Genomic DNA, 72089 nt, shown 5'->3' with positions numbered 1-72089 from the left:
AAGAGAGAAATAAAGGTAGGCTTTATCCTTAGGGCATCTGTAAACGTTGGTGACCTTGAGCAGAGTATGCTCTGCTGCTATGAAACGCACAGGGACAGGAGCAGAGCCTAAGGCTTGCCCAAGGCTGGAGTCTAATACAACTCCCAGGTTAGAGCTAGCATCCAGAAAGGATAGACCTTGCATGTTACGGTAATGAGAAATAAACCTGGCAAACCAAGGGACAACAAGAAAACTTGCCTGTCTTGACATTCACCCTGTATGAAGGGGAAATAAAGTCTCTCCCAAGAATATTTAAACACAAGCTGTCCTCATATACGTTTGTAGCCCAAATTCACATAACCAGAAACCTCAAGAGGAGTGTTTACGATAAGTGCTCTGGACTCCTAGATGACTGGCAAAATAAAACAAATCCTTCTTGGGGGAAACAACTGCAACCCAGCCCTCAAATAATTCCCACAGATAACAATCAAAGGAACATGAGATCACAGACAAAAATGCAAAAGCCACAAGAAACCAGTTACCGTGGCTAAGAGGCAGAATCTGATGTGCAAAGAATTCCAATGTTGGAATCATCAGAAATGGAACATAAAATAAGTATGGTTATGTATTTCAAAACATGAAATAGAGGTTTGAAAATTTAAACAAGAAATAAGAAACAACAAAAAATAAGAATGCAGATCTGAAATAGAATCAAAAGAATTTGTAGAGATGAAAACCGTAATAATTAAAATTAAAATTTTGACGGTGAGTTAAACAGCAACTTAGACAGCTAAAGAGAGAAGAAATAAATAAAAGATGGATCCATAAGAACTCTCCAGGAAGCAGCTCAGAGAGACAAAGAGGTGGAAAATGTGAGAGACTAAATAAAGTATGCATGTGTAAACAGCCAGGATAAACATGAAAAGAAATAGACATACAGAGTATTATATCTAAAACAATATAATGAAAAACTCTAATAAAAAAGAAGAAAAACTGGCCATACTAATGAAAGGGATAAACAGTACAAAATGAATGCATGAAGATATCAAATTAATTCTAATATATCAGTAATCCTCTAACAAAGTAAATGGACTATACTCTCGCCCTGAAAGACAATTATTTTCCATACTGTACACAAAATAAAATAAAATCTACAGGGCCAGCCCAGTGGCATAGTGGTTAAGTTTGTGCACTCCACTTTGGCGGCCTGGGGTTCTTGGGTTTGGATGCCAGGTGCAGACCTACACACTATTAATCAAGCCATGCATGCTGTAGCAGTGTCCCACATACAAAAAAAGAGGAAGATTGGCACAGATGTTAGCTCAGGGACAATCTTCCTCAAACAAAAAGAGGAAGACTGGCAGCAGACATTAACTCAGGGCCAGTCATCCTCACCAAAAAATAAAATAAAATCTAGCCATATGTTGTTTACATGAGACCTACTTAAATTATCAAGACACAGAGTGATTGAAAGTCAAATGTTGGAAAGATATACCACACAAACACTAACCAAAGCAAAGGTGTTGTCAATATATTTGAATCAAACCAAATAGATTTTAAGACCCATGTGTTATTGAGGATAAAGAGAATCCTACATAGTGATCAAAAGTTTCAATTTTGGGACTGATCCTGTAGCCAGGTGGTTAAGTTTGCATGCTCTGCTTCGGTGGCCTGGGGTTCGCTGGTTCAGATCCTGGGCACGGACCTACATAGCACACATCAAGCCATGCTGTGGCAGCATTCCACATAGAAGAACTAGAATGACTTACAACTAGGATATACAACTATGTACTGGGGCTTTGGGGAGAAAAATAAAAAAGAGGATGATTGGCAAAAGATGTTAGCTCAGGGCCAATCTTCCTCACCATAAAAAGCATACCTTTAAAAAAAAGTTTCAATTTGCCAAAAGATAATAATGATTCTTAACTCATATGGGCTTAATAATATGGCCTCAAACTATATAAAAAATAAATTGACAGAATTAAATGGGAAATTACAAAAGCTCTATCACACTGGGAAACTTTAACACATATCTGTAGTAAGTAATGGATCAAACAAATAAACACTTAGCAAGAATACAGAAGATTTGAACACCATGAACATTTGATCTAATGAATGCATATGTAACATTGTGTACAATGACTGAAGAATACATATTTTCTGCAAGAACTTGAGGAACATTAGAAAAATTGATCGCATTCTAATCTAAAAAGTAAGTGGAAATACATTTTTTCATCTTCTTGCTGGCGATCCCCTTTGTCCCTATTCAATTTATTCTCAACTCCACAAGCAGAGTGATCCTGGGAAAACCTAACCTGGTCAAGTCATACCTTTCTTCAGATTTCTCCAATGGCTTCACATCATGCTACAAGTGAAAACCCAAATCCATAGTCATTGCAGCAGCCCACAAGACCTACCCCCTCACTCCTCCATCCCGCTTTGTCTTTCCCATCTCATCTCCTCCCTCTCCCTCACTCAGTGTGCTCCACGTACACTGGTCTTTGCTGTCCCATTAACACACTAAGCCTAATTCAACCTCTGAACATTTTACCTGCTGTTTGTTCTGCTAGGATCCTACCTGCAGATATCTGAACACTCAATCCTTCATCTTCTTTAGGCCATTTTACAAACATTACTTTTTCACTGAGGCCTTCAACACCCTATCCATAACTCATTCTCTATCCTTCTTCTTTTTTTTTTTTTTTTTTTTTTGAGGAAGATTAGCCCTCAGCTAACTACTGCCAGTCCTCCTCTTTTTGCTGAGGAAGCCTGGCTCTGAGCTAACATCCGTGCCCATCTTCCTCTAGTTTATACGTGGGACGCCTACCACAGCATGGCTGCCAAGCAGTGCCACGTCCGCACCCGAGATCCGAACCAGCGAACCCCGGGCCGCCGAGAAGCGGAACGTGCAAACTATTAAAATACAGAATCCATAGTTTAAGTTATCCTACCAAAACACACAGTAGAATTAGACTTTGCAGGAAAATTCCAGAAAACATGAAATAATGAAGAATTCCAATGGTAAACCAAATTTTCCAGTAGAGAAAAAGAAGGAATATTTCCTCCAACTCATTTGGTGGTGACATAATAAACTTAATAGCAAAATTAAAAAAAATAGTATATTAAAAAGTTATAGGACTGGGCTCCATGAGGAAATGGCTAATTCTAGGACTGGGGCTGAAAATACACACAATGAGCCTGGAGTATCTTTTAGTACCAGAAAGAAAGGCAGAGTTCAAAAAAAACAATACAAAACAAAACAAAACAGCACAATGATTTAGGTATGCCAAAGGAACACAGAAGCCAAAATTTGAGTAACAAAATAAATAAGGAAATATTGAATTATATTTCAAAGTATAAAATATCCATGAGTCCATAGCGATATAAATAAATGATTAAATAAATAATTAAGGGAGAAGAAAAAAGTCTGTGTAGAAGAATTCCAAATAATCTATGTAAATACTGCTTGCTCAAGAAGAGGGACATAAGTTTCCATTCCTTAATTGTGGACCGTATATAGTGACTTCCTTCAAAAGAGTATAGAATGGAAAATTATAGGAACATTTGATAAACACAAATCACTACTCATAAACCAACTACCAACAACCTGAATATAGTCTTGTTGACTAAATAAATAAATAAATAGTTACCAAATTGGTCTTATCCCAAGAATTATTTTAATATTAATATAATAAAATTCACTACATTAAGAGACTATAGGAGGAAAAAAAGACGATGTTATAAATAGATCAATAAAACACAGTTGATAGAATTCAATATCGTTTCCTAGTAAGAATTTTTAGGGAACTAGAAATAAAAAGGAATCATTAACCTCTATCATTAGCTATGGAAGGCAGATGAGCAGTTGCCACGGCCTAGGTGACAGGGCTGGGGGTGAGGGGAGGAGGAATTGACTGCAAAGAAACAAGAGGGAACTTATTGGGGCGATGGAAGTGTTTTATATCATGATGATGGTGGAGGTTATGCAACCATATACATTAGTCAGAAATCATTGAATTGCACACTTAAAATTGGTGAATTTTACTTTATGTATATTTTGTTTTAATAAAGCTGACAAAAATCAAAAAGGAACTATTAGCTTGATAAAGGACACCTCCAAAAACAAACAACTACAAAAACTATAGAACTTATAGTGTACTGCTCCTGTGGATCAACTCTTAGTTCATCTCTGCAGCGGCAACCACGTCCATGTCCATGCTGCCTTTAACGGGTGTGTTCAAGAGTTACCTCTCCATTGTGAACCTCCTAGATATCTCTTTCCCTCAGTTTCATTTGGCTGCCATATCCATGGATTTTACCCCTTGGTCTGGCACCTTGGGGTTGATACCCTTTCTGTATCTGCATTCACTGCACTTCCCATGAACAAGTAATGCTCTGGCCCAAAGTCTTATAGGGAGGAAGGGGCAAATGCACCTGCTTTAGCTTAACTTCATAGTCACATGATTTTTGTGATGCAAAAAACAGGTAACATGGATGGAGCTGAGTGCAAATCTTGGTCCAACTGCAATATCAAACGATGAAGTTAATATTGAAACTATCAAGAATTTTTATAGGATATGTACCCTATAAGTGAAATTATTGGATGAACCAAAAGCGAGAAGATAACCTTAAATTAAATGTAGATTTTATAATGCCTATTTATGCAAATCACAGTTTCTCTCAATCCATAGCTTTTTACATTTGCAAATTAGTGGATATTAAGTAAATTTATTTCTTGTCTTTGAAAGATAACTAGATTATTTTATATTCAATCTAACAATATTTCCTAAAACGGGGTTTAATACTTATAACCTTTTTCAATAGATTGAGACATAAGCAGTCATATCTCTTTTTCCAAATTGATTGCTTAAAACCTCACATGTCCTTATTAGCAGTAGGTCCAATTTCTCCTTTTTGAGGGCTTTAGCTTGCATTAACCAGGAATAGGAGAGTTTACTTGGTTCAAAGAGATCTATTCTTCCCCAAAATCTATCCACAGAGAGAGCTGCAAATTCTGGTTATCTAACACCATTGTGGTGTTGCCATAAGGAGTCACAGTTGGACTCTGGTTCTCTGAGGTCTGACGGTTGCTTGTCCACCGTTAACGTGAAGCCTTTGGTGGTTTGGATCCTTTATGGGACACAGGGGTACCCTGGTCTAGGGGTCCAACTTTACCGTTGTGTGTGTGCGTGTGCACGCATGTGTGTGTGTTCTTAACATCACGCTCACATTCTCAATCCTTGTTCTTCAAGGTAGAATAGGACCTCCCCAGAGATTGAGCACCTGTTTACCAATCTTGTGATATAGGCTCAAGAAACTCCCTCTGAATAAGAGTCCCCTGATGGAAGTCTCCTAATATCTTTCACAAATAAGTGATTATCTGGTTTGGCTTTTTTGTTTGTTTTTTGATTTTAAGTACAAAGGGAAGTTAGTCACTTAGGAGTCATTCTGGATTTGGACTGCATCTAGATTTTTTTTTTTTGAGGAAGATCAGCCCTGAGCTAACATCTGCTGCCAATCCACCTCCGCTTTATATGCGGGACGGCTACCACAGCATGGCTTGACAAGCAGTGCCTTGTCTGCACCCAGGAACCGAACCAGTGAACCCCAGGCTGCCGAAGCAAAACATGCGAACTTAACTGCTGTGCCACTGGGCCAGCCCCTGCATCTAGATTTTTGTCTGATTATTTCCAATTTTTTTAGCATTGCTTCTCCCGCAGTTAATTTGACTATTACCAGAATATGTGCAAGCACCATAAACAGGTATCATAACGAACACAGATCATTCTTGGTAAACATTCCTCTCTATGGTGAGTCGGCCTATGGTAGAAGAGCCTCTGGCCCTGAGTCTTAAGTATGCCCTGAGCATCAGTTGTTGGCTTGCTTTATAGAGACAGTGGAGAGTGTTAGTTAATTTGGTTAGTTGAATGAGTAGACATAGGTTTCTTGCATGAGATCATGGTACATTAAAATGACAAATAAAATATGATGGTACAAAAGAAATCTGAGCTAGGAGACACAGGTGTCCCTATATTTATTATCTTTTGCTTAAGATGCTTTCACTCATGTCTGGTTAATATAGTAGTCTTACAAAATTTTGGTTTGTATTAGTATTCAGACCATACTTTACACAAAGTGAGCTTGGCATGTGTTTTTTATAAATACTGCTTAGTCTGAAAGACTAAATCTCAAGGTGGAGACAAAGGCGATTAGCAATGTCAGGAGAAGAAAAAAGGTGAATGGAGGTCAGTCCCCAGCTGAAGTCTTGTAGCAGGAATAAAACAAAAGGCAATTAGCAGCGCTTGTCAACTCTTCTTCCCTCGGTATAGCATAGCTTTAAGCCTCCTTGTAAAAAAATTAGCTGAGAATAATGAAGCAATCTTGATGTTCTATCAATTTCAGAGGACATAAGAAAGAAATCTCAGCTTTACTACTTAATTGCGTGGCCTTAGGTAAGGAACTCAAACTTTATGCAGCTCAGTTACATCACCTGGAAGGCAGTGCTGGTACCCATCTCTTTGTGTGGTTGTATTCACTTAATAAATAAAAAAGCACGGGTAAAACACCTAGAAAATCTAGCAGTTGGTAAGCACTCAATAAATTATAGTTAATAATAATATTAATAGAATGATGTGCAACGAAATCTAATTTGGAGCTACTTTCATCCCTTACACACTAGGTCATTAATACATGTGTGTCATAACGTTTAAGCCTCTGACAGTCCTTGACCACTCATCTGAGTGATGGCCACAGTATCCCCTCTCTTTTCCAACCTTCTGGCCAAACTCGACGGCACATTGTAACAGAGTCTTATCGTGGAACTCCCTTGCCTCAAATTTAAATGAGGCACCAAATAGATTTTGGGATGCCAGAGCAAGGGTGACAGAAACTCCTTCCTCCAACTACTGAATTTGCAAAGAACACAAAGGAGGACCAGTTCCGTATGTCTTGAACCCCTCAGCCTGATCAGTAACATAAAAATAGACCTAGAATGGAAGCAGCACCCCTTAAGAAAAGAGTAGCTATTTTATATGTCCAACCTGGATGAAGCCTGAGCTACAAAGAAGTTTTAACACTAAGTGAAGTTCGGAGTTTTGATTAATATATTTCAGCTGGACCTTCTAATCGCTGAATTGAGATTGTATTTGCCACCTAAGGTGACCATGGGACACTGTTACCTGAAAGTGAACAGACACCCATGAGCTCTGTAAGAGATTTCAACAAAGAGTGGAGGAAGATTACCCCACGCTAAAAATGTTTAAAGAGACTTTGGAGGAAAGAAAAAAATTAGGTCACCTTTTTTTCTTCCATTTCTTTTTATTGTGGTAAACTATACATAACATAAAATTTACCATTTTAATCTTTTTTCTTCTATTTTTTTTTTTTTTTTTTGGTGAAGAATATTGTTGCTGAGCTAACATCTGTGCCAATCTTCCTCTACATTGTATGTGGGATGCCACCACAGCATGGCTTGATGCGCAGTGTGTAGGTCCATGCCCAGGATCTGAACTTGCAAACCCTGGGCCGCTGAAGTGGAGCGTGTGAACTTAACCACTACTCCACCGGGCCAGTCCCCTCATTTTTAAGCTTACAGTTCAGTGGAACTAAATGCATTCATAATGCTGTGCTACCATCACCACCATTGATCACCAGAACTCTTTTGGTCTTGGAAAACTGAAACCCTAAACACATTAAACATTAACTCCCCATTCTTTGCTTCCCCCAGCTCCTGACAACCACCATTCTACTTTCTGTAAGTTGTCCTTTGAAGCAGGTCTTTTCAAACAGACCAGTTACCCCTAAATAGTAGAATCGTTTCCAACTCTTCACTTTTTAGTATCAGTGTACTTGGTTGTTTCCAAACAGGCTTTGCATTTTTTTTCCTCTATAATGCTCTTTCAAACTTTTTCTTCTTATGGAGTCATTGTCAAATAAATTATTCACAGTATAGTCAACTCTAACTTAATCTAGACTAATTTCTCTATTTCTGATCTCTTTCCATTTAAAGCACTATTAATGATTATCACCAAAACTATCCTCATTTATGCACATAACCTACTATCTTATTTTTTTATGATACTTTCCAGAAGGGAAGATGGGAAGGCAAGAAACACCTTACAAGACTAAATATTGCAGCATTAGTGGATATGATGAGAAACTCGGACATGGCTGGAAAATCATTTGGAAGAGTGAAGGAAAAATGGAGTGGTGACAAAGTCACTTAAACGCTTGGCTTCAGTAGTAAAGAAGTCTAACTGAGAACAGAGATCAAGGACAGAGTGAACATTTTGTACTACAGATTCAGCAAGCCCATGTCTGGATTTTGCAGGACACTTTTGATTTTCAATATTTTGCCTAGGTGTTCCTTTAGAACACTTAGTTGGTCAGACCATGTGTCCTATATTTGGGTTTGATCACATGCTGGCTGGCATGGATCTGGCTTGCTAATGGCAAAACCAGTCCCATATTCAGCAAAACGGCAGTAGGAACATTATCTCAAAATATGCAGAGAGTTTTCAGTTTGGTGAAATTGATCACATCCAAGTGAAATTTGACTATACTTCAGGGAAAGAGAGTTCTACATATTTCCTGGGAAGAGACAAAGATATTCACGAGGATTGGATGTCATACAAATAATACAATATGGGCTGCGTGTGTGTGCTGTGTGTGCGTGTGTGTGTGTTTTCAGACAACTTGGTTCACTGCTTGCTTATTCCAAAAAAAAGTCAGAATGTGGATCATGTGAGAGACTAAATATGACAACAGCAGAAAAAGGAATAAAAAGGAGTAAGATTTTTTAAATGGGAAAATCATGCACACATACTTTAGAAATGCCTTTTGATTGTTTTTACCTCTCTCTTTCTGTCTCTGTTTCTCTCACTGGATTTAGGGAATGGGAATAAACATTGGAAATCATCAGGAAAATATCATGAATTTAAAAGGATATGAAAAATGAAAATAGAATTAAGAAGCACGGAATAACTGAAAGCATTTTACAGCAGGTCTATCAATAATTAAAGCCACACTCTTTAAAATAATTTCTATTTTAGTTTTGCTGACTCCAAAGAACAACTTTAATGTATTTTTTATATTATTTTATCCTGCACTCAGAAACTTGAGCAAAGAATGAAAACCAGATTTGATTTGATTTTTCTCCTAAAAGGAAGCTGATTTCTAAGAGAAAAATGTACTCCAAGAAATGCGTGAGCAACAGCAGTGCACACCAATTCAGTCAATGAAAAAAATACGTGAAAAAAATAAAAAGACCCAAAGCACACACAACACAAACAAAATATATGCTCTCTCTCCTGGGCACACAAAGTCTCAAGACGTCTGACCAAAGAAGTGTCCAGGGATTGAAATAAAAGTGACAGTGAATTGGCAAAAAGATTCAAAACATTTTGAGAAAATTTGAAATAGATACTGAATAGAAGAATATGTTGGAAAAATGTACTTCTCTGAACATGTTTAGGAATCTGCTTTATCTGGCTCCCTTTATCAAAATTGGCGTTATCTTGTCAAGAAATAATAAAGGGTTATCAGAAATCACAGCTTCACTTAGTTTACTGTAGGGCAATGGTGTCTAAACATAGAATGGTGATGTCAATCACCCTGATTCTATGCCAGCTATGAAAAATAGGTCCCTGAAAGGGTTACTAGCCTGTCCTCCAGTCCTAATTGTCAACTCTAGTAATCAATAACTTTTTTATCTTCTATTTATTTTCTCCTGACTGGCCAACTCTTCATGTATAATTGAGCTTTTATAATTTTTTTTTGAGAAAGATTGGCCCTGATTTAACATCCGTGCCCATCTTCCTCTACTTTATATGTCGGACGCCTGCCACAGCATGGCTTGATAAGCAGTGCATAGGTCTGCACCCGGGATCCGAACTGGCGGACCCAGGGCCACCAAAGCAGAGTGCGCGAACTTAACTGCTACGCCACTGGGCCGGCCCCTGAGCTTTTATAATTTTTAAAGTCAATTTTACTTGTCTCCCACTTTAGTTTTCTCTCCCTCATACTGAAAATCCTGTATCTACTTTCTCTATAAATAGTGTCCCCTGGATGAACTTTCCGAAATGCCATCTTTACTTCACTTTTGCTTCCACAGGCAGTTTCTCTTCTCAACACTGTTCACTGGCACAGAATTTTTTATTTGCCAATTAAGAAGACTATATATGAGTTTCCAAAATCTAATAACTGGGTTGGCTAAAGATAAGGAATTGAAAAGGAGTCGGGACAGCTGATGTCAAAGTGTCCAGAATGTGAAACCACAACAATGCAGCTTCATCCTCTTCCTTTACCTAGAGATAGCATTACCAGGCCTGTGACTCTCCGTATTTGATGGTCTTTATCAGTGGGGATTAGCTGCCCTTTTGTACTTTGTTCCATGATGCCCTTTCAGATGACTCAGATAACTGAACTTCTCCCTTTTACCTCTCGATCCCTAGCGGTCATTTATGTATTGTGAAGCCGCATAAAGGTCTCAAAGTGAATTCACAAGAAGCCAGGGGTCGCTCTTAGTGTTCCTACGTCTTAAAAGTTGTTTTTTAAGGTGCACCTAGAGAGGCATCATCATTTGTCCTCATTAGTCAATTAATACATTGTCAGACTCTTGCGACCCCACTGAGAATTACACAAAGCAAGGTGGTTTAGAAATATTGAGTCAAGAATACACCGATGCCTGCTGAAGTAGACAATGCTGACTAATCATTGCCAAGGGGACTCAAATCAGTGACAATCAGAGCCTGCTGAGAGGTGAACATGTAGGAAACACCATTCTCCTGGTCACCATGTAATGCACTGAAGATTGAGGAGGAAATGATGATTTTTAATTCTCAGCAGCCATTTCTTACAGCTACTGGCAGTAGAGGTTGAGCCCTGAGAGGCCTGAGAAGATGACGTAGATCAGAGCTTCTCAAACTTTAGTTTGTACACAAATCACTAGGGATCCCATTAAACTAAAGATTCTGATTCAGTGGGTCTGGGGAGAGGCCAGGAATCTACATTTCTAGAAAACTCCCAGGTGATTCCAGAACTGCTGGCGTCCTTGGACCACACTTCGATAGCAAAGATTTAGAGGACTGGACATGGAATCTACTGAATGAGCAGATGGAGAGAGGAGGCAAAGATGGGATGACAGAGAGAAAAGAGGGGACAGATGTGGATTCTGATGAGGCAAGCACGACACGGAAGGCTTTACTCTTCATAGGGTAGCACCCCTTCCTCATGACTTCTCAAGACATCAGAAAAGTTTTGTAAATTCAGAACTGTACGGTGTTATTTGATGTGTTTTTTTCCTGGAAATTGGTGAAGGGACTGACATTTGCACCTAGGTTGGTTAGGGGTAGAATTGAGCATTTGACTAGATGCAGAACCAGATACAGAGAAGAACAGAGGAAGCAAGGATTTGGGAAAGGATTTTGGACTCTGAAGGATCATGAAATTAGAGATTCAAATAAAGTTTACCTAAATCTCCCAGGGACCAGAAGGCCCTAGCTGACATCTGGATTATAATAATATAATAATTATGATTAGTGCTTACCATATGCCAGACGTTACACATTATATAAATTACCTCATTAATCCTCACAGCAACCCGATGATGTAGGTATCACCCGATTTTATAAAGGAGGGAACTGAGGTTAATGGCATGCCCAAATTAATATATTCAGTAGGTTCCAGAGTGAGTATCTTAACCTTGGTCTGGCTGAATCAAAAGCAATTCCCATTCTTGTTTACTGAAGACCAGATAGCTTGAAAGGAGATGGGGGAAAATGTGAAACAGGTAGGCTCAGGAAAAGTTGAAAGAAAATGATTCAGGGAATGACAAAAAGCACTAATCTTCATAGTGTTCTGATATTCCCACCTGTGTTTGTTTGGACCTGAACGAGCTGACATTTTGCATTTTGAGAGACTGCAGTCCTCTTCACTCACTTCACAGACAAATTTTAAAAGGTGAAATCTAGAGGTGAGAGCTACGCTGAAATACAGTTCCTAAGAGGATCTTTTTTCCACTAGCCTCAATCCCCTAGCATTGCTGACATTTAAGACCACCTTTTGGAAATTCCAGAGAGAAATGTTTAGCTGCATTCTTCTCCTTGGAAGTATGAGTATAAATTGCTTCAGCTATCCTTTCTACTTAATCCTTTTTAAATTTCAGCCTTTTCTTTAATTAACTTTGAACCATCACTATGCTTGAGATGTATGAATTTGGGGTTCATTTTTATCCCCATTGCGAATGTGAGTCCTTCAGGCCACAAAGGAGAGAAGGGGTTCACACTTTCTAATGAAAGAGAACTTTCTTCCACTATAGACATGGTCCCTATCAGGAGAACACTTGAGAAGGACCCCCAGCGATAACAATTTTGAGACTGTCCATATTACAAAAAATAAGCACATGGGAGAGAATACAATAGTGTCAATCAGCATGGATGAAACTGTTTTTGAGATGAGAAATGGACACTGCCGCAGTATAATTTGGGAAGTGGGAGTTCTAAGCAGACATTTCTTAGAATTTTTCCATCTAGTCACAAGTGTCTTCATTCAAATGTCCAAAGGTAAAAGGTCTCTATGACAACTCGCCAAGAAGTGCACAAAGACAGCTTTAGACTAAAATCTAAAGTCACAGAGGAAGCTTAGCTAACGAGCTCCAAAGAGAGCAACGGAAAGGGTGAGCAATTTCCAGGATGATTCCTGATGGTGATGATTCCATTTCTACCCTAACTTCCCTTGGCCTGTGTTTAAGTCAACACCTAAGTCGTGATTCAACACGAATTCCCTTCAAGTTCCACCAAGCATAAACTAAACCTGCTCATCCCACCAAAGTATTCAACTATTCAGGGTAACCACTTCTAAGGCTTCCAGTGTTCCATTTTCAATTTAGTCCTCAAGCATGGGGCACACAGGAGAAATGTAGAAATGATGCATCATGCTAATGGTGGCCAAGGATAACTGAAATGCCACCAGAATGAGACTATGTTGGCAGGTCTGCACTTGCTTCAGGGTAACCAGAAGTTTCAACTTAATGTCGTAGAAGCAAAGAAACAAAAAGTAAAAATGCAGTCATGAGGTGCTTGAGGTGCTTACGCCTGGTCATTTCTCCACAAAGCTACAAGTGAGTACAAATAAAACATAAATAGAAAGGAAGATTTGTGCCTATAAGTGATTGTTGGTAAGGAAATAGATGCTTGAAAAAGACGGAATAGACATTTAGAATTTGTCCCACTGGGAATGTTCCAATTTTCCCTGTATTCGTACTTCCTGAGCATGTGACTCACACTTCTTTCATTACAATAAACACATTTATTTTAAAATTAACCATCCTTCAACTCCAATTGTCTCTTGTGTTTTCACTTCCATGATTTATTTCCTTTCTTTGTGGGTGAGTAAATTATTATGGTCATAGGTACTACTACGAAACAACAATTAACTTGGAATCAAAAATCAACACATAATGTGAATAGGGAATGTGCTATTATTGACTTAAATCTGACTGTTCAACAATATCATTCATTTTTAAATTGGAAAAGATATTAGAAAATGATGGAATTTAGTTTTTTGGATGTGGAAGTCTTCATTTTTGTCAATGTTCTTTTTTTTAAAAAAAAGCAGAAATAGCAATTATTAGTCACAATTATTTGTGATAACTCTAAGCCAAGAACTTTGCCACAATGTAACAAGAAATCTCAATAATGCAATACAGAATACACCGTAACCTGGAAATCTCTTGGACCTTATTAATTATCATAAATAGCAGGCAGGCCTCATTATATTATGGTTTCACCTGCATCAGAATTCTTCAAGAATGGAATTATAGTTCAGAAAGTAAATCACTGAAGGACTTTTTGTTTCTAATTTCTAAAATATTTTGCCAACATTATTGTCTGTCACTCTGGAAAAATAGTTGGTGGATATTCATCATTTTCTCCTCCATTCTATTTCTTCCTCTCTGAGAACAAATAGGTCCAATGAGTGCATGTCTAGATGTGATCTCAGTGCTGAAAGTCCACAGTGTAGGAAGACCCTCCAGCATCTGGGAAGAGAAGCATGACTCAAAGAGCAGAGCCAAATGGCCGTGCCTCTGATGGACAGAGCCTACTCTATATGGACGGTGACCCAGATTCAGAAAAACTGGGTGACACCTCCCCACTGCCTACCTAAAGAAGGGGCACACGAGCCAGCCCTGATGGCCCAGCAGTTAAAATTTGGCACACTCTGCTTCAGTAGCCTGGGCCTGCTTCCCAGGTGCAGAACCACATCACTCATCTGTCAGTAGCCATGCTGTGGTGGTGGCTCACATAGAAGAACCAGAATAATTTACAATTATACACAGCTATGTACTGGGGCTTTGGGGTGGAGAGAAGGAAGGAAAAGGAGGAAGATTGGCAACAGATGTTAGCTTAGGGTGAATCTTCCCCTGCAAAAAAAAAAAAAAAGAAAAGAATGAAAGAAAAAGAAAATGAAATTCTAGATGGAAAACCATGTTTAAAAAAACAAAAAGGGGGGCGGGACACAGGACTGACATTGATCAGAGGCTGCTGTGACAGTGACAAGATTAGTGGCTTGAACAATGTGTGAGATTTGCTGGGCTCATTCCTGAAAACAGTAAATTATTTTTCCCTTCCTAGCTGATTAGGTCCCCTCTGGTTTATTCCAAATGGCAGAACCTTAGAAGCTGTACATTTCAACTGCTAAGGAAACGTAGAGATGGTGCCCTTGCTAATAGACTGTGAGCTGACAGGGTAACATTAATTCCTCTTTATTCTCTTAAGACATATTCAAAGTCTGGAACGTGCTCCTCCTCCCCATCTCTTCCACATCCTCCACCTCCCACCAGGACACTCTTCTACTTTCCTGATGAATCCTTTCCATCTGGCCTCACCTCTCACATTGCTGCCCCATTTTGCTGGCCTGACTGACTCAAGCATGGGGCTGATCTCTTTCGTTTACTTCAACGTCTAGGGAATGACTCCTTCTTGCCTTTGCCTGGCTACACAACTCACACAGTCACACGTCAGAATTCTGTGACTGCAATTTTCATGGAACTCCTATACTGTGGGATAGAGTAAGCTGTTGCCCCCCTGAGGTCCAGGGATAGGGGTGAGCATGGTGAGATGGTACCCCAGGCTAGGCTCAGGTGAAAGAGGGGGCCTCTGGCCTTTGTGTGACGCTGTAGTACAGGGCCAACAAAGTCATCCAAGTCATCGCTTCTAAGTGATCTCTAGTAAATTTTCCTGAGCTAGGGACCCTAGCTTTCTTCACAGTTCAATGTAGGCCTATATCATTTCTCAGATATGTGTGTATTTCATTGCCTGTTTCTATCCTCCTCCTACACACACCCCTTAGTTGTCACCTCCCATCCCACTTCCAGCCAGACACGTTTTTTTGGTAGGTTTTCATCCAATGTTTACTAATTTTTGGAATTCCCTGCTCTGCTTTTTCCATCTTTAGGGTAAACACAGGTCCACTATCCCACAGGGGGTCAGCTGTGTTGAGGAATTCAGTCTTCTTCAGATTTTTGAAGGATAGGATTGTGCGTGTTTATCCACACTAAGTGGGATAAACCAAAACGAGAAATAGCCTCACATCAGTTTGAAATTGGCTTTTCCACCAAATGAGTTTGCCACAATCTTATGAAAAGAAAAAAGAATACTTTTGTCTTGAGAGCTTTTTGCACTTTGAAAGTGAGGATTAAGGATGGTTGATCCGCATTATGTGTAAATTCTAGAAATGATTAACAAAGGAATGGAGTGTTTTAGGAGAATTTGGCTTTTTCTTGTTAAAAATGGCTTATTTTTCTAACTTTGGAGACAGTACAGAGACAATTTTGTAGGTAATACAAAGAAGGATGGAGTCACTCAAGTAAGCAGTTGAGAACAAGCCAGAAAAATGAAACAAAATGAGTGGAGGTGGGGAGCTAGGGTGGAAGTGGAGGAGGAAAAAAGCCCGAATTAGAGGAAACGAAGATACAGAAAAATATTGGCTGACTAGAAATGGAACTTATTAAAGGGCAGGTGAGAGAATTTGGAGGAAAAAAGATTTCTTTATAATTTTGAGGGCATATCCAAGAAATTTTCTTAAATTTTATCTTCAAATGTACATTGTAAACCCATGAACATAAATCCAGGGAAAAGAAAAATATCACAAGCCTGGTTGTCCCTATGACTCGCCCAGGTTTTTAATTTTTTAGTGTTCCATTAGGAACCGTTTCCAAGAAGTACTCAGGCTTCTGTCTCCTTGGATGGTTGGGAGGCCAAGGAGTCTGTCGGAAGTTAGAGGTCAAGGAAGTCCCAGGGCTCTAGGCATTCTTTACTAAGGACAGTACATTTCCAAACGTAAGAAAACCCTAGGTTTTATTTCACATTGGGTTGGTTCTTATTCTCAAGTTATTTGACACTAACATGATTGTTTCTTGCATTCAAAATGTTACTTCCATCAAAATGTAGTCAGTCCTATGGAAAGATGTGGATAGCAGCCATCCCTGTGGTCTAGTGGTTAAGTTTGGTGCTCTCAGCTTCTGTGGCTGGGCTGGGTTCCCAGGCACAGACCCACAGCACTGGTTCAGGGCCATGCTGTGGTGGCAACCCACGTACAAAATTAGAGGAAGATTGGCACAAATGGCAGCTCAGAGCCAATCTTCCTCAGCAAAAAAAAAAAAAAAAAAAAAAAGTGGTTAGAAGGAAAGAAATTATCAACAAAAAGTATGAAATCCTGCAGGGTTGAGGATAGCGTTTCATTAAAAGAGAGACGCCATTCCTACATTCTTCAGATCTTAATCAGTATTTTGGGTTTCTCACCAAATTTTACAGATGGTGAAGGATCTGGGAACACCTCCATCCCCAATGATCTTTCAATAAATTGTTTCTTTTATAGAGAAAATGGAAAGTACTCAGAGACATAAGAGACAACCCGCCAGTTACAAGCTGAAGTAGTCAATTGCAGAATTGCAAATTCAATTTCAAAGTGTGTTTATTCCTCACGGATAGGGGAAAAAATGGAGCGTTTTCTTAAGAACAGGAGCAAGGTCGTATAGGGCTGAATGCTGAGCTGGGAGCGCACAGTAGGTGCTCAATAAAGATGTGCAGATTGACTATTTAAAGTTATGCCACTTTTCCTATGCCAGGCCCTGGGCTAGGTCTCGTGGGGCACAAGAACAGGTTAACGCCCAGGGAGGAATTTTGATCTAAACTGGCATAGAGCAAAGCCGAACGAACAAAGGTTTTAGCCAACATGCAAAGAACAGAGCAGCGATGAAGCAGGTGAGCTTTACTCCACATTTTGTGGGAGCTTTCATTCCCCTGTTAGCGTCTGCGTTTCCTAAGCAATCGCCCTTGATAGGGGGCGCAAAAGCAGGCGAGCCCAGAGAAACAGAAGCGGCAGCAGGCTTGGGGGGAAAGTTAGAAAAGAGGGAAAACTGGGGGGCTTGCTGGGTCCGAGACTGGGTCAGTCCAGAGTTTGAAGAGAGGACGAAGTGCCTTTTCTCACTTTTTCTCCTCCTTCCTCCAAATCCCTTAAGATGAGAAATTGGCGGGGCGCGGGGTCCGGGCTGTTACATCCCCTAGAGAGAGAATACCTCTCCTCGCTCCAATAGCCACAGCCCAGGAAACCTAGGAATCCACAGCTGACGCCTTCTAGAAAAGGACCCACCCCAGCTCGCTAAGAAAAGGAAACCCACGTGACGGCAAAGGGGTGGGGGCGGGAAGCGAGGCGACCCCAGAGCGAGCTCGCACAGGAGGGGCCGGGGCCCGGTAGCTTCGAGGAATTGCCCCACGCCGCCGGGCGGGGTAGAGGGCTCGCGCTGGGCTCCGCGCGCGCCGGGCACGCGGGGGGAGGACCAGCTCGGTGCGCGCCGCGCATCGGGGGCAGAGAGGGGGGATCCGCTCCGCGCCAGCCGGGCAGGGGCGGGGCGGGGTGTGTGCGAGCCTCTCGCTCCGGGTGCCACGAGCCGGAGCCTGACGCCGCCCGGCGCGGGCCGCGGCCCCTCCCCGCTCGGCACCGCCTCCCGCAGCCCGGGGAGGGGCGGGCCGGGGCGGAGCGAGCCGGGCGCGCCGGGGCGGAGCGCGCGCGGGCAGAAGGCGGCGCGGGGCCGGCGGCGAAGGTCCGCGGTGGGATCGGCGTCGCTGCGGCTGCTGACGACCCCCGCTCGGCCGGCCGCCCGGCAGACCCGCCTTCGCGGCGCGGCGGGAGGCGCGGAGCCCCGGGGAGCGAGTCCTCGCGCGGCGGCGGCGGCGGCGGCTGTGCTGCTGCCCTCCAGGGCTCGGGCTCCCCGCTCTCCGGACCCGCCCGGCGTCTTCGTCCCCGGCGGGCCGGCGGCCGCGGCGCCCGGGGCATGGCTTCGGCGGGCAGCGGCATGGAGGAGGTGCGCGTGTCGGTGCTGACCCCGCTGAAGCTCGTGGGGCTGGTGTGCATCTTCCTGGCGCTGTGTTTGGACCTGGGGGCCGTGCTGAGCCCGGCCTGGGTCACGGCCGACCACCAGTACTACCTGTCCCTGTGGGAGTCCTGCCGGAAACCCGCCAGCTTCGACCGCTGGCACTGCGAGTCCACGCTCAGCAGCGGTGAGGGCCCGGCGCGCCGCGACCCCTGCCTCCCGCCCCGACCGGCCCGCGCCCCTCGGCCGGGACGGCCACCGCCTCCCCCTGCCCCCGCGTCCCCTGCCCCCGCGTCCCCTGCCCCCGCGTCCCCTGCCCCGTCCGCCCCGCTCCATCCTGGCGCTTCGCGGATCGGCGGGCTCCTACCGCTCCCTGATACGCCCCCCTTCCTCTCCCCAGTTCTGGTCGCCAAACCCATGCGACGCCCCACGCCCTCTCCCCCTCCCGTGGCCGTTCCTCGGGCTCTGGAGTAACACGTATGCTATTTTGGGTAATTGTTCTCATTTAAGGCGGCGAGAACCATGTGGCTGTATTAAAAATGCAGCGCCTTCCACACCCCTGTTAAAAAAGAGACAAGCGAAAACGCCCCAACTCCACGAAGATGCTGTGGGTCCTCTGCTCGGTCTTCCCCGCTCTCTCCTCTCTCAAGAGGAGGTTTGCTTGAGTTTCCCTCTTAGCGCCCACGTTTCTGCCTCACCTACTCCACTTTATCTGGGTTTCCCCAGTGAGTTTCGGTTTGGATTTGATTTCCCCAAATTTTTGAGAGATGTGGATAGTTGGGCGAGGGACAAGCTTAATTTCCTTTCCTTTTTTGGTTACACCGCGGTTGGTTGTGAGTTGCGCTTCCTTCTCTCCCCCTCCAATGCCGGCTCTCTCCTCCAGACCTTTCTTTATCTTCTCCCTGAGCTGCGCACAGACGCCTGGAAAGTTGTGGCTTATTCAGCCAGCGCTGGAAACTGCAAATAGATGGTATGGAGGATGGAGAAGGAGGTAGTCACTGGGGCTCTAGCCCCAGGACGGGCTTTACCGCTTCTGCTTGACCAGCAGTTGCCTTCCACTGCGCTCTGGTTACGCCTTTAGCAGAAATCTGCTAACTTCCGATTTCTTGTTGCAAACCCTTTTCCTCGGTAATCTTGATTCTTCAGCCGCTGGTGTTAGTGCAGAGAAAGGGCAATAAGAGAAGAGGACGTGCCTGTGATTTTACACACTTACACACACACATTCACACGCACCTCTGAGAACGTCATTAGATTTCTTCATGACAATTTCATGTCCTCTCTGGGACTATTTATGAAGCTTTACTGGAAACGTTTCAAGTTCCAAGAAAGTTAAAATAGCACAAAAAGCCACAAAATTCTGATTTACTTTTGTCTTTGGTTTTTTGTTATAAGAGATTAGTTCACTTGGTTAAGTTTCTTCCATAAATTTGATTTTCTGTTTACAAAAGGCTTTTTCTTTGCTCTTACCTCAAAATTCCCATTGAAGGGTTTCGTCTTTTGTTGCTTAATTCACTGTGGAGGGGACTGGTTGGCAGCAGGAGGTCAACATTTAGGTCTTTTAATTCTTTCAGGGTTTGTTGTTTACAACTAAAGATAAAATAAATCGGTAAAATGCCTTTCTTCAGTAACCAGGGGATCCAAATAAACTTTGGAGAAAATATCTTTTCTTTCCCCTCTCCAATAGAAATGGAAATTTATGTAGGAATGCCAGCTTCAGCATGTCTCCTTAGCAACGGGGATCTTTTGCCCCTTTCTCACTGTCTCCTGAAATAATAGCCTCCTGATTGCATAAAGACTTTTCAGATAGGTTTGAGAAACCAGCTTCAACTCCCCTTTTCTTTTCAGGCCCCTATCCTTTTCTCTTGGCCAGGAACGTGGGTAATGGGGAGAAGCCAGCTCCACTTTGTAGAGCGGTATGCAGTGTTTGCTAATCTTTCCTTAATTTCCTCCATACCCATTTATCTCAGCTTTTTTTCCTCTCTAGGCAAGGAACTAGGGAGATAGGAGCTTACTGCAAATATAGTGATGATAGGACTCTGTGAGGTAAAAAATCAGAGGCAGGTACACTTTCTGATTTTTTCCATTAAGCCTGTTATTCTACCCTTTTACCTCATACCTCAGCATTTATTTTTCTTTGGGGTCCTGAAAATGAGCTGTAGTTTTATTTTGCGTCAAAAATAGTTTTCATCCCAGAAAAAGTATAGTTCATAAGCAAATGGGGGGGGGGCATAGAGATGGTTTCGTTTGAGGCTATCTGGAAGAAGTTCTTGACTTTCTTTATGTAGTAGCAGTTCATTTTTCTTCTCCAAGGTGGTGGTGGTGGGGGGGAAGGAAACAAAATGTGGAAAATTGCTGTATCTCCCCACTTTACAAAATGTGCTTTCTTACAATGTTCCGTGGACTTGAAGCTTCTGTTCCCCAGGGTTTTGAAATGAAGGGGGAAGCTTGAATTGAAAGGAGCAATGCTTTTCCTGCCTGTTCGAAGGGCAAGCAGCTTTTCTCAGTCTGTTTGCTGTGTGGAGTAGCAGGAAGCAGAGAGGGAGATGTCTTCTCGGAAGGTTTGAAGAGCTCCACTTCATTGTCTCGAAATGAATTACCTTGGGAGGAACCACCAAGGACAGTTTTACTGAAGGCCCTTCACCAGAATCTTCAGGGCTTAATTAAAAACCTTTGTCTTAATTAGAATTCAAACTGCCGTGAAGAGGCAAGCTTGTATTTACAGAAGGGAAATTTCAGGAATGTTTCTACTGACGACAATATGTCCTACTTAGGCCCAGTTCCTACGGAAACTTTCCCTTCAGCCGTGGTTTTTAAAGCTGCATTTTAATTTTGGTGCCAAATATGCGTCGTTGGCTGCTTATAACCTGTTTTATGGTTTTGAGCGAAAGCAGAACCATGCCTTTTGTGTCCTGGTGTATTGAAGGTTGCCTCAGCACTTCTAGTATGAACCAGTAATCCGGGTGTCAGTCAACCGTAATGCTTTTCTCCGGTGTCCCAATTCAGGGGATGAGGGACAGCCTGGCATTCATCTTAACCTATAAGTTTTCCAAAAAGACAAGAAAACGGCTAATTGTCATTCTCAGTGGAAACAAAAAAAAATAATAAAGTGTGCTTGTTAGGAAGTTTAGAATAGGTGGTACTCACATGCCTGCCAGCCACTGCATTTCTAAGGATAGTTTGCCCCACTACAGATTTTGGCAGCCTTTTAATAGATCCGTAATCTTCTTCTTAAAAAAAATGATAGTAATGTTTTAGACTTCTGCTTAGTCACATTTAGTTTTGATCACTGTTTTTTAGAATGTGATTGTTAGGGTTTCCCCACCATAGCATTACAAGAGAATCCTTAGTGCAAATTGGATTACTCAAGTGTATACAGAAGGCTGACACTCTAAACTCGACATCAAACGTGCTGTATAACCCTTAGGGTGATTTTACTTTTTCTTCCTTAAAATTTGTAAATATTTAGCTCTTTTATATAAAGCAGATTGCTTTTTTGATGTCTGTGTGATTTATTGACTAAGCAAAAAGTCAGGGCATGCAGATGGCCAAATGAACACATTTTACCCAGATAATTTTGGGATAAACAAGTGCATGTATCCATCTTTTCCATCCACAAAATAACTTGATCAAATAGTTAGTGCCTTTTTCAAGGAATATTGTTAACATCATTTGTGCACTGTCCTAAAAATAGCTGCATTTGTAACATGAGTCACTGGCAGTTTTGAAATGGCAGTGCACCGTGAGCTAATAACAGGTGAATATTATTATTTTCAGTTGACAAGTGGTTCTTTTAAGAGTAGTTTATATGTAGCTCATTTTTTTAAAAACTATTTTAAAAATCCTCTTTAAAAGGCATTGTAAGAAGATCTGTCTTAGGTGGTAGTTTAAGATAGCTTGAACCGCCTAAACACTGAGTCTTAGAAAATCTGAGAGACAGTGATTTCTGAGTTCAGATGTGTATCATCTGTGCGCATTTTGAATCTGTACCTTAATTGGAAAGCAGAATTTCACTGGGAAACCTCCGCAATGTGATTTACTCCAGGGAGGGTTCAGCTTGTTGCTTGAAATGAGTTGATATTGATGCATGTTAACAAATAGCAAGCCTGGAGGTCATGACAGTCATATCCTCCTCTGGCTTCTTGAAAAAGAACATAAGTAGAGCAAATGCAGTTTTATTTATCCTGCACAGTGTACACGTGTGGAAAATTGTACAAAGAGTAGCACCAAAACTTTCTCAATTAATAAAGCAGAGGAAACCAAGTATATCTTATTTCAAGATCTTCATGGTGATTTTCTTTGAACATCTCCTAAGATTTTCAAGTTCCCCGGATTGACTTTTACAAAGGACATTTTAATTTGCGGGCAGATATAATTCCTCTTTTGCTCACATTTATAGAATGATTGTAATCTCCGGGGAGCCATTTAGCTCAATCTTTTCAGCTAAGGGATTTGATGGGCGTGTGAGAAGCCTGGCCTTTGGTAAAACATTTCAAAATAAAAGCATATCTCAAGCAATAGATTTTGCCTGCTGTCAGGAATACATTTTAGGAATTTCCTTCAAGCTTCTGTTAAATAGTAAGAGCACTTAGCAAGACCATAGATTCGGCCAGTGCTGCTAGATATATTATTGAAAAGGATTGTAGATGCTTTGGAATAAGTCCCTGGCGTACATTACCCAAATGCCACAGTGAACTTCTATATGAACTATGCTAAATTAGAACGTAATCCTGTAGGAGGGCAGAGTAATGTTGTGGAGGATACGTCAGTCTTGATTCAGACTGCTCTGAACTTGGCCATTCACCAATCACGTGACCTCATACAACTTAACGGCTTCAAATGGTTTTTCCTGAAGGTTAAATATACACAGAGTACCTGCTCCTTAGGGTTGTGTTTCTTATTATATATTCAGAAAAACAAATGCCAAGTGATCTTTTTTCAATAATGGAGGACTTTTTTCCTCCTAAATGGTAAACTTCCTTTGCAGTGAATAATGAAGTACGTTTAGTTTCAAATTTAAATTTTGACATGCGTTACCTGGCATTTAACAATGCTCTTGGTAGGTTATGATCACAAAACTATTATCTAATAGCTACCTTTTATTTAGTACTATTACAGGCCAGACATCTCAGTTATTCCCAATGTCACAAGACACTTGCAAGGTAGCTAATGTTATTCCTATATGTTATTGAAGGGATTTTTGTAAACTTACCACGTTCTCAGTCAGTGGTAGAGCTGGGTTATTTCTGAGAGTGTTCCAATTACTAATGCTGGGAAACAAACCGCCCCAAAAGTTAGTGGTGCAAAATAACAATGATTTTATTATGCTCCTGATTTCTGCGGGTCAGGAATTCAGATAGGGCATAATGAGAATGGCTTGTCTCTGCTCCAGGACATCTGGGGCTGTAGCTGTGGGGGACTTGAATGGCTGGGGACTGGAACGTCTAGAACTGCAAGATCCTCTTCCAAACGGTTTCACTGGGTTTGGCATCTTGATGGGAATGGCTGGGAGGCTGGACTCAGCTGGGACTGGCCTTTCTAGCATGGTGGCCTCGGGACAGTTGGAATTCTTACAGGCTGAGTAGTTTTTCTGAGAGCGAGAGTCCTAAGAGAACCAGGTCCTGTCTGAACTAGCCTGGGAAATCACAGAGGAGCCAGATGGCCCGCCTGGATTCCAGGGGAGGAGAACTGGACTCTGCCTCTTGGTGGAGCAGCAGCAAGGTCACATCCTAGAAGAGCATGGGGTGTAGGAGATGCTGTTGAGCCACGTTTGCAGCGTATGGTCTGACACTGGAGTCTAGCTGCACATTATTGCCTCCAAAGAGCAAAGACAACTACACAGCTTCTTTCCTTAAGAACTTTGACTTGATTACATAAATAATGTTTGACTAGAGCAAAAACTGCCGTCAACCAACACGTGGCTTTAATGATTGGTCGCTTGTATGGGGTTACTTTGCATTTGGAATCAAATGAACTCAAGAACCTAACCGGCCCACAAATAGAGAACTTTTTCCTCTCTCTATATAACCCTAGGTCATCTTTGGTTACAGTCTCAACTGACCAGGGCTCAAACTGATTGAGATTCTGGACTATAATCTGCTACTTTATGTTGCATGATAAAATTTTGGTCTTCTTTTAGAAAGTTTTGTATGAGTCTGATGAGATGATTTGTACACGAACACTAAAATGTTAAAATCCCAGACAGGAGCCAAGTTTTGTAGTGCTAGAAAGATACTGGAGTTGCAAAGTTGTTTTTTGTTTGCTTGTTTTTCCTTTATTTTAATAACATACTTCTTCTCCTGATAATTGCCCATATATTGAATCACAGAATCATAGCACATTTGGAGTAGAAAAGATTAAAATAATCTTACGCAATCAAATTTATTGCATGGGTAAGAAAAATGAGGCAAGGCACAATGTTGAAAGACTCAATACCCAACTAGAAGGACCTGCAACTAAGATATACAACTGTGTACAGGGGGGGTTTGGGGAGATAAAGCAGAAAAAAAAAAAAGACTCAATAGAGAGATTGTATTAGCTGTAGTATTTTTGCAGGGTGAGTTTTCAAAATTTCTTGTCACATTGCAGATAACTGTCTCTTGGTATTTGAAGGATTGTTGAATACTATCTTGTTATGGAACTTTGGATGAAGAGGTTAAGGACTACACATGAAATAGATATCCACTTTTTATAGGATTAGTTACCATCCAAGATTTGATTTCACATAGAATTTAAAGAGTCTTCCAATAGACTCATATATGTTGATAAGTCTGTTCAGTTTTAGATATTTATTATCATCAAATTTACATTGTTAGCATAGCTAGTCCTTAAAACTTAACAAAAACTTTTTCTTTAAGTTTCTCCATGATAGGGAACTTTAACACGACTGCTTGATTTTAAATTGAAAAATAATTCCAAATGTATGTGGAGGCCAGCCATGTAAGTTTCTTAAATTGATTAAATGAATATAAATTTCACTAGATCAACTTATTCCTGCATTCCGACTTTATTTTTTAAAGATACATTTATGTATCAAAAGAGACTGATTTTTTCCTTAAGCAGAATTTCATCCTTGCATGTCAAAGGCACTGACAGTGAAATCTTACCAGTCTTTTCAAAGTATCGGATCATCTCCCTTGAAAATTAGACAAGGACACCTTTCTTTACCCTTTTTTGCTCCTATATTTGTGTGAGATTTTGAGACACTAGTAGACTATCAATTTTTATTCTATTGTAGTCTTGCCTTTGGCACCAAAGACTCCCATTAAAAAACAAAACAAAAAACTACAAAAATGAGGCATCCATGGCTCCGAAAGAACCAGGAAAAAAATATCTAGGAGATCATTTTTGTCTCTACCAGCTTATTAACTGTTGTGAGATTTAAAATGATAGTTTAATGAGCCATGTTTCAAGATACTGTCATAAAAATTGATTCTTTCTTTTCAAAATATATGTTTACTGGCCAAAAAGATGCTAAAAAATAGAAGTTGGGACCCCTGCCGCATATTCTCTATGCATAAAAGACACACCCACAAAAGAACTCAATTTTCCTTCAAAGGGGGTTTTATTGCTGTCATGTTTTAAGGTCCCTAAACCAAATGTTCATCAAAATACTGCCCTAGTGTGTTGTGAATGCAACCTGGAGTCTATTCCTAGCACCGCTAGGTGACTTAAAGAAAGCTAGAAATGACCTCTCCCCTCTTTCCTATCTTCTCGCATGTGCCCAAGGCGTTAACTTCATTGAAACATCTTCAGTGATTTCCTAGCAGAGAGTAAGCGTTATCCTGGTACAAAGTCAGCCAGTCAGGCTGTGTGCCAGGCACTGTGCTAGGTGGTGAGAGTAAAGTGATGAATCAAACAAATGGTTTCTGTTAAATAAATTAATGAAATAATAAAAATGTACAAAGTTCTGTAAAGGAGGGAACATGCATTCCACTTCTGCAGGGGATAGAAGAAAGGATCTCATCTAAAGAAGCTTGCGCACAGGGAGCTGGTTGGGGGCCCTAACCTGCCGATTTAGTTCCTCCATAGTTACTAAGGGGATGTCTTAATCCTGATCATGAGTGACTGTCTGGCTGTCTTCTGTCTACTCTTTGATTATTATTAGCTTCCCTAAACCCATCACTAAAGCTTTTTACTTGCTTGGAGGAACGGCACCCACTCCTAGTCCTGGCATGAGGGGTGTTCTTCCTGTTTTTCCAAATAACTAAGTTTTTCCAAATTGTAAACTTCTTAGATTTTTTTCCAAAGAGTGGAGAAGGAACAATGTTCAAAGTAGCAAACTCATCACAACTTTATAGAAATACTAGGATTAGATATCATTATTGAGAAATACCAGTACCGATTAGATAGCATTAGTTACATCAAATGCTAGTGAAAGCCTTCTGCTATAGTGCATGGTAAGAAACGGTGTCATTAGTGGTGATGTTGTCTTTCTTTTTGTCTAAATACTGAAACAATGCTTTAATAGCAGGGCTCTTCGCTAAGCACTGTGTACAATGGTTTTATTTGGGGGAAAATTACATTGTGGTATTTAGATGATAAACTGCATTTCTATCAAATTTTCTAAGATAGTATTTTGTGAAGCAACTAAAATGCCCCTTTATCTGTTAAAGAAAAAAGGATGTGTATTCTTCTAACATCAACACAAAACAACTCACAGGGTTTGAACGAAATTGTCATGGATTAAAAATTAGTAAGCTGTCTGGCACTTTTGGACAACCAGAATTTTCCACATATTTTGCAAAATTGACCTGCACTTGGTTCATTAGAGTTGTTGCATAACTTACTTGGATGGTTACCTGGGGTCATTTATGTGCTTAAAATCAAGTTGGCCCTGTACTTTTAACACATTTTTTATCCATAAATGGGCTTAGGCCTAAAGAGGGGGACTAAATCGGATCGTTGCCAACCTGATTAACATGGGTATCTAAAGCGGATGTTTCTCTAATATTCACTTTGTGGAGCACAGTGCATGTGGGGTCTCTACTGTTTGTCATTTTATAAAAGACACGTAGTTGTTTGCCTTAAATATTTGTTTGCACATGAAAAATGTTAGTTTTGATATTAGTTGTTTGAAGACAGAGGTAGTCGCTTTCATTATTGAAATTAGAATCCGAATTCTTCTTTTGGCCGCCTTTGTTTGTGTCTACATCTTGGGGAATAGTGGAAAATGAACGCAACGCTGACGGATTTAGGTCAGAAAGCAAGTTAGCCAAGAAAACAAAGTTTAAACTCCCTCAGTAATGGTTTCGGTTTTCTACTTCGTTTGCTGCATGCAGACTAACTTAAAAAAGTTAAGTATGTCATTTGATGCCTCCGCAAATATTTCTGCTGTTAGGTCTATAGTTACCTTCCTTTTACAACGAAATAACAGCACCGTTGTGGTTTCTTCTTCATATATGAGGATATGACCTTACTCTCCAGACTCAGAAGTATGTAGTGTTAATCTCAAAATAAATTCTTAAATTACATTTGATGAAGATAATTAAATGCCACAATTTCTGACAGAGTGAGCTAGTTGGGAAAAAGCCATGGTCTTCCGAGAAGAGAGGGATATCTTGGGGAATGTGGGTTTGAAATGTTATTCTGTAACTGAGCTTTTTTTCCCCCTTAAACAGATATAAACCATCCCAGTATTTCCAATTCCTGATGATAAAATGGAATTGACAATACTGTTTGCTTTCTGAGATCTCAAAGCTAAAATTGAAATATTTTGCTGTCCTACGAGTGAATAAAGGTATTTAGAAGACCTGAATGTTGGCTAGAGATGAGTGAAATATTCTAGTTCATGTGGGTGAATTAGGAAGGAACTGTAGGTGTCAAGATGCAGGAAAGATCACTATTCTGCGTTGAATGGGGGATGATTTTGGTCGCAGTGTGGATATAATTTTGGTTAATATATTTTTCTTTTGGAGAATTCAAAGGTGAAAATATAAGTGCCTGTCTGGCAAATTTGAGTGTGATTTTAAAAGTTATTAAAAATCAATATTTTAACCTGTGATGAGAAGTATAGAAAAGCGAGAATCATGCATTAAAACATTAGAATACACTGAGGGAAATACTCCCCACCGAAACTATGGGAGTTGGATTTATAAGGTTAAAAATATGTTTCATTGCTTTTTAATTATATCTAATTTCTTACAATTGTGTGCTCAGAGATTTGCATACAGTAGAAGTAATCTCAGCGTATAAACAATACCTACAAATTAGCCAGTGTTTGACAAGTTAAACGTTTTGAAATGAGGTAGGTGGAGGAAAGCTTTAGGCACTGGTGTGGTACATTGACCTTGGCTCAAAAGTGTGGAAAATGTATTGTCATTAAGATTCTACCTTTCCTGAAAATCAGAAGTAAATTTTGACCGTGAATTCCCTAAGGGAATGTGAATTCTCCAATTTGGCAGTTATAATGTGGCCCATAGAATTTTCATAATGGAGTGGCAATTTCAGACCAGTCTCATGTATTAGACTGTAAAGTAAGTCAGCACAATTCTGCAGAATACTAAAGCATTTATAGTCGTTGGAAACTCCGGCACCAGCTAATAAAAATACCTTGAAAGAGGACTTGAATTTAGTTCATGAGTTGCATATTAATGTTGGCCTTGATGTTATGACATAAGGACTGCCCAGTTTTTATTCTCTAACTGCAGGGGGACTTATAATATTATATATATACATTCATTCCTGTTATTTTTTCCTTTCTTTTTTTCTGTTAGAGGCAGCACTAGTGGAGCGCACATACTCATCTTAAGCTTTGGCTTCCATAGGTGCAGTGCCCAATGCCTCCAGTGTGTCACTGTGTCCATTTTGCCAAAATACTCTTAAGTGGAACCTGACATATACTGTAGCAGCCTCATTTCAGGTTTGACTTCAGATCCAAAACATTCTCCCCGGCCCATTTGAGCCCTCGGAGGTTTCTGGGCCAAAGATGTACGTTGTTTCCTCAAAACTGACTATCACTTCTTCTCTCAGGTCTTAGAAACCAAACTCGGATTTCACATCAGCTGGGCTGACAGTGAACAATGCCCAGTTTGAATTGTGCGGAGCGCTGCAATTTGTAAGCCAGCACCATGCCGTTGATGTTCTGCAGAGCTGGCTTATCTTCACTGCTCCACTACAGTATCGTTACATCATTTATAGAAATGTGTAAAACGAATGCGGAATAATAAATCTCGGCGAACTCAACACTTCATCTGACTAAATACTGTGAGGGCCATAAAATTGGGGAACTAAGATTGATATAGAAATTAACTGATTATGAGAACTTAAAATAGGTGATGTTTTTGAAGAAATGGGGCTGAAAATTGAGAATTTTATGACATTTTAATATGTTTTGCAAACACTGACTATGGGATAGCAAGTATTGGTGGCATGCAAACCTTCTAAAGGAAAAATCATTCGTATATAGACAAGTTTTCCGGTCATTTATTATAATATTACTGTAAAATTGTCTAAGTCCTATGATATATAACAAAACATTTTATATGTATATAGTCTTGTTAAATCTACAGTTGGTAGTTAAGTAAATGTCTATCTGTGTAAACATGAAGCCCGGCCTCTTATTTGAATCGCCATTAGTAGGTGTCTATAAAAGTATTTTGCACTTTTTTTATTCCTGCATCCTAGTCTTGTTTAGTAATTCAGAGGGAAGTGGCATCAGGCCGGTTACATCCTTCCTAACTTTAGCTCACCTGTAAGGCAAGCCCCAAAAGTTGGACAGTGGATTCTAACTGTTTACTGAAACAGCCACGATGCCACATGCCCTATTCTCAGCTCCAAAATGCCTAGTGCTGAACCTTGAAAAGTGCCCTGGGCCTCCGAGACTATGGTAGCCATATCAAAGCACTTTTTCAGCCTCCTGATTGACGTTCAATTGGTCAGCGAGTCGAAGCTTTGGTCCTGGGCACCCTGCCTGAGTGAATCATTCCAAATGGATACAATGACAACAATCCCAAAACTTGGCACCGTCCGCCAGAGATAGAGCCTCAATGCTTCAGTCTAAGCCCCAGCTTCTGGCCAGGATAGTGGCAGCCATGGCCCAATTCTAGTCTCTCTTGGAAATACAATGGCTTTTCTGTTTGAGCAGGCATAGCTCTGGTTGTGGACCACAGGGAAGGGTAGCGATATCACAACAGTGGTCATACTGGTGACGTGCCTTTTTGGCTTTCTATCTAGAGTGACTTTCTCATTAGCCACAGTCAGTACTAAAAATAAATACAGGACCGTTAGAAGAAAATCAGAAGTGGTTATATTGATTTACTTTTTAGAACTATTCCCATGCTGTTAGAGATTCCTTTCCTAATTAGGTTCTAATCCCCCTCCACCTTTTTTTTCTTTTGCTAAGGGAGATGCACCCTGAGCTAGCATCTATTGCCAGTCTTCCTCTTTTTTTTTTTCTTTTTTAATGTGAGCAACCACCACAGCATGGCCACTGACAGATGAATGATGTGGTTCCATGCCCAGGAACTGAACCCAGGCCACTGAAGCGGAGCGCACCAAACTTTAACCACTAGGCTGTTGGAGCTGGCCCTCTAATCCCGTTTAATAACTTTTATTCTCCTGGTGGCTTCTATTGCATTTTATTAGTTTTTCATATGAAATAAAGTATTGCTATTTTAAGGAAATTCAACATTGTGTGAGATTAGGATTTTTTGCAATTTTCTCTTGCTAAATTGGATAAGTATCACTTTGCACTCCTGTGTTACTCGTTTATCAAGTTGACTTCATTATGAAATTATTATTGTCTGAGAGGCCTTAACCTAGAAAAAAATTCAACATTTTAAAATGGTACATAAAATATAGACCAGGAGTCAGCAAACTACAGTCAGAGGGTCCAAACCAGCTCACCACGTGGTTTTGTAGATAATGTTTTATTGGCACGCAGCCATGCTCATCTGTTTACCTGTTGTCTATGGCTGTTTTCACACTACATGGCAGAGTTGAGTAATTGTAACAGAGACCATGACCCACAAAGCTGAAAATATTTACTATCCAACCCATTATAGGGAATGTTTGCCAATGTTTTTCCATCTTAGTCTACTTTTACAAAATGCGAATAAATACATGTATTTTAGCTATTCTTTGAGGCTATTTAAAGTAGAGAAAAATGATTGAAATTAATTCCTGTTTTATTTTGGGTTGAAAAATACAATTGTGTGGCATTTTATGCATATTGGGCTATGTGAAAGAGCTTACCAGATAAGAGCAATCCATTGCACTTTTAAGATATTTTTTAAATGAATGTATATTTAGTTGTATCTTAAACAAAATCGATACTTGAAAAATTCTTATTTATTTAAAATAATTTGGAGGAAGTTGCTAAAAGTAATAATGTTTTTATAAAAGGAATAGTCCAACTAGAAAGTATTCAGCATAGGCTCTCTTAAACAAAGTCTCCAGGAATTTTATTGATGGGTGGATGGATGTATTGATTTTATTATTTTCTTTGTACCCCAAGCACTTTGATATAATGAAAAGTTGATTTATTATTCAGAAATTTCAACTTACAAGTTTTCAGAAAGATTTCTATGATGTTCAAGTACAATCTAATTGTGCTATGTATAAACTTTTTCAAAGACATTTAGAGACTTCCAATTGTCAGGATTATTCTTTTGGTTTTTTAATTCAAAGGTACATGCTGTTATGGAATAAAAAAGCCATAGTATTGACCATCCTTTTAAACTCTGGTTGAAAGCCAGAGATACTTTTGTTTGAAGTTATATGGCTTTGTTACAAATAGATGGCATAAAAAATGCTCTGCACTTTCTTGTGATTCATCTTTATATTTTAAGAAGTGTGGATTTGTTCTGTTTTCCCCTTGTTTGTTTGTTTGCTTGTTTCCTGAGTGCAGTGCGAGTTCTAGTTCAGGGCCACTTACACATCTCGAATGTGTTAGAAGGAGAGGCTGTGGATGAGGATGCTTGAGGCAGGGGTATATAAGTATAAATAAAAGAAGAAAATCTTAGAGTGTTGTAGGTTCCTCCAGTCCTCCCTTATCCCACAGCGGCAAAGAGTGCTCTTTGGGAGCTTTCTAGAGGGATAATTTCAGAGTGCAGCATCAAAACATCGTGAGTTCTTGCCTTTGGATAGATTACATTGCAATCTAACCATGGATTAAAGTCTGTTTTTATTTCCTGCACATACATTAAAGCGAGGGCCAGAAGAGGCAGCCTGGGACTTTGAAACAACCCCCACTGAAGAATGTTCTCCACGGTATCATTTTCTGTGATGCTTCCTAAGCTGGATAGTGCTTTCATCTATTTATTTTGCTGCTGCTTACAAAACATTCTACTCTTCTTATGGAATGGAAAATGGGCCAGTTTTCTGTCATACTGTTTCTACATCTTTATAAGAAATGATGAATACATTTCAATGAGGTTTACGTTTCCCTTAGGGCGTGGGAGACTCTCAAGGTATCCATGTAGAGAGGCCTGCACATAGTAAGTGGTCAGTACTGTTGACCATGTATACTGTTTCCATGTATGAATGAAGAAAGGTGCCGAGCAGCCATTCAGAGTCCATTCTGGCTCCCTGGGAGTACTTATTTTCAGAAACAGTCCTTGTGATGGTAAATACAACAGTAAGATTAGAATGAAATGAGAGTAGGAAAAATCGACCAACCAACCACCAATCCTCCTGATGCTAATTTGCTGGGGGAGTTGTTTTAGTGAAGGGGAGGGGACGCAAGGCAAATAAAAACTTGGGAGTTTTTTTGTGCAGAGAAGAAAGCTTTCCAACAAAGGCAGCAATAAAAAAAAAAAGGAATGTATTCTGCCACATGCAACAACATGGATGGATATCAGAGACATAAAAGCTAGACACAAAATAAATATTACAGACTTAAAAGCCAGACACAAAAGAGTTCATGCGATTTATATAAAGTTTAAGAACAGGCAAAACGAATCCGTGGTGATAGGTGTCTGTCGGTAGCCTGGGTGGGAGGGTGATTATTGACTGGGGAGGGACACAAGGGAATGTTCCGGCTGATGGAAATGTTCTGTATCTTAATCTGGATGGTGGTTACATGGGTATATAAATAGATATAAAAATTCATCAAGTTCTCTGCTTTCTATACTTAAGATTTATGAACTTTGTAGCTCAATAGAAAATTAAGTAAATTATTAATAATAATGAAAATAGGTCATGGAGGGGGCACCAAGTTTAGCGTGAATGCTTAATAGAGGCCTTGGAAGAAAAGCATGGGAGGCCCCTGGTCTAAAAACTGCTGAGCTTAACATAGGAGACCTCTCTGTATAAGGACATTTAGAGTAATTTTTGTTGCAAGGCATTTTGAATCTCAGAGGATGCTTAGCCTGCAGTACAATCGCATCTATTTAGCTACAGCAAGGTGAAGGCTGCTGAGCGTAGTTCTGTTTTTGAGGACTTGGAGGACTTCTTGCTTAAAAGCAATGCCTTTCTCTTTTCTTGGCAGATTGGCAGATTGCTACTCTGGCTTTACTCCTGGGCGGTGCTGCCATCATTCTCATTGCATTCCTGGTGGGTTTGATTTCTATCTGCGTGGGATCTCGAAGGCGCTTCTACAGACCTGTTGCTGTCATGCTTTTTGCAGCAGGTAAATATATTCATTGCTTTCAAACCGGTATTAAAGTTTCATGAACCTTTCTACCATCCTCCCTTCTGCAGAAGCAGTATGTGGTTGCTGCATTACATACAAATTGAGAGACATTTGTTATATTTTAAGGTAAATTGGCTAAAGGTTTATCATATTATCAGTTTTCAGTGTGTTAAGCATTTCACAGAGCAAGCACAGTGGCAGTTTCTAAACTTCTAACTAAAACATGAATAAATAATAGTTCTTGACAGGGTTGTTGCCTTAGGAATTGCTGCAGATGTATTTACCAACAGTGTTTCTTCACATTCAGTTTTTTTCCCCCTCCTTTTACTGCCCCCTTGATGATCTTAAGGCAACATTATTTTTTCTGACGTGAAACTGAAAAAATTCCGGCATATGTACCCTTAAAGTTATAAATCTGGAAATGAACATGGTTATACTGAAAAATCTTAATGTATAATTTGAGCCATCAGACAGTTCAGTTGCATGAGGTCAGTGGCATATTCATTAATTGAACAACCATCGTTCTCTGAAGCACAACTTGGATTAAATATCAACCAAGGTAAAGTGGAGGTTTTACTAAAAGTCAGGGAACTATTTAGAAAAGGGGCTTACAAGACTAAAAGCCCAGTACATTACTTTGTTATGTGTTTTAATTTTCATTTATAAGAATAACCTTGAATATATTGTTCCTCTTGACTCAATCTGAAACATTCTTGTGGTGCCTTCAATTTACCCTGTCAGTCAGATCTGATTTGCAGACTGCCAAATAAGCCCCTGTGACTGTCAATAATGAAGACACTGACAGAACCATCTAGGCTGTTAGATGGGTTTTTTAAAACTGTTTAAAGATGGGAATAGATGAAATTTCTCAGGATTTGAAGGGTAGTTTGGGCTAAACATATAAACCAGCAGTGTTCTGCTGCCCCCTGCTGTTTGTGTTCATCTCCTTAGACCCCTGAAGGCCACCAGTCAGAATGTAGGTCTTGTAAAAACGAAGGGCCAAAGGGCTGAAGGAATCTAGATGTACATCTAATTCAAATCTCGGAAGTGACTTGGTCAAGGTCACACATAGTGGTGGAGCTGGGGCTGGGAGGCTACTGAATCTTAAGCTAGTGGTTATTCACTACTGACTCCCGCCCTCATTCAGCTGTTTGTTGGGTGCCTATTACAGACTGAACATTGTGTTAAGACACCTCTAAAATTGGCTAAATAGCACCACAGATACTTTCTCATTTTTCTATTACAAAAAATATTTTGACGTCTTAGGCGGTGACCATCGTATCATTATTTTGCTGCTCTCATGTGTAATAAAGGTCTCTATTGTGAATCGTTTAGTACAACAGGAAGATTCTCCTAAAGATTACGTCACTATTCTGTAGTTTCTTTCTTGTTCATAGATTTACCATGTTTTTTTTCTATTTTTAGAATGAAATAACTTTGATATTTTAATTGTAGTATAACTTTGTCTTTGCATCTAGGATTTTTTAACAAATTGATTGGAAATTTTAATAGAATTTCTTGATAAATTGTTCTGAAATGATATATCATTCTTTAAAACTGGGATTATGTTTTGAATAATTTTTAGAATATTCAGATATTTCTGATTTTAGGAAGATATAGAGGTATTCTAGATATTCCCTTGTAAGTATACAATATTATTGTGCTACTTACTACCCCATTTAGCCTTTAACTTACCACATAAATGGCATACGCAGAATCTATAAAGAAATCCGTTGTTTATAGCACCTATTATAAACAATCTTAGAAAAATAACTGGAAGTTTCCAGTTTTTTCTAAAAAAGTTCTGTATGTTTTTCCAAGTATAGCGAAATTTATGAAAATGTGAAACTAAGTACTGGTTGTAACAGAAAGCATACTTAAATGAACATAAGTTAAAGGTAATGTATTTGGTCAAAATAAAGGTTTTGATTTAGCTCTGCCACAAATATTAGGAAATTATAAAATAATGAAAGGAATCCTTACAGCGATATTCTATCCTCTGAGACCTACAATGAACATTATGCTGCTACATTTTAAAAATGTACCTGTGCTGAGATTTGACTTTACTCATTTTCTTTTGACACTGTGCTTATGGGAACGTTTTTGAAATAACCAGTAGTTTAGGGTTAATTTGCATATAAGCAAGGTAAAACTTGCTGATTATTTGAAACATGTCTTAAAAGCGTTTCTCTTTCCCATCTGCAAAAGCCATGAGAGAGTTGCCTGTAGCTGATTTCTGGAAAAGATGTTCATTACACATAATAATCCATTATTGATTTGGGTGTAAGATTTAACAGAGTTGGGAAATCTGCCTACTTGAAACAGTGCTGGGTAAAATCACGGTTGTTTACTTGGCTTGCTTCTTAGTAAACATACTTAGTCTAGTGGTATCTCACTTGTAATTCAATTTAGTGATTCTTTGTAAATGTGTATTTAGGGCCATTTCCCCTTCTTACTCACCTTGGTCTGCTTGAAAATGGTCTGCGTTTCTCCCCTTTTCTCAAAATAGTTCTTCTCCAAATAATATCAAGCCTTATCTTGGTGTTCACACATGCAGAGAGTGGTATCTATCTCAACCAGGAAATATGCTTTCTTTTCTTCTGCTGAGGCATGCAGTTCATAAAATCAAAAGCGACATAGCACTACCACTTGGAAACATCTCTACGCAGGACTCCATACTTACTTACTTCAGTACCATGTGCTGTGCCTGGTACTCTGAGGCACTCAATAAATAGTTGAATGAGTGATGGAAAGATGACTAAGGCATGTGGCTTATAATCTGATAGAGAAAAACAGCCATGTAAAAAACTAGCTAACTGTAATTGTTTTCCTTAAACCATTTCTCTCTCTGCAATTTATGAAGCAGCAAGTTTCACATGATCACAAAGCTAAGACCAAAACAGCTCAAAAAAAGTAATAGTTATAAAAATGATTTTTTCATTTATTTAACAAGTATGCGTTGGGCACCAGTAGTCTGTAACTATACGATCTTGGTGTTAGATAATGTACTCTAAGGGTTTTTACTAAAAGCTGATGATTAAGTCTCATAAAGACAGCCAAACAGATTTGAAAGGTTTTTATCTTCTCTTTTTCTCTGAGGTCCTTAATTTAAGGTGGGCTTGTTACTGCTTGAGTGGTTGCCGGAAGAGCTAAGAGCTAGCCATCACTGCAGCCCATCTAAAACATTGTCCTATGTTCCACAACTCTCTCACTCACTGGTCTTAGAAGTCTAGACTTCAGAATAAGAGATTATCTATAATAGTAATTTTGATGATGATAGTAAACTGAGCACCTACCATGTGTCACACTGCTAGACACTTAGCACATGCTCTCTCTGATATAACAATCTTAAGATTAGGTATTTATTTTCCCTATATTAGCAATGAAGAGAGAGATTCAGAAAGGTTAAGTAATTCCCCAGGGTTCTCCAGCTAGTAAGTTGCAGAGCCAGAATTTCAATTCAGGACATCTATCTGACTTGAAAGGCCAAGTGGGGATTCACAAGTCATCTTTACTTGGGTACATATAAAACGTAGAAAAACAAGAGCAGAATCAGCCTTGAATTTTGAATTCAGCTGCTGACTGGGTACTGCAGTTGGAGTCCATCCTGTAACTCCAGTTACTCCATCTCTTGGGAGCAACCCCTGAAGGGAGTCAGCAACCTGAGATGTCATAAGGACCACAGACTGATCGGTGCAGCATGACTGAACCATAGCACATCGTGAAAGCTGTGCATGTTTCTAGCACAGCTGACGACAGCGTATCCCTTATCGTGTAACTGACCGTGATAGATAATACGTGATGATTGTCTGGTTTTGCAGATCTTTTTATGCCACTGGGACTTAGGGTGACTGCTTCCTTTTTTGTCCAAGGTCTTTAATATAAATTGCAGAAAATTCGCAGTCTTTTATAATTCAGATTTTAAATAACAGAATCCCCACTAATTGTATTCATATTAATGATGTTTCCTTTCTGTTACATCTGCAAAAAGCCTCCTGAAACTGAACGTTTATGCAGAATGGTAACTTTTTCTTCGGAGTCCTGCAGCTGCTTTTTATCTGAGCTATCGCAGATGAGAGGCTTCCGTTTGGCAGCGCTGCTCGCCATCATATAATACAGTGAGATGGCTGGAGGGACTTTGAGTCTAGATTTGACAGAAAAATCAGTGTCCAGCTTACATTTCAAACTAAAAAGGAGTTTTATTTACAGATCTTTATCAACATCAAACTACCCGTTGGCTAGAATAATTTACAGCATCAGTGCCACTTAATACTTTTAGTAGTTATAGATTAAATTAAAAAAAGACATTGATAGCTTCATATTAGCCCTTCGTGGGCAGATGTTTTTATTCTCCAAATTATCATTTCCTTTATGTAAATTCTATATTTAGGGAATTGGCTGGTAAGTCCTATCAATTCTATCATTAAATTCTCTTTTAAGTCTGTAGCTGCTTTTCAAGCGGAACACCTCGGTTCCTAAATATGAACTTGCTTTGTTTTATTCTTCTCTGGTAACATCTGACTTAAAATGTCTATGTGGCTCTTTTCTTTCCCTTTCCTAGGTTCTGGTTATTCAATTTTTCTTTCATAGTCTTTTCTTTACACTCTCTGACCTTTCTTTCCCACTGACCCCACCTTAGTCATCACTGCGCACAGGTGTCCATGCGTTCACTAACCTCCTAGGGGCCTGTCCTTCTCTAGTCTCCTCCTCGTTTAGTCTGTCTTGCACCAAACACATGAGGTATACTTCTGAAACACAAATCTGGTCTCGTCCCTTGTCCCTTCAGTGTCCCCAGAGGCAGAACCTAAGACGACGAATCAAGTGCAAGTATTTGATCTGGGAGGTAAAACAAGAGATATGGAAAGTGAGAGAGGGAAGGAAAGGCAACCAGTAAAGAAGTACATTATCAAACCAGTTATCACTGTAAGCAGCTGGAGCTTAATCTTCCCGGAAAAATTGTGGAAACCGGTGTAGAACACACAGCTCAGAGTTATCTCGTGGGGTGGACCAGGGAACCTGGGATATTTATAAGCCAAATCCCGAGAGTCATTGGTAAGGACTGTTGGGGATGATGGGGAGACAGCAGGTGTTAACTTCGCAGAGCACCAGGCCTGCCCCACAGTCAAGCAAAGTAGCTTTAGTGGCCAGAGGAAAAGTCAGGTAAAGAAGTGCAGGTGGTGCCAGTTGGAAGTCAGGCTGACATACATAGGAGTGACGGTGAAAAAAGTATTTGTCTAGGGCATCAGCAGCCTCTACAATTAAAATAACCTCTGAGATGTCTCCCTATAGAAACCAGTCTATTATTTTTGTGACACACTAAGCCTTTTATAGTCTGAACCAAACATCTCTGTGTGAATGTACCCTTCATTTTACCCAAGTGAATTTTCTATAAGCACACCCTCTTAGACCTCTAAGCTCTATACAAACTGCTTTTTCTTCCTAGAGGTCTTTTCATCTTTCTCTTCTGACCAAGTCCTGTCCATCCTTCAAGAACCAGTTCAAATGGTGCGTCCTCTTTGAAGCCCTCCTGGAATTCCTTCTCCAGGCAGAAGCGGTGCTTGGAATATCGTTAGAGCTCAGTAAACGTGTGGTGAATGGATTACAAGTGATCGTGCCTCTATTACTACTGTTGAACGCATTCATTTGTAATTATCTCTGTGTCTGTCTCCACCACAGAGTGTGAAATAGAAAAGGGCAGGGGCCATGTCCTATCTCTCTTACCCTTTCTCCTAGAACACAGTGGGCATCCAATAAACGTTGGTTGAAATATCCCCTTAGAAGAAAATGTTAGGTATTTCAGTATTGAATGTTTTCAATATTTCACTATTGAAAAACATCCCCTTAAAGAAAGCTGGAAACAACACAAGAATTAGTACCTCCAAGTTCTCCTCGTGCTTGTCTTCACACAATTTCACGTGTGGTAGTTTTGTTGTCTCTTTTCAAAAAAGTGGGAAGGGGAAATAAAATGAAACTCAAATTCCTTTCAAATTTTAAAATGCTACACAATTTTCCTGATGTTGCCTCTGAGGTAGAGCAGAGAGAATACTACAGCCGATGACTATTATGTTTCCTTGATTGGTGGTAAGGTAGAAATAGGGTGATATCTTCTTGAGTTCTGGATTCTTTAGGTTTATTTTTTTCCTTTACAGCATCTACAAGAGGCAAGGAGGCATTTTTACCTGCATCTCTGTATTTTATTAAATGGAAAATTATTTACAAATGATTACAAATTCTTTACAGTTTTGCTATTACATGCATTTTTCTCCGTGATTCCAAAGTGAGTAAAATAATTCAGAGGCAAAAAGCCTTTTAGGGTAATTTTCATCTGGCTACACCACAATGAAGTTTTATCTCTAAGAAAGCTGCTCAGGAGAGTGTCACTGCACCCTGATGGAGTGCGATTTCCACTATTCCACTAAAGGGAAATTGTGTCATTGTAGTGTACCACGGAGGCCAAATATTTGCTAAGCAAAACACATTGAAATGAATATTAAAAGCAGTCTAGGTAAACACCTGACTCCAGGGACTGGCTGGTTCACAAAAGAAGCAGTATAATCCCTTTAGAATATAATTCAGATCAGTTATTACTTCTCTGCTCAAACTCCGCTAGCAGCTGGCCATCACACCTAGAATAAAATCCAGGCCCCTGGCCGGGGTCACAGGGCCATCCCCGAATGGGCCCCTGGCTCTGTTTTCCACTTCAGCTCATGCCACTCCCTTCCTTGCTCTGTATTGCAACCATAGCCTTCTTCCTGATGTTCCACTGTACCAGTGCGCTCCTGTATCACGAGTTAGGGATTGCTCACCCCTGCCATATTGACCTGCACCCCTCAGTTCATTCAGGTCTGTGCTCAAATGACTCCTCCCCAGAGAGACCTTCTTCAGCTCTCCTTCTAAAAGAGCAGGCTGCATCCCTCTGTCTTGATTTCTTGCTTTCTTGTATTTTCATGTCTCTTAGCAATACCTGCCATATTCTGTATTTATTTATTGATGGACTGCCCACCCATGAGGGTAGCAACTTCTATTACCAATGCCTTAAACTGTGTGACTTTAGAAACATTCAAATATTTAGTGAATGAATCAGTTTGTTGAATGACTAAATGAATTGCTATTCCTAATTCACACTCATATTTCAGTCATATCCTGACAGGAGCTGCCATGATTTGACTAGTGACCAGAGTAGAGAAACCTAAGGAGAAATGCCTTTTTTAAAACTCACCTAGTAACTTTGGAATTTGTTTTTTTTGTAGTTCCTGAGTTGATAGTAATTCGCTTGTTACTTTTAAGACATTAAAACATGAAAACACCCTTTTCCTCACAAAAGCACAGAGCCTGCTGAATTTCTTTCAATTAGTATACATTTAGCGCTTACTTGCTGCAAATGGATGAAGTGTGAGTTATATAATATGCTGTCAGTTGTCCTCACAATGACCTAAAACCTTTTCTGAGAGTTTTAAACTATAAACAAGGTGTGATTTCCATTTTGGATGTTGAGTGATTGTTTTTTGTTATGGACCTGTTTATCCATCCACTCTCAGTAGTAACATGGAAGCATGGCAGGCCAGTGCTGACCCAGAGCAGTGTTGAGCTACATGGCAAAAATGTTTGGAATTCTTATGTCTGGTTCCAGAAAGATCCCTTGGCCCCTAGTCAGAGCCTTATGGAAAGTAATGATTCTGAGGAACCAGCCACTCATGAATTTTCAATAGTTCATCACTTTTATGCCAGATAGATGACTTAAGTAGACTTTCTAGGAACGTTAATCGTCTTGGGAATGATCTCTTAAAGGTACTGAGAATAGATGGGAGGTTTTAAAGCACAAAATTCCAGTTTAATTGAACACACTATCCATTCTATTCTTTTTTTTAAAAATGCAATAAACTGAATCTCTTTTTACTATATCAAAGTTTGTTTTTGTCTCCTACTCCTTAATTGTTTACATTTTTATTGTTGCACTTTTGGAATTTATAGTATTTTTAAGATGAGAAGTAATAGTCATTTTAACCAAAAATTTACTCTATATATCAGAGGTTGGCAAACTTTTTTTTAATAAAGGGCCAGATCGTAAATATTTCTGGCTTTGTTGGCCACGTGGTTTCTGTTGCAGCTACAGTTCAACCCTCCCATTGTGTCGCAGACACATAAATGAATGAGCCTGGCTGTGTTCCAAGAAAACTTTTTTCAAAAACAAACAGCAGACCAGCTTTGATAGGTTGCCAGCCCCTGTCACATATTACTGTACCCCCGATTTTTCAGGGAGAAGATTGTCTGTTTCTTGATGGTGGAAGCCTTCCTATAGTAGAGAATGAGACAGATGCATTCCACAAATTCTGGTTAAATTGATTTAAATAAAATAGAAATTACAGAATAGTTGATCCAATAGGAAATTAAGATTTTGAGTGGGAGACATCATCTCTTGTGTAATCCAGTTCTGCCATATAAAAATATCCACAGGATAAATACCACTTTAATTTTAGGCATTTAAAAAAAACAACCTTCCCCTTCCTGATTAATTGGTTGGTTTTATTGTCTTAGGTATGACTCATCACGTTTCCCCTTTAGCCCTGACTGAGAACTAAGATTTAAGGACTGAGAGCTAAGTTTTGTGCTCGGCTGAGGTGGCCATCATCAGCTTGAGTTTTCAGTACTGTTGTCGCCCATGTCTTCATTGACTTAATTCTTTTTTGAAAGTAGGTGAGGAATAAATATATAAATGTCATCTGTTAGATGTAATAGAAAAGGTATAATTGAGTGTGGCTTCTTGACAAAGATGACTTTTGAGCCCCCTTTTTAAAGATGAGAGGTATGGACTGGATGAGAGGAAAAGAATGAAAACAGTTTTTAATCAGAGTAGTATAAGCAAAGACATCAAGGTGGGGCTGGACTGCTGGAGTATTGGGCTGAGTTAGATGGTATTGAGAAGTGACAACAGCAAAAGCACATCTTGAATCACAGGTTGACTAGTTTCATCAGTACAAGTGAATTCCAATTCTCCAATTCCTCAAGAGCATAAATAAATAACAAGGGTTTTAGCTAGTATTTGGGGTCACTACTCTTGGGGAGCTATTTACAGGTTTTGTATAGTGGAACAGTTTAGCTTAACTAGTACTACTTGCCATAATAGTGGTAATTGTATATGTGTTGTAAAGTGAGAATCACTACCTTCTATGCTCATATAAATGATTGTACTCATTCTTTCATCAAATACTATTATAATGATGTACTAATTATTAATAGAGTGATTCTTAATATTTGTGAAATAGCGTTAAGGAAAAAATTGTTAATATTTGAAAGTATATCATCTAGAATAAGCAGTGCTTCAAATTTTTTGGCTCTTATGTTTCTTTGACTAAAAAGTAATTCTCATACATATGTATATTTATATGTTATGTCATTTTATTTCCCGTGAATAACATTTTTCTAATTGTGCTTTGCTTTTCTTTCAGTTGTTTTACAGGTTTGCAGCCTGGTCCTTTACCCAATCAAGTTCATTGAAACTGTGAGCTTGAAAATTTACCATGAGTTCAATTGGGGTTATGGCTTGGCCTGGGGTGCGACTATATTTTCGTTTGGGGGTGCCATCCTTTATTGCCTGAACCCTAAGAACTACGAAGACTACTACTAGAACCGATAGTCTCAAGTTTTAAAAAAAAACCACCATCCAACAAAAGGATTACGTCTGCATCTTTTCTAACTCACTATTTTCTAAAACCCTTGTGGAGCATCCAGCAGTTTGCTCAGTTGATTTAATATCTTTTGCCTTTTGGCTGTCAACATCATAACCAGCTTTTACATCCATTTTAGGGACCTGCACAAATTAAGAGAGCTGATTAGACATAGGCAAATGCTGCAAACTTCCAATATGTTCATGTCATTTTTCTTGACAAGTGAAGGGTCTATATGACAGCAACCATTGTGAGAAACTAGTTGGAATGAGAAATGCCTGAATCTCCTATTGCCTGCAGGGGAGCAGCTGGCATAAGCAACACTTAGAAGTTCCTTTGTGCTGACAAGGATTCCACTGTTAGAGTCCTTATCACCTGCTTATCCCACCCAATGACTACATTGGCCGTTGGTTTTTTGCTTGAGTGAGCTCTTGAAAAGTGAACTGCCCTTCAGCATCTAATGGGAGTTCTGAATGTAACTGGTTAATGGTACATATTCCACCCTCAAGAATACTCTTTTAATGGGAGGCTATGCTGTGGCAATCAGCATCTCCCTGGGAAGGGAGTCAAGACTCGGAGACATGTGCTTTTCATTATGTGGTTAGAAATTGTGCCTCAGCTATATCTAGAATGAGGAAAATTGAGAGTCTACTTTCCCTTGGGGCAACTAGAAAGAAATATGCATGAGTTGCTTTTGTCCTAAGTACCCTTTAAAGCATTTACCAAACATTACAGCAAATAACTGTGCATATGTAACAAGCTTCAATATTTTTATAGAAGGTGAACCATTAGTATAAATGGTAATAAGTTGTATCCTAGCCCTACACATGCATTTGCCTATTACACATAAAATTAATATTTGCTCTAGTGAAGTGATTTGAACACTAACCTTGTACACGTTGTTAAGAGGCTTAGATCGGTATTCACACTAATGTACCATACAAAAGTACATATACCTTAAAGCTTTTGCTCTATGTTCTCTACTGTTTCACTGGAAAGTTTCAATAGAATTGTATAAGAAGAAAAACTGAAATGGTGTTAATCTGAAAATGAATGATTGTTCTGTAAGCACCGTAGTTCAAAAGAGAGTAGCAATTAGGATGATCAGTTTGTTTAAAATTCTTTAAAATAGAAGGCTGCTTTTCTTTCAAGTATTTTAAATGTCTTTATTAAAAAGTAAAGAAATATTGATAGATTTATATAAATGTCTAAATGTCTCAGTAGAGGAGTAGAATTCATCTGGTTATCACCTGGTCCTCTGAAGTTAACGAATGGGCTAACTGATTTGTGCACACAATTATGATGGATTTATGTTACGGGAATCGTTTGTTGACTGTTCAGATGGAAGGAAATGTCGATAATAGGGAAGAAGTTTGCAACGAACCTCACACTGCAAACTTGTGTTAATCCTGTTTAATATACAAATTTGGGTAGTTTAATTATAAACATATTTTTATATCAAATATACAGCTCTAATATAAAAGTTATAAATAATTATTTTTGTTAACAAAGACATTAAAACAGTATGTCCTCGCAGGAAGAAACATTGGAAAAATCATTGAAAACGTACCGATGTACTGTTGTATTGCAAAATCTGTGAAGAGCAGGACCACATCAATAGTATTTAATAATTTGTTTTACCTCCCAAAGCAGAGTTCTGCTTTCAGTTTGTCTTAAGAACTGTTGCCAAAACAACAGAGGAAAAACTATTTTATTATTCAAATGCTTTAAAAAAAAACTCGTGACTTTTCTAGAGAATCACAGAGTAAATATGAAGAACCAGGCTTATTCTTATTTTAGCAATGACAGACAAAAGTGATTAAATGCATCCTAGAGAGAAACTTTTGTAAAAGTGTATGATTCTGTATAGAATCATAAGAAACTATGAGTGGAAATTTTCCAGAAAGATATTAGTATTACAGGATCTTTTGAAGCAATTTCCTTGAGAAATAGTAAAATCTGGGCCAGACTATCTTGCAGTTAATTGCATATTGTCAGAGCAGCATGAGAAATACCATATTTGTTGAATCGGGATTTCGGCTATTAAAAACTCTATTGTGAGAGAATCTCTTTATTCCTGAATAATAGAAGAACAGTACTTCGGTGCTGACATCAATGAGGCACTTCTCTTAGTGCTAGTAGAGGATGCAGTGTGCTGTTAGACCAATATCACGTCTCGAATCTTACCAAGTTTGCATTCTCTGTCAATATGACAAGCTGGAAAATGACAGAATGTTATAGGCTAAGGCACACATATTTGCAGTTTACTGAAAAGTGGATTTCTTATATAACTTTTCCCCCTTCCCAGTGAAGAGCCCCATGCTATATTTCTACCCTCACTAATATTTGAAGGTGTTTCATGACTGACAAGCTCAGTACAACATGAAAGGTGTTGTTGCTCATCCAAAATACTGTTTTGTCTATCAGAATAAACACAAGTGAATTTTTCACCTACGTTCACATTATGTCTTTGCAGCTTTAGGTTTGTTTGATGTTTTCTTACAAGCAAAACTGTTAACTATGAACCCGTTGTTTATCTTAGAGAGAGAGAGAGAGATATGCACATACACACATATAGCATAAAGTACTCAGCAGGGCTAGTTATTTGGGTTTCTTGCACAACTATTTAGCTTTTTGTAAGTTCAACATGTAAATTTTAAAGACATAAATATAGAGAGATCTATGTGTTTGAAATATAAATGATATATATGGATTAGCATGTACCTGTATATTATTAAACATGCAATGAACTGACTGGTAAGTGACGTCTAATTGTATGGCTAGCAATGTAATTTATTCAGACTGTATTTTTGTACAGAGCAGCGCACACTAACCTATGCCTCTGTGTCCTCTTTAATGCCTAAAACTGTGCCTAGAAATTTCATCTGTCTTAAAAAATAAAATATACTTCATGCTGTTTATGCTATTAGTTTCTCTACTGCTGTTCTATATTTATTATTTTTAAAAATGAGATATGTTTACTAGTTAAATATGAATTCACGGTATTCTGGTTATCTTTTCTAACAGTCCTCTGGGGGAAACCTGTTTATCACTCCAGTGGTTTTGAGTTTGCAGTTTCACGATCAGTTCTTCATTTCATGATTTTTGTAGCTGACATGAAGTTATCTATGTGGAAAAAATAAAAATAAAAGTGGTTTCACTGATGTGGTTTGACTTTGTGTCTTCTCTACCATGTAGACCCTTTAAAGGTTTCTAAATTACGTGTCTTCCGTGCGTTGTCTCCTTTATATCTTATTTAGAAAACACAGCTTAATAGGGCATGCTCATTTTGTGTACACATTTTTAAAACTATTTTTGATTTCAGTTCTCTCTCAAGATCCTTTCTGTCCTCTGCAGCTGAGTTATATGAACAAGAAAAGAAAGAAGTGATATTAAATGTCTTTAAACTTTTTCTTTTAAAATACACAGAAGGGAGATACAGTGTTGTCTGTTGTTTTTCCTACTCTCATCACACAATTAGAAACAGGAATAGTGAAAGGGTTGGATACTCTATTTTGGTTTTTGTTTAGTTTTCAGTGTTTGCAAGGTATGTTAAAGCCGGCTTTCCTGCATTATTTCTATTTTTTTAATTAGAGAGGCACTCTAAATTTTCAGTGCACATGTGCACGTTGTGTATAATGTGAAGAAATTCATAAAATTAAAGTCAAAATTTCCCGTCACCTTTTGTGTATATAAATGGTGAGTATACTTGGAAAGAAATTTAAATTAGGCAATAAAATTCACTTGTATGATTGTCAGAATATTTTCCTGAAGATATAGGTAGAGCCATATATAATTGAGCAAACTTTCTTGTTGATAAAATCAATTTGAATATAAAATACATATTTTTGTTACGAAGATATCTTTTCATGTCTTATGTACTCAAATTTTGAGAGGTTCACAGTATATTTTTCTGCTAACAAAATATCGTAAATTATCTGCAAGCCTTTGGTATATTTAATATCAAACTTTCAAAAATTTGCATATTTAACAGAAATTCTAACATTTTCACAAATTTTCTGTCATTTTGGAAATTTTCCTTTTCAATGGCCTTATTCTAATTGGATGGAGTAGCATCATTCATTTGATATATTTTCAGCATAAAGTACTTTCATTTTTATACACAATTCTCATGAGCAAAACACCTTTACAAACATGTCCTGCCTGGCAATTATTCATGACCCAGTTTCTCTGAATTTGGAAGACATGGAGACATAACTTCACTACGATTTGACAAGGGAAAATTCTTTGCCTTCAGAGATTTCATTGTGAAGGTGAAACAGGAAAGCAATTTTAATTTGCTTTGCCATAATAACCATTTTGGCCTGTTAGCAGTTTGTTTTATTAAGTCGAGCCCATGCTATGTCAACACAATGTTCCATTTTGATGATTTTAAGTCATTTTGGTTAGAAAATAAATTGGTAGTGAAATTATTTTGTATTCTGTAGAATCATCCACTGAATATCTGGGTTTCTAATTTATCAAACTTTCATGTTATGACCTTCTGTTAATAGCTTTTCCAAAGTGTAACATTAAATAAGATTAAAAGAGCAAATAAAAATTAGAATTAAGTGCTTAGTATTTCCACAGGAAGCACTAATTTATTTGAATAATTTAACTTCTATGTCAAGTATTGGAACGTGGTATCATAGCTACTTAATGTCAAAGTTAAAATCTGACTAAAGAACAAAACTCCATGTAATAAAATGCCAACAAATTTTCTTATCTAAGGCAGATTTTCATACTGTTTGGGAAGTCCTCACATTTTGAACAACTGCTAAATGTTGCCATGAGCAGACGGTCCATATATCTGCACTTGGAAAATCTGTTTTCAAAGAGTCGCTAGCTAAGTGACTCACACATTTATATTCCAGCAGTAAGTCTAATGGTTCCAAAGTATAACTAAGAGAACAGGAGCGGAACTGTTCAAGTGGGAAGGATAATATGTGGGGTTTCTAAGCCAAGATTAACAGCACACAAAGAATGGTGTTCTTTGTAAAACTAAAGCTGTTTTGAGTGGTTCACCAGAGAAACTCAGTTTTTGGCAAGCAATTATTTTTCCAAGTTGAATGACTTCATAGGAATAATGATTATAAAAGAAGCTTGGAACAAGGACTGGAAAATCATGTCATCAAACCAGCAAAAACCTTGAATACTTCAATTTCTGCATGTGACAGGGATTAATGAAGAAAATAATATCTAAACAATTTATATATAATTTGTCTAGTATTTCCCTATATGGATACACACACACACACACTCACACACTCGTTTTGGCATGGGTGAGGATGTGTCTGTGGGTGCCCCGAAGGCGTTTCTTATGGAAGAGAGGCAGTCGGGCATGGAGTTAAACAAAACATTGCATATATGTGATGATGGTACTGAAGACTGCCCCTTGGTTGCTTTGAATTTATCATCATCAGGGTAAAATAAATATCATGCAGCCTATTTAAATTTTTAATAAACACATCATTTCAGGAAGAGTTCAAAGAAACTGTTTTAAACCTGAACAGAAGACATTGCTCTTAAGATTATTATGAATGGAAAGTTAAATTAAGAGTTAAATGGAGAAGAAACACTACTTTGCTAGACTTTGATACTGTATGTTAACTGAAAAGAGAGAATGCTGTCACTCTTGGCACCCTCTCCTAGGCAAACTTCTGTGTCAAAGTGTTTTTGGAGAGTAAGTCTCCCTTTGTGGCCATGTTGCTGTTCAGTGGTAATGTGACAACTCATCAAAAGAAGGTTTCCAATTTTTAACTTTTAGGTGATTCTTTTTCTTAAACGTTATCTAGCTGTTATGGTTGTGTTAATTGAGTAGTGGTGTGTCTGAAAGAAGCAAAATGAGAAATTATAATAAAAAAATTAGCACTTACGATCATGAAAAAGTATGTATCTCATTCAGCTCCAAGCTATGAATGCTATTCACTGTTGGAAGAAATTTGGCATAAATTTAGCACAGAAATCCTTATGGAGGCATAATGTTTCATACAAAATTTCAAGTTGTGTTTTCCAAAGACCATGATTTTTTTTAAGTACTTCTTAATGAAGCAGAATTTTGGAAAATACATTCTCAGAATGTTTTTTTGCAAACCTCAATATTTCTCACATCTTTGCAGCCAACTTTCAAGACATGAAATACTTTGAGTTACTTTCCGTTATTTTTTCAGGGATGGATAAAGTTGTTTTTTTCCCTGTCTATATCAGAAAGTCAATAAACAATACATATTTAGCAAGGCATTTGAGCTTTAGGAAGTTCAAGTAAGATCCTAAACATGGCGACCTCCTCCTACTGCCGATGGTTGCATGAGATCTTTGAATCAGAAATGTTCCAAAAGTTGAGGCAATAATTCAGAATTCTTCAAACCAAAAGCCCTGTTTGGCTTCAGTTGAGCTTGTTTGACTGTTGTGCTATTTGGATGGGGAAAACACATATAACATGCTGCTTTCCTAAAGTTAAGCTGGTTTTGATTTATTAGTGTGATAAATATGTACAAATTTCATGCATTTATATTCTTAGAATGGTTTGCATATTGTCTATTTTGGAACTGGAGCATTTTTAGAATGATTTACAATTTATGGAAATACAACATTAAACTCAAGAGTAAGGACTGGGGAAAATATCTACAGGAAAAGGAGATCAAACAGTTGGATCTTCCAAGTTTTACCATCTGGTCATAACTGTGTATATAAGACTGTGCAGTATGAGAGTAGAAACCTGACAGGTTGATGCAATTGATTAGCTTTGGCGTCTATGCCCCATCCATAATGATTTTTCTGAGAACAATGGAGGGCTTGGCAGGCAACCATATTTGCACTACATGACCCTGCACCCCTGGTCAGAGGTGATTACAGCAGAGATGGTTCCTGCCTTAAGCTAGCTGCCTGTTTCTCTTGCCCATTAATTTGGAATTGGTCTCTGCATGTAGCTAGTAATAAAATGCATAAACTATGAGGTTTTGGGGTGTGTGCAGGGATGCAAAGAAAAACTGCAGAGGACAAAGGAGTGAAATAGATAGGCAGAGAAAAACAGTGAAGAAGGACCATGTAAGACCCAGAGAGAATGAAAGAGTGGGTGGTCTCACTTCCTAGTAAGGTCAAGCTGCCTTGTGTTCCATGAAATACTCCTGTGTCCTTCCAGTAATTTCCTGTTTTGGTTAAACCAGTTTTAGTTGGAACCAATAGAACTTTTTGTTAGACAAAGCACCCTTTGTTAGAGAGTTCAATATTGAGGTTGTGCTAAATCTTCAGAAAAGAATTGAGAAGTACAGGAGGATTTCTTGACACACTTCCCATCCCACGCCAGGGTGCCCAACACTATTTCACCAGCCAAAATTGTTCCCAGTTGCCTCATTCACAGTAAAATGTAACTAAGTGAAAATATTTTCGTGTAAACTCTCCTTTCTGTGTGTATGTTTTTTCTAGGATCAAAGTCATATGCTAAGGGGGAATGATCAATAATTAGATGGCATGAAATCTGCCCTGGAATCTCTGAAGCCACTCATGGTAATTTGTCCCTCATCTTACACCTAGAATGCGTCAGCAATCTGCATTGGCCCATAAGAGCTGTCCCGCTGCTCAACTCTAAAAAGCACCATTCACATGTGTTCTCCAAGACTGCTAGTCCTACTGACTTTGCCTATTTGTTTGCCCTTATGGCTTCTCTTAAGGATTTCAGAGTAATGCCTCGCACACACAATACCATCAACCAAGGATTCCATCGCCTTCACTCTAGTGCTGCTTTGGGCTCAGATGTATCAAGCCCAAGCAGAATTGAGCATGTTGGAGTGAACTCGTTGATTGTACATGGTAAAAGAGTACTCATCCAGTTCCTCTGGAGGCCTGATCTGCATGGATGCTTAAACAAGTATACCAAACGGTTACAGTTATTCTTGGCTCATCCTTTGGCTAACATAGTGGCTCCACACATGAAAAAGTAGCTATACACAGCACAGACAACTAACCCAAGATCAAGGACTTAATCTGCCCCACGTTTCTGTTCCCAACTCAACCTAGGAAAGTATCCCCTCTTCTTGTTATTATGTCCTAAAGGCAAACCTGTGTGTGTGTGTGTGTGTGTGTGTGTTTTAAGAAAGATCACTACTTGTTCATGAAAATCCGCTGATGTAATATGTATTTCAATATCAGATGCACTATGACATAGATAAACACCTTTAAAAGGGGGATTGTTTTTTCTTGCAATGAGACCAAAAATATTGAAGTGTTTAAATGACATGCTAGGATGATTTTTTTAGTTCTTAGTACAAAGTCTTATAGGCAGTCAAATTATCTGTCATCTCTACAGTTTTCATCCAAGGGCTAAGTCGTTCACTTTGAGGGGTTTTTTTTCCTATTTAATTTCAAAATAAAGTTCTCTTGATTGATGTGAGTTTTATCTTTGAGGGGCATTTTTCTGTGTTTCTAATATGACAGCAGATGGCCTCGAGCCCTTAAGACAAAATGATTCATCACCAGAAGCGTCCACTGGCACAATATGCGATTGCTGCTTTTTGTGAACAATATCTTCAAATTGTCCAGAGAAGCCACATGCATGCAGAACATGAGACAGAGTGGTTCTGACAACTGATACTGCTGAAAAAAGGGTCACTTAAGACTTAATTGATAGAAGACTTCAGGGATGTGGTGGGACTTCCTCTGGGCCATTTTAGTTGTTTCAGTATTTGATATCACTAAATACTCTACATTATCATTTTCCCATTTGTTCAAATTTCTCAGGCCTTCAAAAGATCCTTGAACACATTTAACAAAAAGTCCGATCCTTTAGAACATTCTCTTTTTCTGTGTCCGGAGCAGTAAAAGCTACTTGTTTTTGAAATACCAGACAACTGTCACATTTCTTGGGTCAAAGGAAAATGCATGCCGTGTTATTTTCCATTCTTATTTGGATCTAACAATGTAAGGCAAAATAATTTTGCATTCCTTACTCCTCCATCAGGAAAGTGACATAAGAATCCACATAACAAACATAGCACGAGACATTGGGAGTGCTGTATTTTACACACTATATTTAAATGCTGCAGGAATAAGAATAGAGTCTTAAAAATACATCCGGTCAGGACTTGCTTCCCCCTCTCTCCAGTCTTTAAATGCAAATGCATGCACACTGACAGCTCTCAAAAAAATAGCCCTAATGAGAATTTCTCCCTTTCCCAAGGGGTACCCTCTGCCACCATCTATTTATAGAATAATAGCAGGCTCCCTACTTCATTTTCACATCGTAGGTTTAAAAGAGCAATTTCCATTTTTGAAGTATGGCTGAAAGGGAAGAAGTCATCTTTTATCACAGTCAGGAAAGGTCAGCAAGTCAGTAATCCTCCATTCACTTACTGACAGAAATATCCTCTTTCCTTCCACGGCAGACCAGAAAAGTGATTTATTTGAGATTGGTATTAATACATAAAATGGCCAATGCACCTGGCTATGCCTGGGCAATCCCTTACATGGTCCAGAGGCTTCTTTTATTACCTACTAAGGCTGTGAATTGAATCTGTTGGAGCAAGCATTGTAGATAGGATTCCCAATCCCCTCCCAAGCACTCTTCCATAATATCTAATCCGTGATATCTAATCCTGGCAAGGCCAAAATATTTTCATAATGAAGACCAACCAAGAAGCTCTCTTTGCCTCTGCGCCCAGATGTTGACCTTTCCTTTGTATTCGGGTGCACACATACACACACCCTATTTATGGAAGTTTTGTTTGTTTTCTTCTTGCAAACCTCATGTTTGTTTTTCAGCCCTCCGAACATTTACTAAGTTTTATTGCTACTACAATATAGGCCCAATACTGTGCAAGGCAACGGGACATTTGTTGTTGGTGCCAAGTGCATTCTGACTCCTAACGACCCAGTGGACAGCAGAGCGGAACCCTGCCCGGTCTTTTTGTGCCATCCTCTCACCTTCTGGTGCTGTATCAGAGAGTGCTCTGCTGCTATTCCTAGGGTTTTTACCAAAAGTATAATCTGAGACTTCAAGGGTCTTATAATTCAAGTAGGGAACACAAAGCACGCACATAGAAACAATAATTCTGTCTTCTATTGTGGAATGACTTACAGTTCTCAAAGTGAGTTCATTATATTGCAACCTGATACTTTTACTGACAATATAGTATGTGGCAAGATTTTGACCAAAATTAATACATGGTTAAACAAAATGATACATGTAGAATCAGTCTGAGTTTTCCTATCCAATTGTAGGCTAAATATTTTCTTTTGGAAAGAAAGCAAATCTCTACCTATGACCTGTATATTGTATAAACTAAGACACTACTGATTGTAAGATTTGATGTACCAATAAAAAAAGAAAAACATAACCCAGATTGGGTGGAAGAGGGGGTATAACAAATAAAACTGGGTCACCGAAGGTTATAGATTCAGTATAAAACTAAGCACCTCAATAGAGTGGCCATAGAGAATGGAATAGCAAGGAAGCCTTAATATCTCAATCTTGGCACTGGGTAGAGAATTTGAACAACTAGTCGGTACTCATGCAGGTCTGAGGTCTGAATTCACACTTCCATTGTGGTCCAAAAAACCTCAAGCAGAGAATTTAATTTAAAACGGTTTCAGATGGGTAGTGCCTGAATTTGGCTGGCAAAAGCAAAGGAAAATTCTTTCTGGAAGGTCTTAACTTTGATCCAGGCTGACAAAGACTAAGGATGCAGTTAGTTATAAGATGCACCCTGATTTCATAGATGTGAGAAAATATGTTTTAGGATTAATGAATATGGTTATTACTTATTTGTAAGTGATTAAAGGACTTTCACCTCAGAGTGAGCTCTTAGTTATGATTAAAATAGCCGAGATTTAAGAAAAGTTAATTGTCTTATATATCTTAGTCAGTATTTTTCAGTGTCTTTAATTGTAGGAGACTTATCTATAAATCTGGAATATGTTTCCAGCCTAGCAATTCCAGGCTAATATGTCACTGATTCACAAAATAATAATGGTGAAAGATATTAGATAAGACTTTAAGTAGTTTATTTGAAAGACTTGCTCTATATGAAGGCAACCGTTTAAAAAAGTGCAATGCTTCATGGCAACTTAAGCTAAAGAATGGAAATGAACCAGAAGATAATCTTGTAGGGGTGCTTCCAAAATCATGACATCCTAATTAGTATTGTTTGGTTTTTAATCATTTTTATTGTGAAATAAAACACACACAAATGTGTACAAATACATATGTAGAGCTTAGTAATTTATCACAGAGTGAACAGCCATACAACCATAACCAAGATCAAGAAATAGAAATCACCAACATTTCAGACATCTTTCATGCTCTTCCATCACTGTCCCCCTGTTTTCCCCACCCTAGAGATAATAATTTCCTTTTTTGTTAAATAGCATGATCACGTAACTATTCATCCCTATACATTATGATTTTACTAAAGTGTGTTTTTTGAACTCAGGAAAATGTATTTATGCAGTATTTATTTTGTTTCTGTCTTATTTTGCTCAACATTGCGTTCCTAAGATTTGTCCATATTGTTCCATATAAGCTATAGTTAGTTCAATCCCATTGCTGGATAGTATTTCATTATATGAAGGTGCCACAATTTATTTATCCATTCTACAATGGCTGGACATATGGCTTGCTCTCAGTTTGGACTATTACAAATATTGACAGTATGATTATTCTTGTACAAGTCCCTTGACAAAACTGTGCCCACAATTCTGTTGTGTACTTATAACTTGGAATATAATTGATGGGTTGTAGGGAATTCACATGTTCAACTTCATAAGTATTTCCAAGTAGTTTTCCAAAGCAGTGGGATCAATTTGCATGCCCAACAGCCATGTGATAGAGTGCCGAATTTTTCAGTTATTTTAGTCATCTGGCCTATGGAAAATTTTTTCAACGACTTTTAAGAACACAAATTTTGCAAATAGCATTGTAAGACTATGCTGCCAGGATTCAAAACGATGACAGATTTGGGCAATGAAGCAATGACAATAAGGTCAAATGCAGCAGGAACTACATAAAGCTACATCATGTGACCAAGTACAGTAGGGGGAGACTAAGTGTCACAGAATTTCACATGAAAAAGGTGGTGGGATGTTACAAAGGTGTAGCTGGCAGGAAAAAAAAGAGTGCTATCTAAACTTACATCAAACAGGGGCAGTTTTCTCTCAGCAGAGCTTGTGTATGCCTACTCCCTAATGAGAAGTTATCATTTCTCTCTATTCATTTCTTAGTCAATGAACAAGTGAATGAATGAATGATTGAATAGTTTGTGTTCAAAACTGAATACTAAAGTAAAGACACTCCAGCAAAACGCCTCTGAGTGTTCTCTCTCTTTCCCTCTAAATTTCCTTTTTATTCAAAGAAAGACAGAGAAAATTAGGTGACAATTATCAGAGGAGAAGCAAATGATTAAAATACGAGCCAGTTAAATCAAACCTGGGATATTTTGGAGACATTTATGAAACAACAGGTTTTGTATAAATCATTTAAGTCTTACTTATGCTTTCCAAAGCAGAACTCTTTTCCTATTCTGTTTCGTCCATTTCTTTTGTTTTTTTTCTTCTCTTTTCTTCTAAGTTCATTTTTTTTCTTTATCTTTATGAAAGTGTCATTTGTGTATTTTATTTAAAAAAAGAATCCTGCAGACAAAAGCCTGCCAAATCAAGAAGTCCCTCTTCTTTCTTTCTTTTTTTCTTTCTTTCTTTTTTTTTTTTGGTGAGGAAGATTGGCCCTGAGCTAATGTCTATGCCAATTGTCCTCTATTTTGTATGTGGGATGCCACCACATCATGGCTTGATGAGTGGTGTGTAGGTCCACACCCAGGATCCAAACCTGGAAACCCAGGGCCGCTGAAGCAGCGTACACGAACTTAACCAATACCCCACTGGGCTGGTCCCAAGAAGACCCTCTTCTGATCATGCCCTGCTCAGCTTACGTGTGCACTTCCACAGAGAGTCCTGTTTCCCTTCAGTTCTCCCCATTAGTCATTTCACCCAGTGCAGCATTCTAGTTTTATTTTTTTGAAGAAAATAATAACTTTTGGGGGGTTTAGATATACGTAAAAATGAAAAATTGAATGAAATTTTAAAAATTCATGCCCATAGAGAATATTCCATGTAAATAAAGTCACACCTCATAAACTTAATGTCTATTAGCATTTCCAGACTTTTCTTTTTTATGTTTATTCCAGTTTCCAGGCATAATCAGCTTCTTGTTTTGCACCATTTGTATTTGCATGCCTCCTCGAAGCTGAGGAATAAATGCCCTGTTTCATTGCTATTTCCCTAGGTTATTTTGGTTCAGTGGTCTGATGTGTGTAACGCTTCATAAAATTAAGAAATATCTTATTAATGCCTTCATTTCCCCTTCAGGTTTTTTGTCTGTATGATCTATGCTACAGATTACATTTACTGTAAACCTAATCTATTTTTAATGACACTTGCCAAGAAAACCGTGGCTTTATTTTTCTGTTTACTTGGTAGTTGCCTAGCAAATTGCAGCGGTCTATCACTGATTCGGAAGGAAGGTGGCATGTTAAATTTCACCATTTATCAGTTTTCCCTATGTAACTGGCATATCAAAGAACGGTGCATTTTAAATCATCTAGTGCTTGCCTGGGGTCCCTTTTTTTAATGAAACAAAGCAAAAACTTAGCTGGAATTTTACAGCATCTTTGAAGAGGAGTTGCAGCTTCATAATAATGACTTACATTTTTAGTGTGCTTTAACATTGACAAAGCACTTTCAAAAAAATAATCTCATTTCATCTTCCCAAGAACAAAGCCGTTCAGTGTACTGGTTAGCATATGGCCTCTGGAGCCAGGCTCCCTAATTTCAAGCCCTTCCTCTGTCATTTACTGTCTGTTAATATGACCCAGGGCAGTTTACTGAACTTTTCTCTGGGTTGTGACGTCTTCTTTTGTCCAGCGAGGATGATAATAGTGCCTATAGATTTGTTGTGTGAATGAAATAAGATAATCATTTGCATCTGTTAGTTATTGCCCCAATAATATGTGTGCTCTTGTAAATCCTCAGTGGTTTATAACTAACAGTTTATAGCTAGAGGTGGCTAGAGGTTGGCTATACGAGTCATCCCTGGTCTCCTGAACAAGTCTGGGAGTTGGCAGGATGTCAGTTGATCTAGGACGGCCTAGGCCGGGATGACTGAGTGTCCTTGACTCTGTTCTAGATGTGTCTCATTCTCTAGCAGTCTGTTCTGGACATATTCTCATGGAACAAGAGGGCAAGCCCCATTGCTAAAGTTCAAGCCTCTGCACTTGCTCACCATGTTAACATCCCATTGGCAAAAATAAGTCAACTTGTTGAGCCCAGACTCCAGGAACAGGGTAGGCTAGCTTACTTGTCATGGGAGGACACTAAAAATGTATATTGCAGAGGGCAGAAATAGAGGCGGGGGTAAAAAACTGAAGCCCTCGCTGTAATCTACAACAACATGTAAAACATAGCGAAGTGCCTATAAGACAGAGGATTCAATAAATGGGTAGCTATTACTATTGAGTTGATCCAAATGACATTATCATTTTTGTAGATAAAAATGATCGAATATCAGCAATTTTATATGGTTCAACCTCAAATTACTATTACAACATCCTGTAAAAAGGAATTACCATCTACGATTTTCAGTGGAAGAAACTGAAGCCTAATTAATTTTCAAGGTTACTCAGCTAGTAAATTTTAGCTTTTTATTTCATTGTTGTCTTCTGAATCTAAATCCAGTTGTCTTCTCTTATATTACAGCTGCATTTTGAGATGCTTGGTGATAGATAAATAATACTAACTGTGACATGACTTTATATATAACACAGACACATAATTTCCCAACTCTTTATCCTCATAAAACTCATGCACTGCCAGTGAGTACTGACATCTGAAACACCTGGTCTTCTGCCAACAATAACACTGTAGTATTCCATCTCCTGGTTACTAGCTCCTAGGAATAGAAATGAAGGTGGTAATAGCTAAATGCTATATTAGTACTCTCAGAAAAGCCACGTCAAAAGCACTTGAGAATTTGTGAGTTATACCTAATCCTTCGTTTCATGCTTATCTCACTTATGTTTTCCTAAACACGGGCGCTATGGTATTTTTTCACATTTATTTCTTGTTTGTATATCTAATTATATTTTAGGCAATTAAACAGATACATTATGCATAAATATACATTCAGATTATTTTTACATATGTGTCTATTACATATTTACCACTACACCCTGCATCACAATGTTTCTAGAGATGTCTTATATGTATCATCTTTCAGATGGCCTCTACTCGACAAATTGACTAGATTAGTGAATAGCCATATAGTTACAATACAATTGATTTCCCTATGTGTAGATTCAGATGAGTCAATTAAATGAACATTCAAATCAAATTATTCTTTCAATTACAAATAATATTTCATATAGCTCAGAAGGAGAGAATATTTATAAATAGCCATAAGCTATTGAAGCTCCTCATTATCATATATTGCTGCAGAATTAAGTTTCCTTATCTGTCAGTATCTTATTTATAATAGACCCGGTTTCATTCCCCTCTTCCTACTTCCATTAAGGTCAGGAGCATCAAAGGATTCTTCATTCTCTGACAAACTGGTAATTTTGAGACTGCAGATCTCTGCTACTTAATGCTTTTCAAATTGAATGATTGCACTGATTTATTTTGTTGGTGCTGTCAAATCAAGAAGGACATTTATTTATTACCAGTGTAGAAAGCCATAGCATATTATCAGCATAGTGATGCCCTAAGGACTCATACTTCTTAAGTGTCCTGTTTTCTGCTCTGAACCTGAAAGCTAAGGGTACATGGAACACCTACCATATGACTTCTAAAGGAAGTGTGAGGAGAAGGGGACATGACGGCACAGAGTCCATAGTTGATTCCTATTTCTGTCATGTACTAGTTGTGTGACTTTGGGAAAGCTAGTTAGGTTCAGTACTCTGTCTCTAATATTTGTGTAAGCACTAACTCACAGTGTTGCTTGACATCAAATGAGATCTTGTTTGTGTACACTTAAGCGCCACGTAGTTGTTGGTCAAGCTCTGAATTGCAGAATCCAGAGAATCATCGGAGAGATATCTGCTTATATGTCTAGTGAAGGAGAAAATGAAAAATAGCCCACATAGCCTCTAAAGCTAAGGAAATTAACAATCACATCTTCCAGTTATAGTAACTTATTTTAGGGGTTTTCTTTTTCTGAATATCATAATTGCCACAGATCATTTTGATTCAAGAGTATAGACTGCAGTATTTTTCAAACTTCTTTTTTACTGTGATACTGTAAGAAATTCGTTTTTATTTTAGATCATTATACACATGCTGCACACATACACACACGTATGAAAGCAGTTTCATGAACTGTTACTACCTGTGTTGCTGTCTAATATTTTCTACTCTGCCTTGTTCTATTGTAGTTTATTTTACTTTTTTAAAAAAGGTTGACCAGTTTCCCAGCAGCAATGTGTCATGTCATGTTTTAAAATATTTTGAAGTAAGACAGGTCAGAATTTAAATTCAAAATCATCCACTTACTAGCATAGTAATTGTGAACAAATTCAAATCTCGGTTTCCTCTTTTGTAAAATGGGAATTATAATAGAAGTAAATCGTATTTCATAGAGACATAGTGAGGCTTATATCAGATAATTAATATAAAGCACAAAGTATAGTAGATGCTCGTATTAGGGGATTTCAAATCACTACCTTTAATTGCCCTAGAGATAAAGTTTAAAAAATATATTTGACTGTATTCTATCAAATTCAGAAAAGTTAAACAATAATCTGGACAATTCAAATTCTTAAATTCATTTTTACCTTGACTGTTTCATGTAGAAAGAAATCAAAGATTACTTTAGGATGTTTAATATCCATGAGAAAACAAACTTGATATCTAAATGCCACTGACCTAGTTTGGTGGGAAAGGCCATGAATGCTTTGGAAGCATCATTCTGGAACTTGACAAGTCCCTCACTGCACAAAGCCATTCAGGGCACTGCCCTGGTATAATTTAACTCTGTTCCCGAAAGCTCTAAATCCAGGCCAACATTTCTAAACACCAATGCACAGTTGATTACAATGTCACCTTGTTCTCTCTTTTCCCTCTTCACCCTACTTCATTTCCCCAACGTGACTCAAAGTTTAAATTTATCTGAACCTTCCAAGTGTGTCTAAGAAAATTGTGTCATTGTTAGTCATTTACTTCCCTTTGGGCTTACAATACTTGGCCAAAATCAAATCTCATATTTCAAAGCAGACCTCCCTCTGTTTAAAACTAGGGTGAGAAGCAGAAATTTAACTTAATTTAATTTGCATTTTCTCCCTAATTTAGTAATGCAAATTATTATATTCTGCACTGTAGATGCCACAATGCGCAATGCAACTGGGACCCTGTTGGCTAGCAATGCAGATAAGTGAATCAGTGGAGATGTTTACAGGGAAGCAAATAACACGCTTACTTAAAATTCATTGCTTTTTTATGGTAAGAAAATTCCTTTTCAAATTGCAATCTACAGGTGTTGCTAACAGACCTTTTCGGTCATTACTACTTTTCTTCTCCTCCACCCTCTTTTGCCAGGCCTAGTAAATATTGTTGACAATGGGTTTCAAAACATTCTGCTGGTATGTTATGTTTCTATGTCCTGTGAATTGCTTATCATGTCCTCTTGATATCATCTGAAACATAGTGTATTTTTAAGAGGAAACTGGATGATTACTTAATTGCAGTGTTTCTGTTTTCACTGGGTGTGCTACTGAATAGAAAGGAGAAGAATATGGTCTCCTAAACAAAATTCCCTAGCTAAGCTAGAAATCTGATTTTCCTAACTCACTCATCAGATGAATCTAAGCCAAAAAATCCTCCTTCTGAATGGAAATAGCTCATTGCTAGTCTCTCATGGAAGGTGAAGTTTATTTTGATCTAACCTATTTCAGTCACTTTTCCATTAAGGAATCTTTAAAAATATTTTTGTGACCTATAAAGTGTTCAGGCAGCTCAAAAGTGGAATCACTTTTAAACTAGCAGGAAATCTCATTAATAAAATCACCTACATGCTCTATGTTTAATTGCAAGCCCTTCGGAAAAAATGTCACTGTGGAATGAGATATACTCAAAATTTTAATGATGTAGACTTTAGGATTTGATATCTTTATAAATTTAAACTCAGAAAAAATGGGAAAGGTTAATCATTCATAACGTAGCATCTTCATTATGCATAAGCATTCCGTATTTTCTACTATTTTATTACATCCTTGTAATTTTCTGAAGATTGTCTAGTTCCAGGGTCTCTGGGTCAATGGTAATGATTTGCCTTTGTTCAAGTCCACTGCTATTGTGTTAGGTAATCTTTTGGGTCTATCATTTCAATGAGACTGTGAATATGCTATTGATGTGTATGTGTAATCTTAGGAAACTCCCAGTTTGACCAAATACAAGGAGAATGGTCACATTGGGAGTAAGGAGTAGCATTTGGACCAAAGGACCAAACCGAAAAAAAGCCCTAAACGGATGAAAGGGATATGACCAGAGTCATGAGCTCAAATACCTGTGTGCCTGCAGAGATAACGTAAATGAGTGAAAGCGGTTGGATGCAAGAAACATTGGAGAGTGATGGGGTCTGTGTCCAACTGAGATGGTAAGGATTTATTTGGTCCTAACCCCAACTGCTAGGCTTATGTGATAATGTCGTTTCAGTGTTTCCAGTCTTCCAATTTTCTATAAAAAGTCAGAAACACAGACTTCTAAATTGAAAATGTTGGCAGTCATTTTTAAAAATTAGCCACACATTAATTTATAAGAACTTTTGTTAGTTTTTTACCTTAGGGTCCTCATTCTTCCAAATTTTTAGGAATGATTTACATAAAATAAATTACACAGATTTTAAATATATAATTTAATAAATTTTGATAAATATATATGCTCATGTAACCCTTACACCAAACAAGTTCAGAATGTTTCCATTCCTCCCCACCCAAATTCCCTTATTTTCAGTTCCAGTCAATTCCCTACTCCCAGAGGTAACAACGGTTTTGATCTCTATCACCATAACTTAGATTGGCCTTTTCAAGAACTTAATATAAATGGAATGACACAGCCAATTTGGGTTTGGCTCTTTTTGCTCAATATAATGTTTTTGAGATTCATCTATGTTGTTACATTTATCAGGAGTTTGTCACTTTGAATTGCTTAGTAGTATTATATTCAATTTATTTTAAAGTATGATGTGGACCAAGTCTTAAGATAGACTTGGCCTGTAGGAAAATGGTTGGTTATTTCTGGATTGGAGAGAAGATAATCGGTGAATGCAAATAATCCTAAATGCAGAAAGGATGGGAGAATGACCGTTGTGCTAGGAGAGTGTTAAAATAAAACAATGTGAAATAGTGGAAATAGAACTGGAAGGTAGAAGAGAGCAAAGGAATCCTTAGGTAGGCCTTTCAAGGTTTTTAAGAATTTGGGTGTGAGAGGGACATAGACGGGACTAAAGAAGTGAAGAAAATAGCTGATGAAGGAATGTACTACTTAGAGGGTGAATTAAAAATAGTAACATGGTTTTTGATACCTAAAGTCATTTAAATGCTAATGTTTGGAACGTTTTTAGGATAGAAGGAACACAGCACACTTTTTGTTATACTTAAACAACATTCTTATGGGGGTGACGATACACCTATTTCTCCCTTGTCTTATTTTCTTTTCATCTATTTTCCCCATATCTTACTTCCCTCTCTCTCTTTTTCTACCACCCTCATTGTCTTTTAATAAACTTTTTATTTTAGAATATGTTTAGATTTATAAAAACGTTCAAAGATAGCAGAGTTCCCATACACCACATACTCAGTTTCCTCTATTAACATCTTACATTAGTATGGAACATTTATTACAATTAATGAGCTAATACATCGATACATTGATAATAATTGATACATTGTTATTGACTAACGTCCATACCTCAGACTATTGCTAATGACCTTTTTCTGTTGCAGGATCCCATCCAGGACACCACATGACGCTTCCTTAGGCTCCTCTCCGCTGTGGCAGTTTCTCCTATTTTCCTTGTTTCAATGACCTCGACAGTTTGAGGAGTACAGATCAGATATTTTGTAGAGTTTCCCTCAATTGGGTTTTATCTTATATTTTACTCATGATTAGACTAGGGTTATGTGTTTTAGGGAGGATGACCACAGAGGTAAATTGCCGTACTCATCACATCATATCCAGGGTACATACTGTGAACATGAGTTATCGCTATTGATGTTGACCCTGCTCACCTGCACTGAGACACACTGTCTCAGTGTTTGTCAGTTTTCATATTGTAAAGTCCATGAAGAAACTTGAAGATAGGCTATTTTGCTTGCTCCCTCTGTCTTAGGCCTGGGGACACAGCTGTGGGAGGGGGATGCTCTTGCACCCATTAACAATTGTTTCTTTGTTTGCTACAATCCTGTGGGTTTGTGAATGCAGGCTTCATTTGCTATCAGAGCCAGGTGATCCAGGAACCCGTCCCTTGGGCAGCAGGCACAAAAGCTGGGTGCCAGATGTGTGCAAGCTTCTTCCAGGGAGATATTGGCGATCTGTAGTGGGCTTGAATGAGAAGGCAGAGGTGGTCCTGGCTTCCCAGTTCCCCGGGGAGGATGGCAGTCAGCCCCTAGATGTGTGCCAAATTAGAAGCCTGACCTTCAGGGAGTAGTTTTTAAAGTATGCAAATAGACTTCTTTCAGGGAAAAACTGAGAAATGAAAGTTCTTTGCCTGCTCCCTCTGTGCTGAGCTCTGGGGGATACCAATGGGGAATCCTTAGACACCTGTCAAGAACTGTGTGTTTTTTTGCTATAGTCTCATGGATGCCAGCCACATTGGCTTTCAGAGCTAGGTGTTTTGGGGGCCTGTGCCACAGGTGGGAGTCTTAAAAGTTGGGGTGCTAGATATGGGATCCAAACTCTTGTCTCCTCAGGGAGAAGCTGGGACTTGGGAGTTCCCTGCAGATTGTATGGCTCTTGGTGGGGGTCGGGGGGGCCGCATTGTGAGAGACTGTCTCAGCCTTTTCTACCCATTTCAATGCAGGTGATGTGAATATTTTCTCTTTTACCAATGTGTAGGAATTGCTTGCTCAGTTTCTGGATTTCTTCCAGAGAGAATTGCTCCATGTATAGCTATAGATTTGGTGTATCCATGGGAGGAGGTGAGTTTAGGAGCCTCCTATGTTGCCATCTTGTACTGGAACTTTTCTTATGGCTTCAATAATAATCTTAATATTCTGCTACATGATCACGAAGATTGTGCTTTTGTTTCTTCAGGATTTTCTTTCTTTCCCATCTTCTTTTCTTCTGATAGTCTCACAACAGCCTAAATCCTTCACTATTTAACAGTGATTGAATTTCATTTTCTTAACCTGTGAAGATTAAGTCCACATTGTAAAATTATCCCTATACTGATGATACTTTAAGCACAGGTTGTATTTTCCCCACTTCTCACACTTAAGAGAAATAATCTCCGTTCTGTTTTTCATCAGTATCTCATTCTCTGCAATGAAATTCACTCGCCAATCCCTAACAATACAGAAAACTTCAACAAGGCCGTTGCCATCAATGACCATTCAATAGTCAGAGAACAGATACAACAGAAATGACTTTTCTTTGAATCTCAACATTCTAAAATTGCTATACGTAAGTCCAATCCTCTTAGATTAATTTCATAATTATTTGCTTCTGTGTTTCTTGTGAGAGATTCTAATACTTGAGGCATTTTTTCAATCCTGAGGTTTTCCATAATTTAGCGGATTTTGGAGTCTTTCATTTACCAACAATGCTATCTTCCAGTATTCCTGGAGATGGTCTGGTAAACCCCTTTAGAGTTGGATTACAATATGTGAACCAAAGCATATTCGTTTATTTTCTATTACTTGCTATGTAGACCATAACCATGAACTATGAGTATCCTATTTTAGCCTAAAACTCAGTCCAACTACAAAATATTTTACTATGAATCAATGCTTGAGTAGTACAGATAATGAGATGCTTCCATGTTGCCTGGAAGAATATTCTTTGAGTAAGAAAAACTAAATTAAACTTTCCTAAACAATAAAGAAGTGTATTTCTTTGCATACCAGGACGCCCCCTTTAATAACAACTTCTTTTCAAGAGAATGCCAATGGCAGCCAGGAGTACTTACTTTCTTGTTCACTAAAACAAAATAGAGTAACTTCTCTTCAAAATATGGAATAAAATTTATTCTGATTAGTCCAACTTAAGTCACATGACCTATGTGGAGCAAGAAAAATAATCAAGAGAAATTCTATGCTTTTATTCCACTGGCAAATAAGAACTCACTCTGGAGCTATAAATGGAGTAGATACCTAAACAAAATTGAGGTTCTGTTAGGAAAGAGAAAGTGTGGCTTCAGCTGTTTTCCATTTTGTTTTATTTTCTATTCTAATATCTCCCAGGATTTTACTTACAACACATGGGCATTTAAGAGCTGCTCATGCCATTTAACATGTGAAAAAATGAGTACTGAAAATGTATTGGAGTTTAAGTACAAAGTGGCTTATAAAATGCATAAACTAAATTTACATATTGATGAAATTATTCACAACCTTTAAAATAAAAATCTTTCCAAATTGTTTCTTTTAATTGGATTTGTTTCCTGGCTGCAGAAATAAATAAAAACTCCTTTCAAATTTGTGCAATATGCCTTCAAACACCAGAGATATGCTGAGTCACTGATAAATAATTCACTTAGCCTGGAAACAGATGAACCAATTTCTGAAAGCTGCAGATATTGAAGTCTCCCCATACCTTTCCTTGTTGAGATTAGCTGAAACAGATGAATGATGGCATTCTAATCAGGATAAAAAAGGGTATCTCCTTTAAATTTTCAGCAAGCTGTCATGCTGAATTACTGATGGCATGTCTACTCACATTATTTGTGTCAAGAGTCCTCTGGCCTGCTGCATCTAAGTGCTACAAATAGTTGTGAATAGTTGATATTTCTCTAGAAACAGCCACATTCGCAAATGATCGCATTTCCTTTAGGAGATGTCAAAAGCAAGGGATAGGACAATTCTTCTCCAAGTATTTTAAAACTACGTTTGAATTCGCTTTACCCAAACCACTAAAGTAGTTTAGGATTTTTCTCTGATTTTTATTCAACACTGCAGATTGCACAGTACATTAGGGAGCATTATTCAATAATCTGCTTAGTCTATTCTCCAATATCTGTGAGTAAAATAAATTCAAGAATCTTTACCTTCCAAAACAATAACTTAGATTCACAGAAATAATTGTAGTTATATGGTTTATGTACATTTTAGTTAAAAGCTAATGTTGACTGTGGGATCAATAAATGTACTTTGGTGACTTGAATAACTTTTAAGAATAGAGCTACAGAACAGAAGGTTGTTTTCACTAAGGTTTCACAAATACATATAAAATATTTGTAGGTTAAACGAACTAGATCAGAAAAGAAAAACAATTACCTGCACACTGAGCAAATTTCTCCCCATATTATTCAGCCTAAATATCTTTTCTCAAAGAATTAACTTGTAAATTTTTTTAATTATTGAAGGTAAATTTACATACAGTGAAATAAGCATTATTGTAAGTGTACAATTCAATGGTGTGTGATTGTATGCACACACAAACACTCACATATAATATACACATATGCAATCTACAACCACTCAAGACAGAACCAAAGGCCCTGGTGGTGCTTTCTTATTCCAATCACACTCTACCTCCAGATAAGCAATCACTGTTCTGATTTTTATCACCATAGATTGAGATTTGTATGTTCTAGAACTTCATCTAAATGGAATCATAAAATACATAATGTTTTGTGTCTGTCATCTTTTAGTCAACATTATGTCTATGAGATTCATACATGTTGGCGTATGTATCAACAGTACATTATTTTTTATTGCTAAATATTTCATTACATGAATATACCACAGTTTACTATCTTGTTGATAGACTTTTGTGTTATTTCCAGTTTTTGGTTATTATGAATAAAACTACTATAAACATTCTCATACAAGTCTTTGTGTGGACAAAATTTTTAATTTCATTGGAGTAAATACCAAGGAGTGGAATCACTGGATCATAAGGGTGGTATATATTTAACTGTTTAAAAAATTGCCAACCAATTTCCAAAGTGGTTGTGATACCGAACCTCTTAATCTCAAGACCGTGTGTCCAATGTGCAGTAAACCAATCACTGAGCCATCAGTACTTGGAGATGGAGAAAGGTTTTATTTGAATTGGCCAAAATGAGAAGGCCGGAGGATGGGTTCTCTCAAATCCACCTTAACAAGAGAAGAAAGCAGGGGGTTTTACAGAGCTAAGGGGCTTGGCAGGAGGAGTTTCGCAGAAACAAAGGGGTAATCTTTCACTCCAGAGAAGCCTTTGGGCAATCTGACTTCTGGGCATAAAGCGTAGCTGGGGGCTGGTCAACTGGTGATCACGACCTCGCCAAAGGCATTCTTTCTTCTGCAAAACAAGCTCACAAATCCTTAGGTTAAACAAGCCAACTTATTGAATATCTACAGTAACCCTCAAGTACCCAGCTTCAGTTGTACCATGTGGTTTTAATATTCATTTCTCTGATGCCTAATGACGTGGAGAATCTTTATTTTCAATTGAGATTCATAATAGTTTACATCATTGTGAAATTTCGGTTGTACATTATTTCTTGTCTGTTACCACACAAGTGCTCCCCTTCACTCCCTGTGCCCATACCCCCCTTCCCCTGGTAACCACTGAACTCTTCTCTTTGTCCATGTGTTTGTTTATATTCTACACATGAGTGAAGTCATATGGTGTTTGTCTTTCTCAATCTGGCTTATTTTGCTTAGCATAATACCCTCCAGATCCATCCATGTTGTTGCAAATGGGCTGATTTTGTCTTTTTTATGGCTGAGTGGTATTGCATTGTATGTATGTACCACATCTCCTTTATCCAGTCATCAGTCAATGGGCACGTGGGTTTCTTCCATGTCTTGGCTATTGTGAATAGTGCTGCAATGAACACAGGGGTACAAATGTTACTTTGGATTGTTGATTTCAAGTTGTTTGGGTAGATATCCAAACAGTAGTGGGATAGCTGGGTCATATGGTATTTCTATTTTCAGTTTTTTGAGGAATCTCCATACTGTTCTCCATAGTGGCTGCACCAGTTTGCATTCCTACTGGCAGTGTATGAGTGTTCCCTTTTCTCCACATCCTCTCCAATATTTGTTGCTTTTTGTCTTGGTAATTATAGCCATCCTGACTGGTGTAAGGTGATATCTCATTGTAGTTTTTATTTGCATTTCCCTAATGATTAGTGATGTTGAGCATCTTTTCATGTGTCTGTTGGCCATCTGTGTATCTTCCTTGGAAAAATGTCTGTTCACATCCTCTGCCCATTTTTTGGTCAGTTGTCTGTTTTTTTTGTTGTTGAGTTGTGTGAGTTTGTGAGTTCTTTATATTAACTCCTTGTCTGATAAATGATTTGCAAATATTTTCTCCCAGCTGGTGGGTCGTTTTTCCATTTTGTTGATGGTTTCCTCTGTGTTACAGAAGGTTTTTAGTCTGATATAGTCCCATTTGTTAACTTTTTCTTTTGTTTCCCTTACCCGAGTAGATGTGGTATTTGAAAAGATGTGGCTAAGACCATAATGACATTGAGAATCTTTACATGTACTTATTGATTAATCACATATCTTCTTTTGTGTTGTATTTGTTCAAGTATTTTGTCCATTTTTGTTAGTCATTTTTGAGAGACTTATATATATTCTGGACACAAGTCCTTTGTCAGATATGTGTGTTTCTTATATTTTCTGCCTCTCTGTGGCCTGCGTTTTTATTTTCATAAAGACAATTATTGAAAAACATATTTTTAAAAATTTTTAAGCCCAATTTATCACTTTTATTTAAGCTCAATTTTTTCTTATAACTGCTCTAAGAAATCTTTGCTGACTCTGTGTTTGCAAAGATATTCTGCAAGGTTTTCCTTTAAAACTTTTATGGTTTGGATTTTTACATTTAGATCTTAATCCATCTCAAATTAATTTTTGCACACTATGTAAGGAAGGAGTCAAGGTTAATTTTTTCCATATGTTTATTAAGTATCTCCAGCTTGATTTGTTGAAGATATTTCCCTTTCTCCTTTGAATTGCGTTGAGCCCTTTCTTGAAAAATCAATTGATTATATAAGTGTGAGTCTTTTTCTGGATGATGTATTATATTCATTTGAGGTATCTGTCTATCTATTCATAATACCACAACATCTCAATTACTGTTACATTATAGAAAGCCTTGAAATTAGGCAGTCTAAGGCTTTTAAGATGGAAACTTTGTCATTGATTTTAAATCTTACTTATTTCTAAAATAAGCATGCAAAAATATGAATTTCTCTCTTATTGCTTTAGTAGCATCCCATGAATTTTGGCATGCTATATTTTCATTAGAATTCAGTTTAATATATTTTATAATTTCTTTTATGATGTATTCTTTGACCCACGGGTTATTTCAGAGAGTGTTGATTAATTTCCAAAGTTTGGGGCATCTTCTAAATATCTTGCTATTATTGATATCTAGTTTAGTTCTATTATGTTCAAAGAACATACACCAGGAGTGTTTAGTCTTTTCAAATTTATTGGTACATATTTATTGCCAAGCATATGGTCTATCTTGATGAAAATTCCATGTGCACATGAAAAGCGTGTTCAGTAAAACTGTTGAGGTGATTTATAAACGTCAATAAGATTGAGTTGCTTGATAGTGTAGTTCAAATATTCTACACCTTATGATTTTTTGTCTACTTGTTTTATCAATTACTGAGAGAGAGGAAATGAAATCATCAACTATGTGGCTTTTTGTATTTCTTGTTTTAGTTCTGTCGGCTTTTACTTCATCTGTTTTGTAGCTTTGTTATTTGGTGCATTCACTTTTAGGATTGTGATGTCTTCCTAATGAATTGACAGTTTTTTGATATGGTTTAAGTTAAGTCTACCTTCTAAGCTATTTGTTTTCTATTTGTCCCATACATTGTTTCTTTAGGTCTCATTTACTGCTTTTTTTGTTATTTGAATATTTTTAGTCTTCTATTTTATATTCTCTACTGGATTTTAATTGATACCTATTTGTCCTGCTTTTATTATTTTTTCTTGGGATTATAATATGTATCCCTAATTTATCATAGTCTACTTACAATTAATATTATATCACTTTGTGTAAAATTAAAACATTTAAAAGAGTATAATTCTATTTCCCATCCTATAGTTTCTGCTATCTTGTCATACATTTAACTTCTACATCTGTTAAAAATCCTACCATAAAATGTTATTATTTATGCTTTAAAAATCAGTTTTCTCTTGGGGCTGGCCTGGTGGCATAGTGGTTATGTTCATGCACTCCACTTCGGTGGCCCGGGGTTCACCGGTTCGGATCCCAGGTCTGGACATGGCACCACTTGGCAAGCCATGCTGTGGCAGGCGTCCCACATACAAAGTAGAGGAAGATGGGCATGGATGTTAGCTCGGGGCCAGGTTTCCTCAGCAAAAAGAGGAGGATTGGCAGCAGTTAGCTCAGGGCTAATCTTCCTCACACACACAAAAAAAAGGAATAAAAAAATCATTTTTCTCTTAAAGAAATATGGAAATTAAAAGAAAAAAATGATATTTAGATTTACCCATATACTTATCATTTCTATGACATTTATTTTTTTGTCGTAGATTTGAGTTTTCCTCTAGTATGATTTCTCTTTAACCTGAAGAACTTTCTTTATCATCTTTCAGAGGTCAGGTCTGCTGGCAGCAAATTCCCTCAGTTTTTGTGTATCTTACAATGGTATCGTATTCTATTATTTTTCATTTTTTAAGGTACAAATTACATTGGTAAAATTTATCTTTTTAATGTACAGTTCTGCTAGCTTTGACAAACTCATACAAATATCTCCTTAACCAACATATAGAACATTGCCATCACCCAAAACATATTCCCATGTGACCCTTTAAAGTCAACCCATCCTCCTACTACCAGCCACTAGTAACCATTGATCCATTTTTTGTCCCTATAGTTTTACCTTTTCCAGAAGATCATATAAATGAAATCATGCTCTATGTAGCCTTTTCAGTCTAGCTTCTTTCATGTAGCATAATACGTTTGAGATATGTCCAATTCATTGCCTATATCAATAATTCATTCTTTTTTATGCTGAGTAGTATTTCATCAAGTGGATATACTACAATTTGCTTATCCATTCCATATTTGAAAAATCTTTGTGTTTCAAATTTTGGTGACTATGCATAACATAGTGTTATGCATAGACTATGCACACTCTAAACATATGTGAACAGATTTTTGTGTGAACATACATTTTGTTTAACTTGTGTAAATACCTGAGTTGTACATTTAACTTTATAAGGAATCACCAAACTATTTTCCAAAGTGGCTGTGACATTTAGCATTCACACTAGTAATGTATTTTCAGTTGCCTCACATCATTGCTAGTACTTATAAGAATTTTTTTTGCCAG

The 72089-nt window shown here is 38.2% G+C and overlaps 1 protein-coding gene across 1 annotated transcript; it reads left to right on the top strand.

The window, feature by feature from the left end:
- The first annotated feature begins 18039 nt into the window (after positions 1-18039).
- Positions 18040-46749, top strand: TMEM47 (transmembrane protein 47). Its single transcript, XM_023634317.2, has 3 exons — positions 18040-18536; positions 33777-33917; positions 43367-46749. Exons 1-3 carry the CDS (start codon positions 18311-18313, stop codon positions 43543-43545), a joined length of 546 nt encoding a protein of 181 aa, XP_023490085.1. The 5' UTR covers positions 18040-18310; the 3' UTR covers positions 43546-46749.
- Positions 46750-72089: the final 25340 nt, after the last annotated feature.

Source organism: Equus caballus, chromosome X, assembly GCF_041296265.1.
Source record: "Equus caballus isolate H_3958 breed thoroughbred chromosome X, TB-T2T, whole genome shotgun sequence".
In the NCBI taxonomy this organism is placed as follows: domain Eukaryota; kingdom Metazoa; phylum Chordata; class Mammalia; order Perissodactyla; family Equidae; genus Equus; species Equus caballus.
The sequence above is the reverse complement of the archived record's forward strand: the minus strand, read 5'-3'. Positions and strand labels throughout refer to the sequence as shown.

Excerpts from the sequence above, each read along its gene's own strand:
- TMEM47 (XM_023634317.2), top strand. The coding sequence starts at position 18,311 with ATGGCTTCGGCGGGCAGCGGCATGGAGGAGGTGCGCGTGTCGGTGCTG. Across the intron at positions 18,537-33,776 it reads CGAGTCCACGCTCAGCAGCG|ATTGGCAGATTGCTACTCTG; the intron begins GTGAGGGCCCGG and ends TTTTCTTGGCAG. Across the intron at positions 33,918-43,366 it reads TGTCATGCTTTTTGCAGCAG|TTGTTTTACAGGTTTGCAGC; the intron begins GTAAATATATTC and ends CTTTTCTTTCAG.